The sequence below is a fragment of the Phyllostomus hastatus genome, unplaced genomic scaffold (genome assembly GCF_019186645.2).
Source record: "Phyllostomus hastatus isolate PE091 unplaced genomic scaffold, TTU_PhHast_1.1 phas_contig_209, whole genome shotgun sequence".
Taxonomy (NCBI): Eukaryota; Metazoa; Chordata; class Mammalia; order Chiroptera; family Phyllostomidae; genus Phyllostomus; species Phyllostomus hastatus.
The window spans coordinates 14,030,011-14,102,099 of record NW_025333735.1 but is presented as its reverse complement, the minus strand read 5'-3'; positions in this window follow the sequence as shown (position 1 = coordinate 14,102,099).

Sequence of the window (72,089 nt, the reverse complement as noted above, 5' to 3'; positions counted from 1 at the left end):
ATCCCTCCCTCATTCCCATTTTCTCCTTGTATCATGCCAATGGATAGACCGAGTATATCTTGGGGAATAACTCAATGCACTCAGATGGTGATGCCAACCACAGCTCTACCTCCAGAGGTGATACCTTGATAAGAGAAAATAAACATGGACCCTAGTGTTTCTGACCTGGAAACAATGCTTTTTCTTCTTATCTTTATGAGAATAGATAATCACAAATAATGGCTGGAAAACCAGTCTTGCCTTATACTAAGTAAAAGACTCTGCTCTCAGTCATAATGTAGGCTATAGAGATGTTGATCTACATGATATCTCACAGAACATCATGCTTGTTCATTACATTAATAACATTATGTTAATAAGACCTAAGGAACAGAAAGTAACAAGAACCTTAGGAGCCCATAGGTGGAATTTCTAGCATACTTATCTTGTCTAGTTATTTGGGAACAGGAAAATCTACTTTAAATTACAGTGCATTGCTGCACCTTGCACTCCTGACAAAAAGAGGCACAAGCCTGGCATGCCTCATATTTTGAATATAACATATATCATGTTTGGGTATGCTGTGCTGATACATTTACTGATGTACATACAAGGCACAGTACTGAATTGATCTATAAGCAGGAAAAGACTGCTTCAGCTCTAGATTGTAGTTAAAATAGCCAGTCTTTTGGGCTTTATGACCTAGCAGATCCAATGGTACTGGAAGTATTGTGGTAGATGGAAAATTGTATGGAATTTCTGGAAAGTTATGATAAAAGGATAAATGCATAGACCTGTTAAGCCATGCGTTTATCTACTAATAACTATTTTCCACTTGAAATATAGCTCTGCCTTGATATTGAGAGTTTGTAGGGTGAACACCTGTTCATGGGATACCACAACTATGCAATTTGTATTGCACATCATGAATTGTGTGATCTGATCCACCGAACCATAAAATAGAATGTGCACAGTACATTTTATTGTAAAATGAGATTAGACCTAGCCACATAGGCCTGGGAAGGCATAGATAAACTGTATAAACAGATGGCTTAGAGTCCCATGTTACTTGCTCCTACTGCTTCACTGACTCTCCCTCAACTATAAGTATGACCTCATGTGGAGTTTCCCATGAACATTTAATGGAGTAAGAAAAAATGAGTCTGTTTTTTTGTTAGACTTCAAAGTTATATTGGTATTGGCTGGAAGGAGACTGCCACTACTTACAGCTGCACTCAGTGACAACCCTAACAAGAGTAGTGAAGGGAAATTTTTTTAATGTTAGAGTTCCTATAGTAGAGATAGCCTGAAATATGCATTTACAGTGATTTAAGATGAGTGCCTAATGAACTAGCTGGAAAAAAAAGAAGAAGACAGGAATATTCTACAGGAACATCTATAAAATAAAGTAAAAGGATGGAAAAATATATTTGATGCAAATAGGAATAAAAAAACAAGCTGAAGTAGCACTACTTACATCAAACAAAATAGACTTCAAAAAAGGCAATAACAAGAGACAAAAAAACATTATATATTGCTAAAGGAATTAATCCAAGAAGAGGATATAACCATTGTAAACATTTATGCACCCAACATATCTAGGAGCACCTAGATGTATAAGGTACGCATAGATCTTGATAGACTGAAAGGGACAGATTGATAGTAATGCAGTCATAGTAGGGGAAAACTAGAACAAATATTCCAAAGTTGTGTAAGAAACCACAAAATACCCCAAATAGTCACAGCAATCCTGAGAAAGAAGAATAAAGTTGGAGAAATGCTACCTGATTTCAAACTATACCACAAGGCCATAGTAATCAAAACAGCAAGGTAAAGGAATAAAAACAGAAATATAAATCAATGGAACAGAATGGAAATCACAGAAATAAACCCACACCTTTTTTAATACTTGACAAAGGAGGCAGAAACATAAAATAATCTATTCAATAAATGATGTTGGAATAATTGGACAGATGCATGCAAAAACATGAAAACAGACCACCTTTTTATACTATACAAAATAATACACTAAAAATGTATTAAATAATTAAATGGTTGACTCAAAATCATAAAATTCTTAGTAAAATTCTTTACTGCCCATAAACTGGGCAGTAAAATCTCTGACATTTCTTGTTGCAATATTTTTTTCTGATCTGTCTCCTCAAATAATGGAAATGAAATTAAAAAATGAACAAATGGAACTATAGCAAATGGAAAAGATTTTTCACAGAAAAAAAAACCCATCAATAAAATGAAAAGATGACCCACAGAATGGGAGAACATATTAGCCAATGATACATCTGATAAGAGGTTAATATCCAAAGTCTACAAAGATCTTATACAACTTAAGACACACATACACAAACCCAAAAATCTAATTTAAAAGGGCAAATGACCTGAAAAGAGATTTTTCCAAATAGAATAGAGATGACCAATAGACATATAAAAAGATCCTTAATGTCACTAATCATCAGAGAAATGCAAATTAACACCACAATGAGATACTGCTTCACATCTGTTAGAATGGTTATCATCAATAAATCAATAAGCAACAAATGCTGGCAAGGATGTGAAGAAAAGGTTACCTTCATATGTAGTTGGTGGGAATGCAGATTGGTGCAACCATTATGGAAAACAGTATGGAGTTTCCTCAAACAAATTAAAAATAGAAATGTATTATGACCCAGCAATTCCGCTACTGGGAATATTCCAAAGAAGCCCAAAACACTGATTTGAAAGAATACATGCACCCTTATGATTACTGCAGTACTATATACAATAGACACAATTTGGAAGCAACCCAAGTATTCATCAATACATAAGTGGATAAAATGCTGTGGTACTTTTACACAGTAGAATACTTCTCGTCCATAAAAAGAAGGAAATCTTCATTTTTGCGACAGCATGGGTGGACCTGGAGAGTGTTATGCTAAGTGAAATAAGCCAGTCAGAGAAAGACAAGTCCCATCTGATTTCACTTATATATAAAATTTAATGAACAAAATAAACAAAGAAAATTGAAGCAGTCATTGATACAGAAAACACCGGCAGCTTTTAGAGTGGAAGGGTGTCGGGGGCTGCATGAAATGGTGAAGGGATAAAGCAAAAAACAAAAACCACAGATGACTGTATGGTGATTATCAGAGGGAAACAGTGGTAGGAGAGGTAGAAGAAGGTAAAGGGAGGATAAGTGATGACAGAAGGTAATGATTTTGGGTGATGTATATACAATATAATATATAGATGATGTAGTATAGAATTGTGCACCTGACACCTATATAATTTTATTAACCAATGTCACACCAATAAATTCAATGAATTTTTTTAAAAGGTGTAGAGAGAGAGAGATAGAGAAAGGAGGAAAGAAAAAAGGAAGGAAGGAAGGAAGGGAGGGAGGGTCGGAGGGAGGGACGGAGGGAGGAAGGAAGGAAAGAAGGAAGGAAGGAAGGAAGGAAGGAAGGAAGGAAGGAAGGAAGAGAAAGAAAGAAAGAAAGAAAGAAAGAAAGAAAGAAAGAAAGAAAGAAAGAAAGAAAGAAAGAAAGAAAGAAAGAAAAAGAAAGAGAAAGAAAAGAAGGCAATAGGAATAGAGGTGGGCTATTTAGAATGGACCTAGTGTGGGAATATATATTTCTTATCTAATTTTCCATTAGGAAAGGTTTACTTTGGTTGAAAATGTCAACATTTTGGTAGGCAAGATGGTCCATCCAGTGGAAAATAGAGTGTTTTTATCCCCATGCCTTACCTCTTATGAAATAAGTCCATGAACATAATGGTCATGATTGAAACTGTATGTACTTGACAATATAGACTTTCCCCCCAACAAAGCTGATCTGAGTGCCTAATCTACCCAAAACAGAGACTGATGAGTCCTCAACACTTAATTATTCTCCAGGAGTCCAGGCATCTGTTTGGAAAAGGTTGATTATTTTTAATATTTTCAACATGCTTGAGCAGCACTTTTTACTTATAAGAATAGCTTGAAGCATGCCTATCAACACCAAGCACCACTTATTTAGATAATCCCTTATGTGTTACTCTTTTATCTCACATGCATCATATATGACTAGAAAACAAACTTTACAGGGCTGGTAATAAGTAAAGATACTCATGCCAAGAGTATTCACTAGTCTTAGCACATGCCCAATGACCTAAACATGGAATAAACTTGTTGAATGTTTAGGTTGGTGCCTGGTTAGAAATAACTTCTGGTATTATACACCTTAAACATATGGGTGAACATATTATTCTTTTTTTTTTTTTGCTAATTTTTCACCCATTAGGTATGGGGATTCATCAATATAGAAAAAGCTATTTTTTTCACAGGTGTGCTGAATTTCTAGTAAGACTAGTTTACAACTGGAAGGAATTTAAACTAAAAGCTAATACCAGGCACTACTTTTTATAATAGATTTTTTTGTTACTTTTCAGGTTTTTAAAAATATGTTCCCAAATGGAAAAAATACTATACAATGGGTCATGAAGGACTAGTTATGGTGATTGTGTCAGTGCTTTTGAATTTTGATTTCTGTAGTTATACAAACACTAAAACTAAAAGTAAAAACAATTCTGCTGTAATTTAAAAAATTTTTTTTGTTGTTCAAGTACACCAGTTTCCATTTCCCTTCCAACCACTCCCTACCTCCCACCACCATTTGTTGAAGAGATTATTTTTATTTCATTTTATGCTTCTGCCCCCTTTGTCAAACATTAATTGACCATAGAGACTTGGTTTTATTTCTGGCCTCTCTATTCTGTTCCATTGACCTATACTTATGCCAGTACCAGACTATTTTGATTACTGTGGCCTTGTAATATAGTTTTGATGTCAGGTATTGTGATCCCTCCTATTTTGTTCTTCTTTCTCAAAATTGCTGAGGCTATTCTTCATTTTGATGGAAAAAATTAAGACTCTTAGAGGTGAAGTGATTATCCTGATATGTCCATGAAACACCATAACTGGAATATTAACCAGTATCTAAATGCTAACTTTATAACCTTTTATGTGGGGTTTAAATAACCCCCACTGTTTATCCAATCTACCTATTGAACTTTAACTCTCATGAATAGTTTAAAAAGACTCTCTGTTTTATTCCCACCAAAACAGTTATTCTGAAAAAAAATCATGGAACACCTTTCTGTTTCAGTCTCTGAGATGCAAGGGCTACATATATAAATGTTCAGTTCCTTCACTCAAGGAACAAGTAGTTTAGTTTGTAAACTGTCAGCTTGTATGAATATGAACATAATATATCTTGTTTCTTCAACAAATATTTATCAAATATTGACTATGCAGAAGGTAATGTGGTAGGTTCCAGAAGTGGACATAGATGAAAATAATTGAAATTATTTAATTATTTAATATCAAACTTATATAAACAGGAAACTTATAGTACAACATATTATACAGTAACTGGTCAAGAAAAACACAGTGCAAAAACATAGAATTTATATCAAGCTGTGTCACGATTCCAATTTGTGATTATTCTGGATGAAGTTTGTCTTTTGTACTATAAAATAACATATGCATTTAATGTCATCTTTATCAGTTATAAATGGCAAAACAGTGAAGAAAGCTGACATACCATCCTTAAATCTAAACCTGCTGGCATATGTCAAATAACTTATAATTTAAACTAGTTTAAATATAGGGTGATAGTTTCATTTTTTTTTTCTGTTCTTTTTTAAACAGAAATGATGTTTTTTTTTTTTCAAATGATAGGAACTGGAGAAACTTCAGTATAACTCTCAAATCTTAATACAACATACCATTTTAAGTCATTAGTACAGCTCAGCTAGATTTCTTTTTAAGTATTTTGAAAATAAAATTTGATAGAGAAGACGTGGGAGAGAATACAGGATTTCCATGATTACAGATAATTATATCTTAATGGTGGGAAAAAATAATGAGCATATTAGGCTATTGAGTCATTGTGGGTGGAATTGTGGAGGCGGAATTGCAAAGTAATGCTTTTTAAAAAATAATCTCTAAATTGGAAGAAGTGTGTGTGAACATTTATTACTCATGGTTTGACCATTAACACCTTTAGAGTTACAATGGAAAACACAAAATGTCAAAGCTAGACAGCTGGCCACAGGTGTTGGCTCTAAACAGCATACTAAATAACACTAAATAGCACGCTGCAGAAATATTTCAAGATGAAGTTTTTAATTTGCCAATCTTGATTTTGATTTCTTCATTTTCTAAATTTTCACTGAGATGGTAAAACTATACAGCTATCTGGTTTAATATTGAGTCACTATTTAATTTTGTATAATAAACTGGTCTATTCTATTCCATGTATTAAGTCAGTCTTATGAGACACCATCAAAGACTTTTATGCCTGTACAAGTATCCTATATAAATTTCTAAATCTTCAGCAATGTCACTAATAAGAACGTTTTTGAGTACTTAAGAATTTTAAAGCAGCAGGATGTTTATTTTCTATATTGGTGTCTCATAGTAATGTTTTTATTTATACCCTATGTCATTTTAGATGTTGTGAAATAATCGGTATCTTCAGTATCTGAACAAGGGACAGTTTTGAAGGGTTGATAAGACTAAAGACAAAAGGAAATACACTTAAGGAACTTTTGAAATGCTTTTAGTGATAGATGATTATGAGCCTAAATGAGGAACAACTGGGGGTTGGGATGAACAGGGCACGCAGAATCTGAGAGAGAGAGCTATGTAGGAAGTAAAGTAGAAAACCTTAAGTGACAGATTTATGTGCCATGGGTGAGAGAGAAAAAGAATTAAGGATATCTTCCTGGATTATTAATAATTATTGGTATATTCTTATATATAATATATCTTAAAATATTAAATATGCATAAGGGCATAGTACAAGAATTGAAAAAACATTTCAAAAGTAGAATACAAAGTAGTATACTATTGATTATAGTAATACTCATACAAAGGTAAGGATAGGAGGGATTATAGAGATTAATAAATCAGTGTGTTATGACAAGGACTTCCTTGCATTTCTGTTCTTCTTTCACTTTGCAGGCAGTCAATTATGTGCAAATAAACAAAGTATATTCACCAAGGGCAGTGTTGAAGTGGAGCTCTGGAATAAGTTAAAGTTATCTAAAAAATTAATCTAACTTTAACCATCTGTGGAATATTAACTTAATCTCCTTTTTAAAAAATTTGGAAATAATAAATACTCTTTCACGGTCTCCTGTTTCATGATTTAAACAACTTCACAATACTCTTCCTATTTATAAATTTATTAAATGTTGAAATAAAAATCCATTAACAGAAATGCTACATTCTTTAATCACTTATATTGTTGAGTTTCTATTTTATTTTTTAATTTTAATTTTAATAATTTTATAATAAAGTGGTTCCTATGTCTAGTTTAATGTTGAGAGTTTTGTTTCATTTGTTAGGGAGTCATGCCTCTAGCTAAAAAAATGCATGGTTTGTTTCATTTGGAAGATGCTTTATTCCCACATTCTATTAAGTTCAAATGGCTACTCTTCCAGCTGAGGCATTGGTCATCGTATCTTAATGAGCAGTATAAACTGCCAAGTTTCTATTCACTGCTAAGTATTTCCCAGTCCTTTGATGAAAATATAATATGATTTGCTCACTGTGCACATCTGGCTAAGAGGTTTTAAGATTTCTCGGAGCCTGAAACTCATTTATCACTCTTTGGTTGGATTGTATAATAACCAGATCTCATTTATCTCACAGAATATCTTACATCGTAAAGTAGTATACATTTGCCCAAACAAAGCCTTAATTTCCCTCTAAGCATTAAAGACTATCATGGATATTACTTTGTGAATGGTAATTTTCTAAGAGATGCCATATTCAAGATAAAGGAAAATAGGGAATTGTGTTAGACACTTATGGGTTGTCCAGGTGGATGAAAATGTGAGAGTGGCCTGAGTGACCATGAAAATGGAAACATGTTACTTTAATGAACTCTTTGGTTGTAGTTTCAATTCAGCCCTTTATTATCAAATATTTTCTCTGCTTTTGGGCCAACATTCCACATGACTAATACTTTTCAGTGTTCAGCTTTCACTTGAACTTTTTCTCCTGGGAAAAATGAAGTGGTTTTTTCTCACTTTCACTGAATGTGAAAAATGGACAATATGCCAAAATTTTGTCTTAAGTTATAGAACCCTCAAAAACTCATACCATTTTGAATTGCTGTAGTGCTTGATTTACAACAAATTCAAGATGAATTTTCACTTTCACTTCCAAAATAGGTTAATAATTCTTTATAATCACCACAGTGTTTACACAGTCACAAACAGCAAAATTCTTCAGGTGTCATTCAGATAGCCTTACTGCCAAAGAAAACAAAACAAATCAAAACAAAAATAACAGGCAATAAGAAAAATTATCAAAATATTTTCTTGTTTTCTTTTACATACAAGATTGGTTTTAAAATCTCTCCTGTTTCTGTAAAAGATATAAATAGATAGCAATTTTCTTTAAGCAGGGGCCCTATTTTGATTTGAAAACATTGAAATTTTTTAACATAATGTGAGTACTTATTATTCTAATCTAAAATAAGGCCAAAATCTAAGAATTAGTGTTACAAATTCCCATTTGTTAGTGCTACATGCAAGAAAAAAGTGGCGACTTAAGCCAAATTTCAATGACTATCACACCTGTTTCTTTGACAGCACATTGCTTAGTGTGTAGGAATATTCTCAAAACACTATGATAAAATTGGAAAATTGATTTTCTGCAGCACATAAAGCATTGAGACTTTAGTCATTATGTAGTATTTTAATATTTTGAAATATTCTGTGGTATTAATATGATCTACTGTTTAGCAAACTTTGAGAATTACATTTAAATGTGTTGACAGCATAATTTGAAAAGGTACCAAAATATTTCCCAAAGTATAAAAACCTTAACTTCACTCATTTTTTTTTTTGAAATTTATGAGTATCATTAATTGGTAGTCTATATGAATGCAACATTGTCAGCAAGGGCTCTGACTTCTTTCAAAGCTGTTTGCTCCATCCCAATTTGTATTCAACCAGCCATTGACATAAGAAAATTATCTTTAAAAAGTCTTGCTATTATGTTTTTATATTTTCTTTTTGATAACACATTTATTACAAATATTTTAACATGTGGTCATATTACCATTATTATGTACAATGTTGTGAGAATGCAAGGTTGTGGGTATAAAACTAGTGTTGGGCAGGTGTAGACCAGGATGGGTATAATTGATTCACTGATGATGCAATGTATAGAAAACAGGATTCTACAAATGCAAGTAGAAAAGCAAAATAAAACATCAAAGAATTTGACAAAGCCATAGAAGTTGAGCTGCTGAATTTGGTTGGGAAAATGTAATAATTTTTATTTTATAACTGGTGAATTTCAGATAAAATTTACCTATCCAAACAGAAGTATTCTATTCAATTAAAATATCCAGAGAATAAGAATTTAGATTAGAGCTGGAATGAAGATACAGAATTAGAGGTTCATTATAAAAAATTAGAAAAAATAGATTAAAATAAAAATATTTTATTGCAAAAGTTAGAAATTCATAAATAAAAGAGAATAGACATGAATATTTAAGGAATAATAATAATTGGGTTGTCTTAGGAAGAAAGTGTAAGTACAAAAACCAGAAACATCAAGAATCAAATTTTGAAAAAAACTGCACAGGTTATTAGAGAAGTCAGAAGCAAGTAATAAAGAAATCATTGGAAAAGTAGGAAAATGGCTCAAATAATTTATTGTTAGAACTAAAAGTCAGTTTAGGTATTTTCTCACTAGTGTCTCATTATATATTTTTAATTTTTAATTAGGTTGTGAATAAATTAGTAGAGAGTTTGGCTTTTAATCCCCCTCTTTCTTTTTGGTACTGTGGGTTCTCTCCTTCCCATTAGTGCAATATATCTACAACTTCCTAGGATAAGCCTGCAATGTTTAAACTGCATGCAGATTAGGCCTTTTGCCTTATCATCCCTCACAGCACTTTACATTGGAAGGGTTGCTACTTCTAAATATTTGGTGGTGACTAGCCCTTCTCATTATTGCCATGAAAAGCTGCTAATTGATGGATGCCCCATACACCCACCATTCCCAATGATTCCAAACCCACTGATCTTATATTTCTTCAAAAATTCCATACCCTTGGGTTTATTTCTAAATTTGGGAAGTGAATACAAACTTCCTTTTATGTTATCTAGACATTTGCTTTATAGTTGAGAATCGGTTTTTGAGGAACAACTTAGATTATATATTTTTCCATGCTTTCAAACAGCATTTTCATAATGTAGACTTCAGAGTTGGTCTTTAGTATACATAAGAAGTGATTTCCAAAGTGCCATTTCTATATTTACCAAATATAGAAATAAAGCCCAAAAGGTATGACTAAAATCAATAGAATGAACTTATTTTTCTTGTCAAAATTTATCCCATTAGTATACACAAGACATGCTTTTTTTTTCTTTTCTTTTAAAGTCTTATCTCCATTGGCTTTATTAATTCACTGGGTAAAAATGCAGTGGTAGGCATTCACGTCCTTCCCATCAATTTGCCTGCTTGCTTACAACAAAAAAGGATAAAGACTGAAAATGAAATTAAAGCAGAATTAGTGTTCTGATAAGCCTTCTTTATTTTATATAATATTTTGATGCACTTTAAAAAGGAATAAATCTCAAGCTTTCTAGAATGTGGTTAATTTAAAAGATGGATATCTAAAGCTAGCTCTAAAAGTGAATTATGGCAATGAAATAATAAGGCAATTATATATTGCCTACATACATATGTCTGCATGTTCTTCATAAAAGTCTTCCTTCTAAAAAACAGGCACGTAATGAAATTCTTGGCTCGGTTCACAGTAACTTCTTTGACAGAGTGAAACTGTTAGAAAGACATAAGCATTGCCATTATAAGAAGCTGAAGATTAATAATAACTTCTGATGAATACATAGTAGCTATTTATTGTGGCACTAGCTAATGATTATATACTAAGCCTATTGTGCAATGATTAAGTATAAATTAGATGAATGGTTTTCTTGTTAAGAATTTTAAAGGCAAATAACATTGTCTATATTTATACAGCTAAGAGGCCAATAAAACAAACATTTTTTATTCCTCAAACCAAAAACTAACAGGACATTTTAAGTATACTGGATTTTTAGGTGGCTATATGAATTCTGGGTAAAATCTCTTTTTATTAAGGCACCAGTCAGTCCTATCTTTTATGATACAATGAACTCCTGTCACAAACAACATGTGCCACAACATCTCTGGATACATATTAAAAAGTGCAGTCATATGCCACACACACCTACACATTACCTTTCATTATTTTTTCTTTTTTAAGTGATAATCAATCTCACCCTCGAAGGAGAAAATTCCCTTACTGTACGGTTAGAATACATATGCAGAGATGTATGCAGCCCCAAACACTGACTTTTTCTTACAAGCAAAATAACAGACTTTCTCATTTGTTTTGGCAAGCTAAAAGCAGATACTTCACAGCATTTTATATGGAGAAAAAGAAAAACTTTGGTTTGATTAAAATGTGTTTACTCAACCTAATAACAAGTTATTGTTAGTATGTATATGCTCTGCATACTCTGCATACTATCATTTTAAAGGATATCAATGTATTTTAAAGCTCCCCTAAACAAATCTCCCCAGGAAAACTCCACAGGGAAAGAAAAAAAAAGTTCACCCACAGAGTGAGCACTGGCAAAATTGACATAAACTAAAACAAAACAAAAAAAATCAACCTTTGATATCTTCATTCATACCAAATTACTTGTCACATTTATTGTTGTATATTTCACTGAGGGAAGACAATTTTTAATACTAATCCCCTGTTATTAGTAAGGCCTGACATCTTTCTAAGCCCATTTGAAACACTTCTACTTACATTCATTTATCTCAAAGCAACTCAAGCTCTACCAGGGGCATGAACATTTTAGTGTCTTTGGGCCACACTTGGGAGGAAAGTGATCTTGGGCTATACAATAGATACATTGTGACACATAATCACAAATAAAAACCTTATAATATTTTAAGTAAATTTACAATTTTGTGTTAGGCTGCATTCACAGCCATTCTGGGATGCATGCGGCCCATGGGCCGCAGGTTGAATGCCCCTGCTACCAATCCCTTCATTATGGGGACACCACCTATGGTTTCAGATTATGTAGGTTTTGCTCTGCAACGGGTCACCCAGTTAAGGGGTCAGTTATAACCAGAAACTTAGCTAGGTCAATGGTGGTCCTTTTTCCAACTGGTTTCTGTAACTTACATTTGTTTTCTACATAATAACCCTACAATTTTCTGAAATTTATTTTTGAAAAATATCCTTGTTTAGTGATAGCTTAACTTTATGAATGATGTCACCTAAAAGTAAAAGCATTTTAATAAGTGACTTCTGCAAACTTACTTTCATTGTCTAAGAGTCAACCTTATAAGTAGTATAATTTAATTACTAAGGTAAGTCAATGTGTCAATTTTTGTAGATTTAGGGATACTGTAGGGTTACTAGTTATCAGTTAGTGTTTTATCTATTAAAACCTATATAGATAAAGCTGAATATATATTAACTCTCCCTTTTATTTTTAGCGTAAGGAAATCAATGACTTCTTTATTTTAGCTTTAAAATGAAGTGAACAAAACCATGAAAAATTAAGATGTTAAAAGTCTTACCGGAAAAAAGAATGTGTCTGTGTTTATAAAGCATAACCATGCTGCTTTCTTGCTAATCATTTTTTCTCTCTTTTAAACCAATAGCCAATGTTTCCAAACATAGGGAAGAGAATACAATTTCTGGGAAAGAGGTCAAATCTAGTATTGCATAAAAATGATACAGGAATCTTATTGTGTGTACAAAACAAACAGAAAATTCATCTACTGCTTAATATTATTCTTGCCCAATTGTATGGAACTTAAATGCTATAACAGTAGGTAGGCTGTGTACTTCTTTTTATTCTCACTAATGAATAGTATTTAAATTGCTGAAGTACCTCCCCTCATTTTTCTATTTCTTCCTAACCTACTTTCCCTCTCTTACTCTAATCAGAACATGTATTGTTTGACTGAGTCTCTGTTTCACCAGTTTGTTTACCTTTGCCTTGTGAGTTCCCTGGAAGACTCTATTTTTTGAACAGATGCTTCATTATGGGAGGTGAGTAGCTGAGTTACATTGCCAATCCACCTTTTCCCCCTTGTCTGGCAGCTGTTGTGGGCTGTTGAACACCTTTAGTGGAAGATGAGACCAGTCTCTTGCTCTGAGGGCATGCAAACTTGTGTGTGTGTGTATGTGTTTGTCTCCCTATCATCATGGTTCATTGAATACAATGTAGAGTCATTTTACTGCACCTAGTGGACCCCCAAAAGAACCTGACAGTTAAATGAAAGTTGTCAGTCTTCTTTCTGTTCTAGCTAGATTGGATAATGAAAGGGCGGAACCTGGAAGTTAGGAGCAGAACTGAGATCAATGTACCAAACAAATAAAAGAAATGCAATGATTTCTTGAGGAATTCAACAGAAGGCATAGGTATTTAGTGTCTAGACAAATAAAGACCAGTGGTTATAAACCTAGAATGCATGGCTCTAAGAACTGCAACTAAGCTTTGCATAATAGGTAATGGAAAGCTTGTGACCTGAAATTTATGAAGAGAAATTCTGATAAGTTGTGATAGAAACTACTTGGGTATAGAAACTATTAATAAATTATTAAAATTATAATTCACTCTATATCATAATATAAAGAATTAGAGATTGTTGATATCTATTCATAGTCAAAGGAAAAGAAATAGAGTTCCATTTAATTGCTTTGCACTTTTAAAAATAAAGTTCTAATGATCACTCATTGTATTCACAAATTAACATCCCTTCAATTAGAAAACATTTTCCTGCTTAGCAACATGTAAATATTTCCAACTAAAACATTAGAATTTGTTAAAAACATAACAGTATAAAAATAATTTACAAAGAGTGTCTAAAGAGCCCATATAGTGCTTACACTCATATCTTCCAAAATTTAGGGAGAATTTATGCTACAGTTAAAAAAGAACTATGCAACTTCCCTTGCAAAATTATAACTTATTATACAACTTATGTTTTGATTTTTTCCTGTGTCAAATGTTGTAGTTTAGTTTATAAGTCTTGAAGCTTGAATGGGATACTTTCTAATATTTGTTTTCTTGTTTGTACACTTATTGCTTTCAGTTTTATATTCCACACATGAGTGAAATTGAATGTTTCTTGATTTTTTCTGACTTATTGCACTTAGCATAATATTCTCAAGATGGTCCTTAACTTTTTTTTGTCTGACTTGTTGCACTTAGTTTAATATTCTCAAGATTCAGCCATGTTGTTGCAAATGATAACATTTCATCTTTTCTTATGGCTGAGTAGGATTCCACTGTATATATGTACAGCAATTCTTTATCCAATCCTTTATGAAAGGACACTTTTGTTGTTCCCATGTCTTGGCCACTGTGAATAAGATGAACATAAGGGCATGTATCTTTGTGAATAAATGCTTTCAAATTTTCTTGGTAGATACTCAAAAGAGGGGTTTCTATGCCAAATGGTTGGTTACTCTATTCTTAACTTTTTGAGAAGCCTCTATACTATTTTCCATGGTGGCTGTACCACTTTACACTGCCACCAACAGTGACTGGGGTTTCCTTTCTCTGCACAACCTCTCCTACACTCATTATTATTTGTCTAGTTGATAATAGCCAAACACTCACCGACACAGACAACACTGGTGGTTACTAGTGGGAAGGGGGGTGCAGGGGCAGTAAGAGGTAAAGGGGGTGTCAAATATATGGTGACAAATGATGATTTGACTTTTGGTGGCAGGTACACAATGCAATATACAGACGAGGTATCATAGAATTGTACACATGAAATCTATATAATTTAATTAACGAATGTCACTCCAACTTATTTAATTTAAAAAAGGAGACAAGAGAGAATTGACATTGTTTTCCTTCATTGAAATACAATAACCATCATTGTTAAACAGCAAAGGTGATCTGTTGAAATAATTCTTAAAAACTATCAAGTATTTCTGATAATTAAATATATCACCAACAGTCCTGGCTAGTGTGGTTCATTTGGTTGGAGTGTCATCCTATAAACCAAAGATTGCAAGTTCAATCCCTGGCCAGGGCACATACCTAAGTTGTAGGCTTGATCCCTGGTTGGGGCATGTATGGGAGGCAATCAGTTGACATTTCTCTCTCACACTGATGTTTCTTTCTCTCTCTCTCTCTTCCTCTTTCTCTAGAAACAATGAACCATAAATAAACATATCACTTCCATAAGTTTAAGTAATATAATTATCATATTTATAACTTTGATATTTACTCTTTTTATAACTATTGATACAATTGTAAAAAATTATTCCGATATTTGGACAATTGGTAAGGAATAACTGAGACATAAAAAACAGCTTAACTTAAATTACATGATTTTCTCTTATTTTTCATATTTTAAGGTCAAAAACATTTGGAGATATTTTACTCTCTCTATATAAACATACCAAAACAATTTTGGGGGTAGTTATTATTATTCATATTTTAAGCCACACCACATTTCCATAGAAAGCTGTTGGTGCCCATGATCCCACAGATGATTTAGATCCCAATTTTTAGGCAGAATTTTACACAATGATGGACATGTTTTATATTGCCACTGTTCAGTATGACAGCTACTAGCCACATACAGCTATTGAGCACTTGAAATGTGGCTGGTGCCATTAAGGAGCTAAATTTTTAGTTGTATTAATTTGCATTAATTTAAATATCAATCTAAATGGTAACATAAATTTAGTAATTACCATATTAGATATTGCAGATTTAAACTCTCTGAGTAAATGTGATCAACATAGTTTCTTTGATTATGAAGTCTTTGTCCTGCCCGTCAGGAACTGCTCTATTGTATTGATACATTGCAAGTGACAGAAAGAACTAAAAAGCAATGGTTTTCATATTTTAATATCATTCACATGGTTATCAAATATTTAGCTGGCCAATTTTTTATTATCCTAATACAATGTACTCTGTGAAAACAACTTAACCATCCTTACCTGGTATGTTATTAATCTGGGTTTTTGGGAAAAAATGAAGAATAGAATATCTATCTATTATCTATCTATCTATCTATCTATCTATCTATCTATCTATCAGCTGTCTCTCTGTCTATATCCTTATCCATACCCATATCCATATCTGTATAATCGGCTCATGTAGTAGTTAGGAAGGCTGGGAAGTCTCACACTCTGCAGGTGGCAAACTGGAGACTCAGGAAAAGCAATGCTATAAATCCAGGCAACATCTGAGTCTGAAGGCAGGAGAAGACCTATGCCCCAGCTCGAAGTCGACTGGACAGAAAGAGCAAATTATCTCTTACTCAGACTTTTTGTCCTATTCAGGCCTCCAATAGAATAGATGAGTTCTATCCACGTAGGGGAGGGCAACCTGATTTACTCAATCTGACACAAAGTTAATCTCATCCAGAAACATGCTCAAGAGACACATCCAAAATAATGTTTAACCAAACAGCATGGCACCCTTAGCCCAGTCAATTTGACATACAAAATTAACCATTATACTTCGTATTAGGAAAATATTTCCTCCCTTTTCCCCATACCTTCACCACTTTCAATCATTAATATTTTTAAAGATTTCTGTTTATCCAATTATTTAAATATGATTCCTCTACAACAGTTCTAAACAGCTGGAGAGGTTTGCAACAGAAAAAAAAAAAAAGAGCCTACTGTATTGTGAGTTCCCAGACACTGTTTTGATTTTTCTCTCTGATTCCTAGTTTTAAACACAGTGCCTAGAGCTATTTCTAGCATGTGATTGGTTCTGAGAAATATATACTGACTAAATGAATTAATAAATAGTACCTGATATCATAAAATAATGCTGTTGTTGAATAAATAGTCTCAGCAAGGTGTGGGCTTTTCACTCAACTCTCTCATAAACTCCTTGTCTGATGGGTCTTCCCAAGTGGCTTTGATTTTCAAATACATTTTGGAGCAGTGTTTTTCAATATTGAATATACATATTAATATCTCTATTAAAATGAGAGTCATTTGATAAATATAAGAGGGAGGATGATGTATTACAATAATTCATAACACGTTCCCAGATAATGTCAACAAAGGTGAGAAGACGACAAAAAGTGTCAATAGCAGGGATTTTCAAGACACTCTAAAGAAGAGAAGGAACTGAACATTATTTATTAAAAATAATCATTACAATATTTAGCTTGTCTCAGATATGGAAAAATATGGATCCAACTGTGTATTTGTCTCTGATATGTGAAATGTAAATTAATAATCTGCACTGTCTTACAAATACAGGTCTAATTAGTAGACATAGTACCACAAAGGAGATGTAATTTTGACATGGATTTTTTAAAATTAAATTTGTTGAATGTCATTAATTACTCTTCTTTTATGATTTTTTTCTTAAAATAAGCTGTACCTGTATAAGTGAAAAAAAAAACCAGTTATTGACCTGTAAACTCCTCATTCTAAAAACTGTTACAACATGCACCTTAAGACATTTTGTTTGGCAAACATGTGATATTTCTGCTGCAGCTCTCCTTTTATTTATTTATTCATTTTGTTTGTTTTCTGGAACTTAAAATAGTAGCATACTTTTGCATTTATCATAGGGAAAGTCTCAGATTCTTCAACACGATACTCTGGGCACACTCCAGGGAATCAGAGCTAGAACCCAAGATGAAACATATTTGTCATTTTAAAGATGGTAAAAATGAAGGTCAAGAGGCTTGTCGAAGGTCATACAACAAAGTTAATAGCACTGTTAGGCCCTTTATTTTTTTGCCTTTGGTGAACATGTTTTCTGAACTTCATATCTGGTGACTAGTGCATTTTTATAAAGAGTAAAGTAAAATGTTTAGAAGCATACTGTTCTGAAATAAATCTGGGATTTAAGATTGCTACAACTAAAATTATCTAAAAGTTATTTTTACTTGCACTTTCTAATCCTTGAATAATTTTTTAAATTACATGCCAGCCCAGTTCAGTAAATACCTTGCTTTTTCAATGAAACTTTTCTTCACATGTATGTAGATTACAAATTCACTGAAGGGAAGAAACAAACCAAAGTGCATTCTGTTACAATGAAGTCTAAAAGAAGGACCATGAAATTATTTTACATGATTTTAGTAAAAGGAAGGCATTAAACAAAAATAAATTAACATCTTTGAGGACCATGAAACACATGCAATTTTAGCTATGTTCCCATTAGATCAGATGCCTTTCTAATTTCCAGTCTCCCTGTGTTTTTAGACTCCATTTTTACTTCTAGATATAAATTCCTTTCCCGCTAGGGAAACCTGTTTTATAGCCAGAATATATTTACAGCAGAAATATAAGTAATAAACCCCCTGTTGATTGAAAATAATATTTATGTACGAGGCAATTATCTTCATATCATTTAAAACTTTCTGCACTATTATTTTGCCTGTATTCCTTGTTTTGATTATTATACCACATATGGGTGTTGGCAAGCTTAGAAGAACCATGTATCTTTTTTACTTGAATAGTTTTGAATACTCTCTCTCTGTTTGTCTCTCTCTCTCTGCTTTTTAAAATGATCATTCATTTGATAAAGAAACAAAAGACTCCAATATATTTTATTTTTGATTGAGATAATGTGATTTTACCTAACAGATTCAACTTAATGATATGGTCAAACATTAAGGATGGCAAGGCTTATTGTTCTGGTGTGAAATGTATTAACTTTTATAACCTTAATATTTGCCACTTAAATAAACAAAAATGAATAATAAACAGCTCAACTTGCATGGAGTTTTATAGTTGACAGTTTTTTTTCAAATGCCATCTTTAAGTTGATTCTAAACATAATCATGGTCACACTGTTATTTGTTTACCAGTCCCTCCTGCTTACTAGAAAATTGAGGCCCTGAAGAGATAAGTTGTTGAAATTTTGTCAGCTAATATTTGGCAGAGCTAGATTCTGAACCTGGGTTTCTTAACTTAAAACCCTTTGCTATTGCTACTATGCTATAGTACCTTTCCCTACACAAATGTAATTATGCCTAAAGGCCCAGGCATTCTTTTCTATTTGTAGTTTCTACACAGCTGTCCTCTGTAATATATTAGCTATATATTATTCTAATAAATTTTGGTTTGAAAGAAAGTCTCTTTCAAGATCTGAACGGTAATTTGAACAGATGCTCTGATGTCTGAAAATTATTGCTAAACCTTTTGGTTACTGTAATTTTGAGAAAACTGGACAATTTCTATATGAATTATAGGAGGAGAATACACCTTCTAAAGAAGGTTCAAATGCTAAATGCTGGCTATTGACAATCGCATACCAGTAACTATTCAAAATTTACCTTTTTGGGGTTCACACTCTCTTTTTCTCTCTGAAGAGGTCACCACTACCTAGACAAAGGCAAAACCCGAAGCCGCATGTGTGAGAGCTTTTACATGCTCATACATAAAACACTTTCCATATGAATTACATATAAGCCCAAGGTAGAGCTAGAATATGAAAGAATGAATGATATATGCACTTTTGTTGATTTTAATGTAAAATAGATTAGCCTGCATTTTAAATTAGGTCAGATGATTTCACATAGACAAACTGGCATTTTCTAAAGCTAATTTCTCTGAACATTATCTCTGGGGAATTACAAATAGGTTTTCTGTGGGAAGAAAAGAAAATGCATTATTAGATTTTGGTTGCTATTGCACTATAAAAGCTGAAACAGGTTTACTTATCCCAGGATATAAGAATGCACTATGGTCCTTCAAGAGGGGAAAGACAGTAAACTTTTCTCAATGTTACTTGAACATAAAACATGTTTACATAGATCATTTCATAGGTTACTCATTTACCTTATATATTTACATAGGAGATTTTTTTTCTTCTGGAAGCAATTTACATAGTTCAATTTGACCATACCAAATCTAAATTGATGTTTCTGCACTAATTTCATCCTTTTACTTTTTCAAAGTGATAAATCTTAATTGAGGAGTATAAGAACAGCCAAAAGACAATGGTTGGGGTATTAAATAATAAACATAATTCACATTCCATTTTATATTAATTCACAAAATAAGTAGAAAAACCTCAACTCGTAAATCAATCTATCTGCTTCCAATAATAACATGACTTTCAACTAAGTGTTGTGATCTATAATCCACAAATCCCAGTCCTGCTCTAATCTTAAATTACCTGAATATTCTAATTATTTACTTATACATAGCCTAGGCAGGAATATTAACATATACATTTATCACAAGGACAATGGCCCTGATTATTTACCTGTAAACATAGGTAAGCTATTGCATGTTAATTCATATTGAGGAAGTAATAAAAATAAAACTATGCTCTAGGCCTGTTTCTCCAACTTGAAAATAGGGAAAATATTTACTAATAAGTTTTTACCATCAGTGGTTAGAGTTAGTGTAGGTGGGGAACTTAGAGTAATGCTAGGCATACTGTGTGTCAATAAAGCTATTTTTGTTATTATTTGTAGTAGTGAAATATAAGAGACATAAGGTGATCTTCAGTTTGAAGTAGGAGTGTTTAGTGTTTTTGGTGAAGTTGTCAGCGCAGACTTCAGTGCAGGTGACTTTTTAGCAGAGCCACGAAAGAGGTGAGGTGATGATATCCGTGTCAATGTGGGAGCGAATTATCCCAGCCCGACGAAGAGGCTCTGCCAAGGCCTCAGGGCAGGAGGATGCTGGCTGACTGAGAGATGCTAAGCAGGCCACTAAAACACAATGAGTGAGAGAGAGAGTAGTAGGAAACATGGTCATAAAAGTAAAGAGGAGCTGGACCATGCAGGGCTTGGGGAAACTTTGGCTTTCATTGGGAGTGAAATGCTTCGTAAAGGAGGTTTCAAATACAGGAATGATGTTATCTGGCTTCTATCTAGTATGAACTTTCTGGTTACTTTGTCAATAGTCTGTTGTGCGGAAGCAAGGGGCTTGCAAGGAGACCAGTTTGAAGGCTTGGCAGTATTCAGATGGCAGATGATGAAGACAATACGAATGATGATTTTTGAACATATTTATGTAAGAAAATACTATTTCATCTTTTCTGTTCTCATGTCTCAGTAAAGTCTCCTTGATTCATTGCATTGGCTTACAGGTTTTTTCACATTGTTTTGTCAGTTAGACAAAATTCTATATTCTAATACTCAATAAATCATTGACAAATAAACAGAAATAGAGCTGACACAATATTTTCACTTCTAGATATTATCCCAATGTTGTGGAAAAATGACTCACATACAAAGGTGTTCATTGTGTTATTATTGAAACATAAAAAAGGAATAAAAAAATGAAAGAGCCTAAATTTTTTTACATTTGGAGTTTTAAAATCACTAAGTACCTTTATATTTTAAAATATCTTATAGCATTTAAAAGGAATGTATTTGGGAATGTAAGCTAGAGAACACAGCACAACATACCACAAATGAACACGATATTACAAAGGTGAAGAATGAATATAACACAAAAGCATGTCCATGGTGTATTAGTTTCCTAGCACTGCTGTAACAAATTACCACAGGGTTGGCACTTCTACACAGAAGGGTCTGCTCTCACAATTCTGGAGCCCAGACGTCTGAGATGAAGGTGTGAGCAGAGCCCTGCTCCCTCCAAAGGCTTTAGGGAAGAACGTTTTCATGCCTCTTTCAGCTGCTGGTGGCCCCGATATTCCTTGACTTAGGACAACATAATTCCAATCTATGTCCTGTATTTACATGGACTTCTCTGTTTATCTCTCTAGGTCCACTCCTAGTAAGGACACCAGTCATTGGATTTAGGGTCCACTCTCTATCCAGGATGATTTTGCATCTAGATTTTTAACTAATTATACCTGAAAAGATCGTATTTCTGAATATGGTCACATTATGAGTCCAGGTGGACATTACGTTTAGTAGATGCTATTTAGTCAACTACATATGATGTTATTACAATACCCACATACATTATTTACCTGTATTTATCTTATATAAAAGATGTGGAAGAAATATGTCTAGATTGATTTTTCTAGGTAGTACATTGTATTTATTCATATTTTTTAGATTTTTTCAATTTTTCTAAACAAATGTGGACAATTTATTATAATTCTGGAAAATTAAAAACAAAGAACTAACGAAAATAAGTATTCAGTGATCAGAGGGTAGAGGAGAGGGAATTTCGGGGGACAATGGGAAGGGTTTGCAGGAGCAAGTATAAAGGACACCTGGACAAAAACAAGGGACAGGTGGAAACGGGAGGGAGGAGGGAAAGGGCTGGGGGATGGGCTGGGATGGGAGCAAAAGGCAGAAAACTGTACTTGAACAACAATTAAATAAAAGTAATTAATTAATTAATTAATTTTTCAAAAAGTACTTACTGAGAATCAGCATGGGTCAAAAGCATGCAGTACCATGCATAAATGATTTCTTCTAGATCAGATAATCAAGAAGGATAAAACATAAACATTTTAATAGGAATGAGAAGTAACATGATCTAACTATTATTATACCTGTGTCAGAATGATGCAGGACTGGGAATAGGTCATAAGGGATCAAGAATAGGGTAGAAGCAGGTCTGGAGGCTTCCCTTGCAGGAATCCAGCAAGTGTACATCATTATGTCATCAGCACAGAGGGTTTCTCAAATCTTATGTCCTGTGCCCTGACCCTTCAGCATTTTGTAAGTGCTGGGTGGGTGCTACCCTTTTTATGTATTATGCTTTAAGATGACACAAATCAAAAGCAGGTGGCCATTTCACTAGGTGATATTACATTTCGACATTTTTTGGTGGCCTAGTATGATAGACCCAATTGGGCAAAGTCTTCAGCTTAGGTTAAAACAATCACTTACATAAGCACACTTTACGAAAATATGACTGGACAGCCGATGAAGAGAAAAGACACACGTACACATGGGTTTACGGCCTCGCATTTTCAGTAACAGTCAACAGTGTAACACCTCTGCCAGAATAACACTTCACTTAAAGCTGCACTGGTAGAACATGAGGAACTTCCTGGTGAGGTGAGAAACTACGGAGAACCAAAACCCTAAAGAGTTTTCTTTTTCCATAGGCAAATAACTTGGGACATTTTACACTTTCTTCCATCTACTTCTCAACAAAACAAGTAATGACAGGGATAGAATTTACATTATTGGATGAAAATGTATAATCAATAGTTGTGTTATTTTGAATCACAGCTTTTTTATTGTGTTAAACACACAATAGAAGATATGTATCTAGATTTAATCAACTATAGTAACGCAGTGTTTCCTTTTTGAGGTTCAGTTAAATATAATAAATCTTAAAAGAGAAATTACCATTTTCTATAAGAAGACAAACATCTGACATTTCTGACAGATATTTTTTGGATTATATATATGCACAAATCCTGAACTCTACTAGTTCAGCAAATAAAATTTCTTTCTGATGTTTTTTAGCATCCTGACTTTTAGATAAGACATCAGGTAGTTTGTCAAAAATTATATCACAAGAGGCTAAAGCAGCTGTTATTTATGCCAAACTAATCTGTGAGACTGGTGTCAGTAGAAGAAGCTGAAGTCCGAAGGACACAGGAGGCCTCCCAGTTGCCTGTCTCTCATGGTTCAGGGAAAGAAGGTTGGTAAAGGAGCTGCCGAAGGCACAGGAGCCACTGCTTCCTAGGCATCACTGGGTTTATAACAGTGACTGTGAATCTGACCAACTCAATATGGGTCACTTAACAAATGTAACCTCAGAGGGAAAGGCATATCCTCTAGTTTTCAATTTGCCATGGCAATATACCTGGGAAAACAGAATGTAGATGGTGGAAAGCTAGTGAGAGTTACAGGCATTTTCTTCTGTAGAAAAAGCAATACAAATTAAATATGTATTTTATATATTAAATTATATATATAAATATTATATGTGTGTATATAAAATAAATAGAGCATTAGTATTTACCATTTATTCATATGTTAATGGTATATTTTTCAAAATAATGCAATTTTATAGTAACCATATTATATGATTCAATTGAAATGAAATTCATGTATTTTTTTCAAGAACAGAAAGTTTAACCAATTTCATAAACATTTATTGAGTAGATGCTACATGTAAGTTACTATGTCAGGCTTTTGAAAGATATAAAAATTAAAAGATATTTTTGCTACATAAAGTTGTGAATGTGTCAACAAATGTTCATTGAAATAGAAATTAAACATAATTTCATAAGGGAGAAAACATTGGCATGTGTACTACTAAGCAGAATATGATAGAGGTTAAAAAAGAGGATTCTTATAAAAATACAGTAATGAAATTTTAACTGGTGGAATCATGGAGAGATTCATAGCAGAAATGTCATCACATCACATCTGCTAGGGCCCCATGGATAAATATGATTTGAGAAGAAGAGTTTGAGAGTGGAGGAAAGAGGCTGAAAAGTATAAAGTGGGTTTATAAACTGGCCAACATACATGTTGGTAGAAGCAGGGGAATTACTTGATATCTTGTTTTTAGTAGAGCTTGCATTTTAATGGAGAGATAAATAATAAGCAATTATAACCAAATGCTTATTTATGGATGGTGATAACAGTTATGAAGAAGAATAAAATCAGCCAGGAAGAGAAAGACTAGGTGAAAATGGAGAGTAAGGTGGCTATTTTACTCCTGGGAAGTGTTATTTTTGAAGAGGTTGCATTTGAGCACAAACCTAAATAAAGTGAGAGTATAAGTTATGTTAGGTCTTGAGGAAGAACATTTCTGGAGGAGGAATGAGCAGGTGCAAAGAACCTGATTTGGGAATAACTCAGAATTGCAGTCTGAGGGCTCTGTTCCTGGAAAGAGCAGCAGAGAGCTCAGAGAAACAGGCTCTGTCATGCAGATGAGGAAGACCAGTGATGTCTGCTTGGGAGCAAAGCTAAGATCGGTTTTCTGTATGTCCACTTTTGAGATGTGTGTGAGGCTTTCAAACATAGATGGTGGGTAAGAAGTTGGGTAATATGACTGTGGAGCTCCACACAGATGTCAGGGCTGAAAATACTTGTTTGGTGTAGAGTAGTTGCTAATGTTAGGAACTCAGGAGCCAAACTGCCAGAATTCTAATCCCTGAACTCTTAGTATTATGTACTCTCTCTGTAAATTTGGCCAAGACACTATACTTCTCTAGTTATCAGATTTATCACTTGCAAAGTGAAATTTTGTCCTGAAGATGTTAATCAATTTATTTATCACTTATCACAGTGCCCATTGCATCTTCATCATCATCATTATCCTTATTATTAACGAGTGATGACTAAAGCCATGAGATTTGAGGAGACTATAGTAAGTCTAAATAGAAAAAAAAAGCCAAGAACCCTAGAAAACTCTTACATTTCAAAGTCAGGAAAAGATAGATAAGGCAATAAAAGTGAATAAAAGGAGCTCTTAGTGAGATAAGAGGAAGATCGAGAATTTGTGCTGTTTTGTCAGAGAAAAGAACTCTTGAGAAGAAAGGGTTGGTCATTGAAAATCATTGCAAGTTTGAGAAAAATGAGTAAAGAGGCTTGATCAAAGGGTTGGTTCCACAGCATGGATTCACTGGCATACTGGACAGAAGTGATATCAGAAAAGGAGGGTGTAGTGAAAGCTGTGGGTAGAGGAGTGACTGGGAGGGGATCTGGGGGCAAGGGAGCCGGATGGAGTGTACAGACTGCCCTGGAATGCTCTTCTAAAGGGCAGCTCTGCTTTAGAATGTGGCTATACAGCAACTCGGCATCAGGTGAGTTGATTCTTTCCTTTAACATGTGAGTGTTTCTGTGGACTGATGGCATTGGTACAATGAACAGCAGAGACAAGGTTTCTGAGTTGGTGATAGCAGCTGGGATCCATAGTACAAGGAGGAGGGTTGATCTTAAACAGAAACCCTGATTATTGGTGCACCAAACTTGTAAATATGGCAGAATACATAAATACATATGGTTTTTGATAAATTTGGTGGTGAGAAAGTGATAGTCTCTAAAAACTGTTTATATTTTCTCAGTTAAAGAGCAAGCAAGACCAACAATTTGAGGCTTGAAGGGGAAAGGCCATTGAAGTTATAGTTTTGAGACAAAATTGAGGCTTACCATGTCTCCATAGCTTCTTAGTGTATTTCTAATATTTTTTCTATAATGTTTTGAGGTATATAGACAGGGAAAACAGAAGGACTAGTAGAGTGTGCAGATAGGATTCTACAACAAATTCATTTAGTGAGAATGTGGAATAAGAAAAAGGCAAGGGGAGGCTAGAGTCATAATTAAGAAATTATTGCCAATCAAATCTTTGATGTGGATGCAATCATCTATAGAGAATATAAAAAATGGGGAGTGAACTTGATCAAAATTCTTGAACAATGCCTCTATTTAGAAATTGTTCAGAAAACAAAACAGAAGACTGAAACAGAGTGTTCAGCAGGTAGAAGTCCGAAAATTCAAATAAGTCCAAAATTCAAATAAGGTTTTTCCGCAAGTCTAGTTTCAAGTCGCCAAATGATCAAGAGTGTTAAAAGACATTTGATTATGAATGGCTTAAAGTAAATACATATCTCATAAGAAAAAGTCATGAAAACTAACAATATAGGTCATATAATCTATATATTTTTGTGGAATTTTTAAAACATTCCGTAAAAATACCAGAAATTCAGGAGCTTCTGTTGGCATGTAGAATTAATAATTAGTCAGTATATCTAAGGGGTTCTAAGATTTTTAGTGAATGTCACAAATGTACATAGCAAAAGCAGAAATAAGTGAATGAACACAAGCATAAAAAGTTTGGAGTTGTCAAGTAAAAACCACACTCAAATTTATTCTATAGTCAGATAGCTAGGAAGTCAAGTTTTACATTACTCTTAAATAAATTTTTTTAAAATGGTTTTCTGTGAGTTAAAATGTATTCTGTGCTCTGTGCTCCACGCTTATTACCCTGAAAGAAGTCCATATCACTCCAGGTTTCTCCTTACATAGCTGAAAGGCTCGAGGAAGGCTGTCAGGTGTCCTGGGTGTTTGTAGGGTTAAAGGATAAAAGAAAGCAGACTATATATCTCATAAAAAAGGAACTCATTGAAATCGGATGGTTGTTATTTGGATTTAAAAAGAAAAGGACACATTATATGTTAGGTTAAACCTGCTTAGGTAGTTCAGGAAAACATAAAGTCATGAAAATATTTTTTAAAATGCCAGTAAATTGATAAAAAGTGCTGATTTGAGCTAGTTCAAACTTAAATTGCTTCCTGAAAAACTTCTATGATAAAAGCTGCATCTTGAAATTAAATTACACATAGTCAGATGAAGCAACAGAGAAATGTGATTTTTTTAGATAGATGTTAAGTGCTTATAAGAAAGCATGATGGCTTAAAAAATCCCCAAGAAAATTGTTAATGGAGAGTCATAAGGTTGTTTGAGCCATTATCATCCATAAAGCCCTTAGAGACATGTCTCACTATTGAGCTGACTTTAAGTTTCATGTCCTCAACTAACCCTAGCACAGACTGTACATATGATATAAAGTATCTTTTATTAAAAACAACAACAACGATGATTAAGAGTGTGTATATGTATCTCTGGAGGTGTGCCAAAAATTTTTAAGGAGCAGATTTGCAACTTATAAATAGTCAGTTATATGTAATCCCAGCTGGGTTATTTTTGTGTTTGTGTGGGAAAGCAGTAAACAGATATACAAATAATTGTAAGTCATATAATTTCCAATGTGGATCAAATATTTTTAACAAAATGATTTCAAGGGAAGTAATAAGATTTTGTGATAAACATACAATATTTTAAATAAATTTAAATCAATTATGATATTTTAAAATTATAATTTTATGAATACTTACTCCAATATTAAGGAAAATTTAACCAGGTATTTTTCCATTTTGATCTTTTGCTTTCATCTGCAGAACTTTAATTATTGGATTTTGGAAGTGTCTGGAGTAAAAGTGAATGGGAAAGATTCTTCTCCCCCTAACTCCAAATATTATTACTCCCTAAGAGGGAAAAAATAATAATACTTTTTGTTATTCTTTACATACCCTAAAATCTCTAGGCCATTAAAACCTGGCTGAAAGTCCCAACCCCCCACTAAAGCTGTTTCTAAGATCACTATATGTTCTAACTGTTGCTGAAAGCAAATGGTACTTTATGTCATTTATCATACCCAAAATATCAAAAGGAGTGTAATTGTTAGTCTCTCTGATGTTTGTGTTTAAGTGTTGCTCACCTCTCCTGGAAAGTTCCATTCTCCTGTTGTCACAATACCACAGACTCCTGTTATCTCTCTTCTCTACTAACTTCACACTTTTGCAGGTTATTTGCCCTCAGCCCACCTCTTAAATATAGTAGATCTCAATTATTATTTATATGCTAAAATAGTTACATCTAAGAACTAGATCAGAGTTCCAGTTAAGAAACCCATTGACAGTTTCACTTGATACCCCGTGAGGCCTGCTTTAAAGCAAATCCTTCATCTTCTCCCTGCCTCTGCTCTTCCCGTCTGTCTCCTGGGCTCTGCAGTGCAGCATTTCCCATCCAAATATGGGCCCCAGAGAGAAACAGGGGTCTCCAGCTTCCCTGACTACTCCCTTGTCCCTGAAATCCAGTCAATCCAAAAACCTCTGCATTTCATACCAGAGGAAATATTTCTATCTGCCTATCCTCTCACCCACTTAAGATAACTTTATCATTTCTTACTTCTCTAAAACTAAGGTATTATAATTCTGATGCAACAGAGTCCAGTCATTGATGGACTTCTATATATTAATGGGCACAATCCCTGTGCGTGGCCAGGAATAATATCATTTGGTTCCTCTTCTTTTGCGTTAACATAATATTCCATGATTTGGGTTCCCATAACATATAGGCAGCCAAAAGGTGGCATGAGAACAAAATTTGGCTTTGGATTTAAGGGAATTTAAGAGATATGTAAACCAAAATTGAACTCTTATGTTTTTACCTTAGTTGTGTGCATATGCATATGCATTTTCCCTATATATGTTTTTCAGAAAATGATACTACCAATTATTTAGTTGCCCATAAGTATCTTGGCAACAATCTTAAATTTCCTGTTCCCTTCCTCTTTTTTATATTTATATCACCTATGAGCCTTACACTGTAGAATAGATTCCCTTAATATACAGGGTTAGGCAAAAGTAGGTTTACAGTGGTTTGTATGGAAAATAATACAATAATTAATAAGTGATAATGCAAGAATAACACTGTATTTCACATATTCACAATTGTAAATCAACTTTTGCCCCACCCTGTATATCAAATCAACTAATTTCTTTACTCTTCTGTATCCATTTATTCTAAGTGATCTTCTTCTCTAATCTTTATTATTATAATCCTTTTTCAGTGGTCTCTCTTCTTCCCATTCCAGCCCCCTCCAATCCCTGTCTATGTAGCAGTGAGACTGAGATTCATTAAGAAGTGAAACAACAACATGTTACTAGTAAAAGTAAAAAGAACTAAGAGACATAAGAAATAGATTTTAAAAATCAGCATTCCATATATGAACTTTTTTTCTGCTTATAGACTGTCCACTAATCTTTTTCCTTAAACTATTTTTCCCTCCAAATTTTGCTATACACAGCAAACAATATATACTAACATTTGATATTTTTTTCCCCTGAAGCACTACAATCTCACCTAATGTCTTCCTAGAAAATCACAGATACGCAGGTTTTCTGATTGCTGTATCTGTTATATCACCATCTTCCCCTGAGTGGCTGAATGGATGATACAAATACCATATTTATATTTAGTTATGGCAACAACTCAATTTGAGATTCAAATTTTTGTTAGTAAGAATAAAACTAATTGCTATAACAAATATATGCCAAAATATACAATAGCTCTAATAATATAGAGGTTTATTTCTCAATAACTTAAAACTATTTAGGACCAAAGAGGGCCCTAAAATAGATGGGGAAGATTTCCTCTATCAGGTTGTACAGGAGCTCAGAATTATTATCATTATTATTTTTTATTTTGAGGATTATCCATCCTCGGATAATCTATCAGCATCTGCATCTAGAGAGCACAAGAAGAAAGAAACATTTCATCGCACCTTTTACTTAATAGCCTTGGCCTTGCGTAATTTCCACTCTTCTACCATTGGAGGAAACTCAGCCACGTGGTTCCATCTCCTGTAACGGGGTCTGGGCATAGTACTGTTGTTGTGTACTCAGGAAAAAAACAAGTAAAAAATGAGATTTTGCTTGAAAAAAGTAGTAATCACTAAATTGGGAAAGCATAATGTGATTTTAGAGTAATCTCTAAAACCTATAAAACAGAGATTTGTAATGTCAAATTTAATAGAGTGAAAAAACCCACCCAATAGGATAATAAATTAAATCAAAGTTATGCAAAGAAAAGAGAGAAAAAGCCATAAAAAGATGGGACAAATGTAAAGAGTGAAATAAGACAGATTACATCTTAATACATCCATAATTGCATTAAATATAAATTTATGAGGTAGTCCAATTAAAATATTTATAAAATTGAATATAGATACACGCATAAATACACAGTGAAACTATGAGCAGTTTATGAGTCACAAATTAAAATAGAAAGGATGCACAATGAATGAAAACCCCAAAATAAAAAATTATATAAAATGTAAATAACAAAAGTAAGCTGTCAAAGCTATTGTAATATTTAAAAGTATAATGGAAAAAGCATAATTAGAGATAAAGAGAGGTTTTTAGGTCATAAATTGTGCATTTTTATATTTATTAAGTTTAAATTTATAATCAGAAAATATATTAGAAAATATAGATGTACAATATTTGAATACTATTATAAACAAGCTTGACCTACAGGACATATAGGAAATAATCTACTTAACATCTGAAGAATATCCATTTATTTGAGACCATATAGATGAAAAAATAAACTGAAACAAACAAATCTTGAGAAATTTTAAATGATTTAAATCATATATAGAGTACTTTCTGACATCATTAAATTTTTACATATAATTAGAATAAATTTATAAAATTCTCATTTTTCAGAAACATTTATTTTGAAATGATATTCTATATGGCCTTCGGGTCAAAGAAATAGTCATAATAGAAATGAGAAAATATTTTTAACTTAATTATACTGAGGACTTGCTAGATAGGGTTTTAACTGTTTTTATTGTAATTGTCAGCAATGACTGCATTTATTAGAAAATAAGTCTAAGCCCTGGCTGGCATAGCTCAGTGGATTGAACTTGGGCTGCGAACCAAAGCATCACAGGTTCAATTCCCAGCCAGGGCACCAGCCTGGGTTGCAGGCTACGGCCCCCAGCAACTGCACATTAATGTTTCTCTCTCTCTCTTTCTCCCTCCCTTCCCTCTCTAAAAATAAATAAATAAAAATCTTAAAAAAAAGAAAATAAGTCTAAAAATTTAGTGAGCTAGGCAATCAGTTCATGAAATAATAAGAAGAAAAAACTCCCAACACCCTGAACCTCCAAAAACAACAGCAGTAATATAAGCTGAATATTAAGAAGGAAATTAATGAGATAGAAAAAAATGCAGTAAAAAGGCTCAACAAACGAATTTAGGAAGAAAGGTTGGTAAATTTGTGGTAAGATCAATGATAATTAAGAGACATGGAATACATATTCAATACTTGAAATTACATAGGACATCTCTCCACTGATGATACAACAAAATAAAAACAAATAATTAGAACTATCTTCCCAGATTTTATTGAATTAAATCCACAAAAACTGATACAAGAATTGGAAAACATAAACAATGCAATTACTACTGAAAAAAATCAGATCAATAATTTTAAATATTTCCAAAAGAAAACTCAGAGATTAGATTATTTTATTGAGGATACTTCAACTAAATGATGAAGCAAAAACTAATTATCATTTTAAAACATTTGTTCTAGGGCTATTTACCAATTAACCTTTAGAATAACATACCTTGATTCAAAAACCTAAAATAGCAGCAAAATACATAAAAAATAAAATTGTAAGTCAGTCTTTATGTTAACACAGGTGCAAAAACTTCACATACTAGCTCACTAAACCTAATAGTTCAGTGTCATTAAAGTATATCATGATCAACTTACTTTATAAGTAAACTAAAATGTTAATTTATAATAGAAAGTTAATCAATGAAATTTTTCACATTAACATGTTAAAGAAGAAAGATTGTATAATATTCAATAGTAAAAATGTATTTGATAAATTTAATATTCAGTTATGATTAAAGAAACCTCTTTTTTAAATTTTATTTTAATCATTGTTCAAATACAGTTTTCTCCTTTTTACTCCAAGTCCAGCCCCCCTCCCACCCCTCCCCACTTCCCTCCCATTACCACCCTCCCGCTAGTTTTTGACCATGTGTCCTTTAAGTTTGTTCCCATGAACCCTTCCCAATGTCCCCTGAAATTCCCTCTACTCTCTTCTGTGGGCACTTTCAGCCTATCCTCTATTTCAGTGTCTTTGGTTATATTTTGCTTGTTTCTTTGTTTTGTTGTTTAGGTTCCTGTTAAAGGTGAGATCATATGGTATTTGTCTTTCACTGCCTGGCTTGTTTTGCTTAGCATAATGTTTTCCAGCTCCATCCACGCTGTTGCAAAGGGTAGGAGCTCCTTCTTTCTTTCTGCTGCATAGAATTCCATTGTGTAAATGTACCATAGTTTTTTGATCCATTCATTTACTGATGGACATCTTGGTTGCTTCCAGCATCTAGCTATTGTAAATTGTGCTGCTATGAATATTGGGATGCATAGGTTCTTTTGGATTGATGTTTTAGTATTCTTAGGATAGAGTCCCAGCAGTGGAATCGCAGGGTCAAAAGGCAGATCCATTTTTAGTTTTCTGAGGAAGTTCCTTACTGCTTTCCATAGTGGTTGTACCAGTCTGCAGTCCCACCAACAGTGCACTAGGGGCCCCTTTTCTCCACAACCTCTCCAACACTTGTTGTCTGTTGCTTCGTTTATGATGGCCATTCTGACTGGTGTAAAGTGGTATCTCATTGTGTTTTAATTTGCATCTCTCTGATAGCTAGCGATATTGAACATCGTTTCAGGTGTCTTTGGATTTTCTGTATGTCCTCCTTGGAGAAGTGTCTGTTCAAGTCCTTTGCCCACTTTTTAATTGGATTCCTTGTCTTCTTAGAGTGCAGTCGTGTAAGTTCTTTATATATTTCGGAGATTAAACCCTTGTTTGAGATATCATTGGCAAATATGTTTTCACATACAGTTGGTTCTCTTTTAATTTTGATACTGTTTTCTTTAGCTGTGCAGAAGCTTTTAATTTTGATGAGGTTCCATTTGTTTATTCTTTCCTTTATGTCCCTTGCTCTAGGGGACAAGTCAGTAAAAAGTTTCTTCGTGAAATATCTGAGATTTTCCTACCTACATTCTCCTCTAGGACTTTAATGGTGTCACGTTTTATATTTAAGTCTTTTATCCATCTTGAATTTATTTTTGTATATGGTGTAAGTTGGTGTTCAAGTTTTATTTTTTTGCACGTGGCTGTCCAGTTCTCCCAACACCATTTGTTGAAGAGGCTATTTTTACTCCATTTTATGTTGCTTCCTCTTTTGTCAAATATTAATTGACCATAGAGACTTGGGGTTATTTCTGGGCTCTCTGTTCTGTTCCATTAGTCTATGTGCCTGTTTTTATGCCGAAACCTCTCTTAACTAACTAGGAATAAAGAATAGACTATATAGGCCCTGGCTGGCGTAGCTCAGTGGATTGAGCGCGGAATGCAAACCAAAGCATCCCAGGTTCGATTCCCAGTCAGGGCACATGCCTGGGTTGCAGGCCACGGCCCCCAGCAACCGCACATTGATCTCTCTCTCTCTCTCTCTCTCTCTCTTCCTCCCTCCCTTCCCTCTCTAAAAATAAATAAATAAATAAATAAATAAATAAATAAAGCAATAAATCTTAAAAAAAAGAATAGACTATATAGGATGATGAAAATAGAAAATTTTTTAGTCTCATAAAAGATGACTATAGAAAACAAATAAACATCACAATATGTACATAAGGAATATATGTAGAGAAATAATTTCTGTTACCTATCCCATAGAATAAGGCAAAAGAATGTTAAGAAGATTTAAAATAGGAGACAAAATTGTTGTATTTGCAGATAGTGTGATTCTGAACATAGAAAATTCTAATTAACGTGCAAACTTTTGTGCTTAATAAGATAGCAAAATCCTGGAAACAAATTAAATGCATTTCGTTACACAACTAACAGTCAAAATTAATGCTTTAAAAAGTCATTTATAAAAGTTCTGAAGTATTAGGTACCTAAAGATAAATGTAATAAAATCTTTGCAAGAGCTGTCTGTGAAAATAGGCAAAAAAAAAACCAACAACTATAAATAATATTATGTAACACATGTGCTTAAAATTCTTCAATAGCTTCCTATTACACAAAATTCAATCATGATGCCAATACCAGGTTCCCCTTCATGTTTTATACTTTCTGGGCTATTGCCTATTCTGTTCTTCTCGATCACTTTACTCCAGCTTTACTGATCATTTTAATTCTCTGATTTTGCCACTCACGTTCCTGCCTTTGGAGATTCATACTTACCCATATTTTTTTTGGACTATAGGATGCACATTTGCCCTCAAATTGGGGAGGAAAATGGGGGTGTGTCTTATGGTACAAATGTAGCTTACCTAGCTCACTCTGGGGGGTGGGCATTGGCCTATGTTATTTATGCTATTAAATATTTTACCACATTTTTTGCTTCAATTTTTTTCCCTATTTTCCTTCTCTAAAACCTAGGTGTGTCTTATGGTTCAGTGCATCTTACAGCCCGAAAAATTCGGTACCTGTATGTCATTTACTTTCCCTAAATTGGCAACTTATCCTCTGGCTGTCCCCTTCTCCTCTTTAGGTATCACTTAAAATGCCACTTCTTCAAGAATTTTTCCCTGATTTTCCTTTCTGAAACAGGAACATTCATCGCATTTATTCTGTCCTGTGCAATTTTTTCTTTTATAGAACATACCTCAGCTCACAAATTTATATTCATTTATTTATTTAATTTTGGCTGCATCTTCCACTAGAACACAGTTTTCATAAAAAGAAAGGCTGGATGTTTTATGCACTGCTGTGTCTCCAGTCCTTAAGATAGTTTCTGAAGCCTGGTAAACATTTAATAAATACATGTTGAATAAATATATGAGACTAAAGAATATTGTATCTTGGCTGATGAGTGCTTTGCAAACACTCACAATAATAACACTGTGGTTTTTCCTCATTAGTTTTGGACATTGTTTCTCTATACAGCTTCTTTAGAAATTCAGGACTTCATAACATTCATGTCCTTCATACAATATCATAAAATTTCTAGAAAACCACCCCTAAGCTCACCACTAATTCTAAGCAGATGTTTAGTTTAAAATTTCTTTATTTTTCAGTGTATTCGAAACCATCCAACCTGTCTCCATGCCCACAATATTTGCCTCAAGCCACTTTCTCAAACTGCTACCAGATAATCTTTTTAAATGATTAATTTGGTATCTGACTTTGGTGCAGAAAACCTCCTTTATCTGCATCCATTCATATTACTTTTGGTATAATATATTTGGTTTTATGGGCCAGGGGTTATAAAGCCCTGCATAGTCTGGCTCCTGCTCAGCAGTTTAACCTGATCTTTTGCACTCTTCTTAATAAAGTTCCCAACATACTGAACTCTCTGAAGTTCTGAGAAGTGCTATGTTCTCTGTGATTATGCTTTTCCCTTATTACTGGAACATTCTTCCCCTCTTCCCCTCCTTACTGGCAAACCTCCACTTACTTTCCAGATTTACCTTATAGATCTGTTTGTCCAGAAAGCCTTCCCTGAACTCCTGAGACCTGGTTAAGAAACTTGTCTACATGTCATTATTTCATCATTGTACTTACTGCATTTTAATTGTCTTTTGTCTATATCCACCACCACATTGTAGAAATTGGGTCTCACTGATGTCTTCTTAAGCTCAGAGCTCACCTCTCATAGTAGACAATACATTTTTTCCAGAAGAGAGGAAGGGGGGAAGGAAAGTGATAAGAAGGAAGGGAAGGAGGAAAGGACTGCTTAATGCATTGGGCAAGGCAATAGGACAGGCATTGACAAACACTTCCTGTAAAGGATCAGATAGTATATATGTTAGGGCAAGATCGTTTCTGTCCCAACTATTTAACTCTGCCATTGTACCACCAAAATATACCATATTCTAATAAGTCAGTATTTACAGAAATAAAGCTTTTCAAACATTGCATTGGGGTTTTACTTTTATTATTTAATTAATTCTCACAACAAATTTGTGAACAATAAGCCAAAAATTATATAATTTGTCCAAAATCCCAAGAACTAATCATGATAAAGTTTGAGGTCTACTTGACTCTACAGAAAGTAAGAGTTAGAATACTATGGGCTATCTACATTGTATCCCTTTATTATAAATTTGAAATCTGTAGAGTAATAAAAATTTCCCTGGGATACTACAGATAGTATTTTAACTTAGTTCCTGTTAACCAAAGACCTAAAATTCTTAACGACTGGCATATGATTTTATTAAATTAATATCTCATCCCTGAATTTTATGCTGTTTTAGAAAACTGTTGACTTGAAAAAGTTTTCCTAACAACTAAAAATCTGCTGTTTTTCTTTTTGGCCCTCTTAATGCAAAATACCGCTAAATCAATGACTTAACTATCACAAGAAAGTAGGTAGCCAATAAATATTGCTTAAATATACACAAAGAAATATGTTATCTAGTATTCGGCAAAAGGAGTAAGTATAAAAAAGAGTATACTATTTTATAAGGTTCAGAGATGTTTATTTGTGAGATAAGAATCTTAGAAGAAGTTTTGACTTTTTAAAATTGTATTTCTGCATCTATACCAATGAATATAACATATGGAAGTAGGCACTGAATGAAGCTGAGTAGTATCAAAATAAAATTGGGGCTGAACATGTCATTATAAGTTATATGTACTGAGTATCTCTTGAGTTCTATCACCATAACCCTTCAGTTTCTGAAAGGGAAGATGTGTTAGAATTGACAGCTCAATAACCCAATGTAAAGAACAATTACTCCAGGAACTTTTAAGGGCAAGAAATATCAAATCTGCATCACTAAACTTTTAAAAACTATTGGGCCAAGATGGCAGCATAGTTAAACACGGCTCACCTCCTCACACAACCACATCAAAATTACAACTAAAATATAGAACAACCATCACTCACAACCATCAGAAATCAAGTTTAATGGAAGTCTGACAACTACAGAATAAAGAAACCACATCCATCCAGGCTGGTAGGAGGGGAGGAGATGAAAAATAGGTTGGTCCCAAATCCATATGTGGTGGATACAAATTCAGGAGGAATATCTGGGGAGGAAGGAGACCCTGTCCCTACCAGGTCCCCAGCCCAGGGTTCCAGTGCCAGGAAGATAAGTTCTCATAACTTCTGGCTGCAAAATCCAGTGGGAATTGTCGGTGGAGGAAACTACTGGAGTCCCAAGCAGTTCTTCCTAAAGAACCCACTCATGGACTTACACAGGGTCACTCCCTCTGAACTCTAGCACTGGTGTAGCAACTTGAAAGGCACCAGTAGGGTACAGGGAGGAACTAAAGTGTCTGACATCAAGATGAGAGCTGGGGGAGAGCTTTCTCCAAGACAGAAAGACAGGCAGATTCCATTGTCCTTTTGCTGAACCTTCCCCCCACAGAGCTACAGAGCCAGCAGACTGGTGCCATGTCTGAGACTACATCACCCTGGCTAACACTGTTTGCCCTGTCCTGGAGATCCTCAGAGACTCCTACCAATCCAACCCATGGGCCCACACAAGCTGTGCCTCCATATGAATGGCTTGTCTTGGCTCATGTTGTACAACTTCCTAAATCCTAAATCAAGCAACAGCCAGCCTCAGTGAGCCCTCATCCCATATACCTTTTGCTAAGTTGCTCCAGACCTGGCACTAGCACTAGCCAGCCTAGATTCACAGCTTGGTTTCACCTGGGAATCTCCAAGCACAGCATAAGTAGCAGCCATCTCAGATTGTTTTATAGTTCAGGCAGGGTGACCCCTGGCATAACACAAGTGATGGCTGACTTTGGCCTGCACCACCCAGGAAACCTCAGGGCCAGTACACCCAGTGGAGAGTTACAGATCACATAGGAACATGACCAAACAGCCCCTGCACAGCTGATCCTCCACAGAGGGTGAAGGTTGGTGGTGAGTGGTCATAGCCAATCCTTACAACTGACTGGTCTGGATAAATCCTCCCCATTGACCTTCCAACAGCAATCAAGGCTCAACTACAAGAGGAGGGTGTGCTCAGCTACAAGAAGAGGGTGTACCCACACAAAGGGCACACCTTGAGTACACAACTTGCATGATAGGGGAGGCTGTGCCACTGGACCCTATAGGACACCTACTACATTAGGCCACACTACCAAGACATAGAGTCAGAGCAGCTCTACCTAGTACATAGGAACAAACAGAGGGAGGCTGACAAAATGAGGAGACAAGGAAACATGACCCAAATGAGGGAACAGATCAAAACTCCAGAAAAAGAGCTAAATGAAATGGAGATGAGCAACTTATTAGATGCACAGTTCAAAACACTGGTTGTAAGAATGCTCAAGGAACTTGGTGAGGATCTCAACAGGATAAAAAAGATCCGGTCAGAAATAAAGGATTCACTAAGTGAAATAAAGAACAATTTATAGAAAAACAAAAGTAGAGTGGATGAGGCAGAGAATCGAATCAATCATTTACAGTGCAAGGAAGAAAAAGAACAACCAATAAGAAAAACAAGAAGAAAAAGGAATCCAAAAAAGCAAGAATAGTGTAAGCAGCCTCTGAGACAACTTCCAACATTCCAACATTTGTATCATAGCGGTACCAGAATGTGAAGAGAAAGAATTATAGGGAACTGGTCTGCCTGGCAAATGTAGCCCAGCCCTATTAGAAAACTGGTAGGTGTGAGTTGGCAAACAGGAGCCAAACCCACCAATCAGCTTTCCTGTGGTAACCAGGCCTGCATTGTACCTAGGTAGCTTTGAGGCTTGCTCTTCCTAAGACCCCCTCACCCTGAGTTGAAGCAACAAATGTTTACTGCATATCTTTAAAGTAACTACTTAAACTCTGTGCTAATTCTCCCAAGGAAAGAGTGTAACCACACCAATCACTCTTATCATTCCCTTGCATTTGAGACATTTTTTCCTTGTTAATCTGTAAGCTATAATAACTAATCAGCAACATTCTTTCCTTTGTTATCTGTACAAAGTAATCACCTAAAGCTACCTCAGCATAATGAATGAAAATTTTCTTTGATGTACGCTACTAGAAAGCAATAAAAGCCTGTCTAGGCAAGGTTTGAGGTGTTCTCTCTCTCAGAGAGTAGCCATACCATCCCTTTTTCTTTGGTGGTCCATGTGAATTTGTTTGTTGCATCCGCAACACTGCAGGCACCACTAGCCAGAGTCTGAATCAAAGATTAAGAAATTTGATATCTATTTGAGAAAATAATGAAAGAAAACTTCTTTAATTTGGTGAAGAAAATAGACATGCAGGTCTAGGAAGCATAGAGTCCCAAACAAAATGGATACAAAGAGGCCCATTCCAAGACATATCATAATTAAATTGCCAAAGGTAAAAGGTAGAGAATCATAAAAGCAGCAAGAAAAAAAGTGTTACCTACAGGGAAGTTCCCATAAGTCTGTCAGCTGATTTCTCAAAAGAAACTTTTCAGGCTAGAAGGGATTGGCAAGAAATATTCAGTCATGCATATTAGGGACCTACAACCAAGATTGCTCTACCCAGCAAAGCTATCATTTAGAATCAAATGACAGATAGAGAACTTCCCAGACAAGAAAAAAGTAAAGGAGTTCATCTCCAAACCATTATTATTTGAAATGTTAAAGGGACTTATTTAAGAAAAAGAAGAAGATCAAAACTATAAACAATAAAATGGCAATAAATACATATGTATCAACAATTGAATCTAAAAATCAAACTAAGCAAACAAGAAGAACAGAGAGAGAATCCTGAGTACAGAGAGTATTTTGATGGTTGCCAGTTGGGAGGGGTTTATGGAGGAATAGGTGAAGAGAAGAGGGGATTAAGAAGTACAAATATGTAGTTACAAAATAGCCACAGGAATGTAAAGTACAGTTACAGGAAATGGAGAAGCCAAATAATATATATGCATGACCCATGGACCTGAACAATGGTGTGGGGATTGCCTCAGGGAGTGGGGAGATGCTGGGTGGAGGAGGACAAAGGGAGGAAATTGGGATGACTGTAATAGCATAATCAATAGAACATAATTTTTAAAAAGAAAAAGAAGAAAAAACCACTGGGCCATAATATCTGCCCTATCACCATATCTGCAATCTAGAAGAAGTAAATTAACTACTCTAAATCTTGTTTGCTTAATCTGTTTAAGAGACTGTCCATTGTAAAGTTGAAATGTTGTTATAACTATGTCAGCTGAATCCACTAATTCCCTCATTATTTAGCTATATTAAAGAAGCTAAATTGTTTTTGTTTTCTTTCAGTTTGATTTAGACTAAAGGCCATGAGCATATTCATCACTAGGAACTTCAGCTGACTGACATCTTGTGCATTTGGAATAAAACTTCATAGACAGAATTGATAGTTTTTGCAGTAAAAAATGAGATGTTGGCATTTCAGCATGACAGTGCCGCCTAGTTTGGGGTGCGAGAGGCAGTGAAGGGAATGAGTGTGTCCGGGACTGGCGTTAGATACACTATATATTATTTTGTAACCAGTGAAAGGCTGAGTTAAGAGTAAAACTGTGGATGGGAAAAGAGCAATGTTAATAAGAACCTACAGCAAGATTATAGGAGAATTAATAGTGTAGATTGTCCTAACTATTCACAGATAATTTATGTATCTATCGTCTATCTATCAGTCTGTCTGTCTGCCATCTCTCTATCATCTATCTACCTAGATATAGATATGTGTGCATATATCCTAATGGCTACATATTTAGGTATAATACAATTCTATGATATACTCACATAAGTGAGAGAAGACCTCATTCTCATTTCCTGGGTAGTATAGTTTAAAATGTAACTTAGTTCTAAGAAACTTGCTTGTAGTCCTGACATTATTGTCAATGAAATGTTTTTATTTACATGGTTAATTGTGATTAAACTCAGGAAAGTTGGACTAGGTAATATTAACATAATGATATGTGTACTCTATGCTAAATGCCTTGTTAAGTACTTTACATGCATTATCTCCTTTAATTTTTCAAACAAATCATATCACACTGGTACTTTAACTATTGTCATTTCATTATTGAACAGACTGAGGGGTATGGAAGTGAATTACCTTGCCTAAGGGCATACTACTGGTATTTAATCTATACATTTCTGATTGCCGAGCTCATACTCTTATCCATTATACTTATTTTAAGTTGCTTATTATTTCAGACATACTGCCACTTTAACAATTTACATATTTCATAAGAATTTTTGTGACTACTATTATAGTAATGTAGATGAAAGCAGAAAAGTTTTTGATCAAAGCTGTTAAAGAACAAAATTCAACCAAGTAAATTTGAAGATATAATTGTCTCTATTAAGCAATTCATGAATCTGACAACATCCCATCTAGCTACTAGGAGGACTGTTCAACAGGCTGTACAAAATGGAAGGCTTCCACAGGAAGAAGGGTAGAGCAGGGGAGCTATTAGCAAAAGAAAAGAAAGGATTATTTTTAGGTTAGGACATCTTCTTTTTTGAGAAAAATGGAATTTGGCAAGGTTTTCATTATGCAGATTGCCTGTCCTTCCTAGGGTGGGAGAGAGAGGCCATGTGACAGATGACTTCCCTGATGTCGACCAGAAAATACTGGACTGGTTGATTCAGATTACAATTCCGGTGGAAGCTGGAACTGCAATTAGATTAATAATTAAGTCAGTCTGGTACTGTGGGCTTTAAAGCACAAGTGATGCCATATAGAGCCTGTGGGTTTTTTCTTTAATAAACAAGCACTCTTGGCCGATATTACTGAGTAATGACAGGTGAGACTTTATTCACCTGGTTGTTATAAGTGGCTTCAATTGAAATTTGATCCTGTATTTGGAATAATATTCTATTATTTAAATATGTCTGGGGAAAAATAACTATTTAAAGGTGAATTATTTCCTGAGAGAACACAAATCTTCCTTTTTAAAAAATGCCTATTTAAAGTTGAATTATTTACCAAGCGAACACAAATCCTGTTGTACTCCTCTTTTAGCAAATAAGAACTGTCACACCAAACTTAGCCATTCCTCCAAAACACGAAACTAAAACCTTTTGAGCAATTTCAAACATTTCCACAAATAAATAGACATAGCAATGTGTCATAAAACCTTGCCAATTTACAATGCCTACATTACTTCACAACTAAATATTTCTTTATTTAAAAGCTATTTTATTTCCTTTTACAATTTTCAACATGCACTTGTCTTCCCATTTAAAAACCAGTAATGTGTGGAGAAAAGCGTCAGCTTAAGCTTCTGTTGCAAGGGTCCCAATTTCCAGTGAACATAACAAACCACACTGACACAACTTTGTGTGGGGAAAAGCCTTCTGTACAATTACATTTTGCATATGTTTAAATAAATTCACAATGGAAAATCTTTTCTATAGAAACACTTCAAAATAAAATGGCTGACTGTTACCATGTGAATACTTTTTTTAACATGTGAATACTTTTTTTTCAAACATAGCCTTTTATAATCGCATATACTCTTTATCCTTTTCCATTTCAGTCGTCTTGGAAAAAATGAACAAAATACAAAATTCAGTATAATTCTACCATTCACGTTAGCAAGAGAACAATAGCAGGCAGCTTTAAACAGTTCTTCCATCTGGAATTCCAGTAACTGCTTAGATTAACAGGTACAGTAGGAATTGAAATTTTCTGGGCCAGAGTTTGACAGTGTTCAGCACAGATCCTTTCTGAAAGAACAATCCACCTGTGGAAGAAGCCTTCAGTCTGCTACCAAGGCCCTGAATAAAGTGACTGATGAGCATGTGAGTCTGTTTCAAGTTGCAGAAAAGAAGAAATTACATTCCAGTTAACTAGACTGCCTCTTCCCGATATGAATTATGTCAGCTGAGATAATCAATAACTTATCAGGCTGCCGAGAGCCCATTAGCATGTGGTTAACATGCTAGTGTTCACAGCAGTGTTCTTCAATGTGGGCAGTGGCCCTTTGGTGTAACACACTTCAATAGTTTAAGCTCAATAATAATAACTCTTGTTTAACACGTTTAGACTGACACTTATAAATTAGAAGATTGTTTTCATGATCTATGTAATCTCCTCTATTAATAAAAATAGAACTGAAGGCTCTTGGCACAATTCATTTCTCACTTCCACTTACAAGTGGGCCCTAAATATAAAGAATCAGGCTTTCCCAATTAATCACAGCACTGAACAATGTGTCTACATGAAAAGAATGTAAAACCACTGCTATTAAAAAGTTTAATTTAAGCCCTAGGGCCAAATTAAAGAGCCTCTCAAATACAGAGATTACTGTCCATTAACAGCAAAACACAATTATGTTTTTTTAATTCCATTCTAGGAAATTATTTCCAGAAAAAAAAGGAAATATAACAATTGGCTAAATCATTTGGAGGGATTAGAATCTTATTGCTGTCACTTGTTAGCAGGAACAAAAGAATGGCAATAAGAAGTAAAATCAATCTAATAGGAGGTGTTTAAGACCCAAAAATTTTCATGTGCATCCTCTGAGTGACAAAGATGAGGTTATGCATCTGGTGTCTGCGTACTAACTGCATTTTCCACTGTCTACTCCTTAAATGCAATTTGGATTGTGCATACTTAAGAAAGAACAGTTAAGTGAATGAGCAGGATGTGATGTTTCATGTACTGTTCCCACTTTGGGACTGTCATATTGCATCTGCGGGATTAAATCTTTTAAGGAGTTGTCAAATTTAATTGGCGAATTTGCACAGTTCTGGTTTACTGGATACATCACACTACAAAGATCTTTTTCTTTTATCACTTTCTGTTAACTCCGTGATTTAAATATTGCCATCTGTGAATAAAGCCTACAGAATTAAGCAAACAGCTTCAGTAAATTAAAATCTTAACTGCATAATTTGAAGATTTTAACATTGTTTATTTGATATTTGGTGTATTTATCTTTCTTTTCTCATGACAGGTACAATATTTTGCACATGTTCAGTATACTAGAATGTCTTATACACACTTCAGTAGGTTTAAAGACTACAAAAAAAACCTAAAATCTATAATTTCAACAATAGACACAGAGTGCTTTCAAGAATAAGGAAAAATACTTCAAATAAATACTTCAAATGAAATCCAACTTTTCCCCCTATGTACAAAATCTGTATTGTCTGAGAACTTACACTCCATCTCACAGTCCACCTGCTAAATTTTCTTTCACTGCCTCATGCACCCAGGTTCTTCTGTTCTTTATATTTGTGGCTTCTCTTTAGGTCTGGGCTTAAATTCAACTTCCACGAAATGCACAGACGGCCTTCCTAAACATCCTAAAGTAACACCCTTCAGTTATTATCAATTACTGCCCAAAGTGTTTATTCCAACATTATCAAAAATTATAATTCTCTATTTAAAATTGCATCCCTTCGTGTGTTACATTTATTCACAGAATGTGCATTCCATTAGGATAGGAACAATGCTTTTTTGTCTGTTTCTGTCAGCATAGGTGCTGCATCTAAAATAGTGCTGGCAAGTAGAAATGGAGGTGGAGTGATAGGAAGAGAAGGAGGGCCACGAGGAGGAATAATGAAGTTATCTAATACTAAAAATAATTATTATAATAACTTACATTTTCTGAGCCTTTTATGCCAGGCACTGGCAAAAATGTGAGGGGATTTGCATGATCTCAGTTAGTTCTTAAAACAATCCTTAGAGGTAGATGCCACTATTATCTAAAGTTGACAAAGGAAGACTTGATGTTCAGGGAGATTAAGTAACTTGTTCAGGGTCACAATTACATTAGTGCCAGAATTTAAACCCTGGGCATCCCACTCTGGAGGCCACATGAAAAAAAGCTTGTTATATGAGTGAGTGGATGTGTGAATAAAGAAGGGAAGAAAAAAGAAGGAAGGAAGAGAGGAAGGAAGGAAGGAAGGAAGGAATAGATGTTATCTATAGCAATGAATAACATGCTGAAAATTTTTTTCATGAATTCAAGCATTCAGATACCTAGAAACTTGAATAACCTAGTTTTTGAAACTATGGGTTCTGAGAAGGAGAGGTTGAAAGACATACCAAGTAATGCTTTCAGGTGAAAATATTACACTTAACATGTATAGCTAGTTATTTTTGTTAATGGTGACCCTCATAACACTTTTGAGAATCAACATTGTGAATAAAACACCTAAAAATACAGCAACTATAATTATTTTCCTAAGCTACAAGATCAGTGGAATATTTCAGGCCAGACACGAGTAATGTGATGGTAACAACAGCTAATACTGAGTTACTTTTGTTATGTGCCAATTTTGCACTAAGTGCCTTATTTCTTCATTGACCCTCGCATTGTCATAGGGGATGAACACAAAATCACAAGGCCAGCAGACCTTGAACTCAGAATTCATACCCAGACATTCTGATTCCAGAACTATAGCTCCTTAGGAAGTTAATTTCCAGAGGTCTTGGATCATCTCTGTATAAAGTTGAAAGCCACAGAAATGGGAGGAATTGTGAGAGGTTCTTAAGTTTTTCAGTAGACATTATACATTGGTTACATCAATGAATCCTCACAACAACTTTCAATTTTTTTGTTTGATGAGTAAAAAAAAATGAAAATCATGGAGAAACTCAAGTTTCTCCAGCCAGTATATGGCAGAGCTAGGATATGAGCCTAGCCCTTTGTGTTTACAAAGTATGTGCTAATTCCTTTTAAAAAGCCATAAGTTTATGGAGTTTAATGTATATTAATAGTAGTCCTTGCCAGAAAGGAAAAGCAACCATTGCTTGCTATATTCTAAGTATCCAGTTGAATGATTTGAATGCTATTTCTGGTATAACTCCAAATAGCTGAAACACCTGATTTATTCCTTTAAAAATGATTATTTTCTTTAGATACAGGATATACACAAATGCAGGAACTACTATGAAATGATCATGATATTATGCTAGCTAGCACCATCCTCAAGAGCAGACTCTTCTCTAGGATTGCTAAATTATATCTTACAGATAATAAAAACAATAGCTACATGCTCCCCCTACTGGTGTGTCTCAGTGGTTTGGGCATCATCCTGCAGAAGGAAAGGTCACCAGTTCGATTCCTGGTCAAGGCACATGCCTGGGTGGCAGACCAGGTCCCCTGTTGGGCCATGCAAAGGGCAACATATCAGTGTTTCTCTTGCACATTGATGTTTCTCTCCCTCTTTTTCTCCCTCCTTTCCCCTCTCTCTAGAAATGAATAAATACAATCCTTTAAAATTTTTAAATATAAAAACAATAGTTACATTCTGAATACATTGATTAAAAATATATAAACAATAATTTCTTTAACAACTAACTTTTTATATATTTGTAATAAATAAAGTACTATTTGAAAGAAGAATTTTGAAAGACAGGATTTATAAGCACTGATCTATAATATGGAAATTTAACTGAACTTTCTTCTATAACTAGAGTCTTATAATAGACTGATATGGATATATTGTGCCTATGCTAAATAACGAGTAATTGTTTATTGAGCAGCTCCTATGGCATTTGCCATGAAGTGATTAAATAATTAGATCTCGAGCTGTTATTGTTTAAAGATATTTAATGTTATAAAAAAATAAAAAGTATGTGTATTGTGTTGAACATGTGCAGATTTCTGTCTGAGGATTGTTTGGAAGACTTCTTTCATCTTGCAGGTCAGAGTAGCAGCAGTAACACAGCCTAGCAGAGGAAGCACTAAAGTACAATAGAAAGCCTGTGCACCAGTGAGGCAGAGAGAAGATGCACCACCCTCAGTCTCCTCCTTCAGAAGGGAGAGTGGAGGGCAGCTTACACCAATGTTCCAGGGCACTGCACCAGGAAATAGGGCTGAAGGGCTTTCACAACCAGAGTGGCTCTGTCGAATTTGGAGAAGGGGAATAATCCTGAGAATTCTTCCCCTGAAGGGATAGATAGTAGTGAAACATGCATGTCCATTAAAAAAAGGGGACTGAAAACCCCCAGAATCTCTAGCCAGGCTATGTGCTGACAGTCTCTGCCTGCCACAGTCAGTCTGTGAAAACTGGAAGAGGTGACTGCTTCATTAAATGTTCAGAAATCAATATAAAGCTACTAGGAACATGAAGAATCAGGGAAATATGGTACTACCAAAGGTAAAAAATAAATCAATAGTAAAACAACCCTAAGGTAAGGGAGATCTATGAGTTGCCTGACAAATAATTCAAAATAATCGTCTTAAAGAAACTCAGTGAGCTACAAGAAAGCACAGATAGACAATGAAACAAATTCAGGAAAATGATACATGAACAAAATGAGAATATCAGCTAAGAGATAGAAACTGTAAAAAAGAACCAAACAGAATTCTGGAAGTAAAGAATATAATAACAAACTAAAGAAAATTCTACTATAAGAGAGCTTCACTAGCAGACTTAATCATGCAGAAGAACTGGTGAACTTAATAGTATAGGTCATTTGAAATTATCCAGTCAGAAGAACAAAAAGAAAAAGAGCAAAGTAATAGCATGCCTAAGTTATATAAAACGAGGGTAGCAATATTACATAATCATAATTAGCACACTTAAGACTACATTATTGGATAACCAATCTTTCCAGAAAATGTTAGTAAGTAAAGACATTGCCAGGAGGGTAGCTAGTAGGAAATAGGAACCAGAGACCGAAAGAAGACATTTCTGGAAAGTCAGACTCATCAGTACAATATGGGAGATGATCCACAGTCAGAAGTGTTTCCAGGGCCATTATACATCCCAGTTATTAAGAGTTCTTAGTTAGGAGGTGGATAGATCCTTTATAGTTCATTTTATATAACTGTGTGTGTGTACATATGTATGTGTGTGTGTGTACATATTTTGCCCTGGCATAATATTTTATGTGAATAGAATTTTATGTGAATATGACAATATCCAAAATTAAAGAATCATTGAAAGTAATGTTTTAATTATATCCTACAGGGTAGGATTGCACTTAAGTATTATAGCCTACAATAAATATAAATAAGAATATTTTTGCTTTTGTGTATATTGAAAAACCTCAAATAATAGACAGTCCTTTAAAATATTAACTAACATATAGTTAAAAGGGCTGTACAATAGGATTGCCACTGTGGAATAAATAGTGTAAATCAAAACTAATATTATTTTAATAATGAATGAGTTTTTTAAAATGTCATAGATTTCTTTTACATGGCATTTTAGAATTAATAACTTAGCAATTGCCCACAACCTGATTCATAACATTATTTTTTTTTACTTTATTGACCTTGAGTTGGCTTTGATTTTTCTAAGAATGCAACTTTCTTTAATGTGGATGAAATAATCTAAAAATTATGAAAAATACTTATCTTAAATTTGGAAGACCTAACCTACAAAAAAATCCATTTTCAAATACCAGGTTATCCATAATGCTTTTTCAAGTCCTTTTGAACCAGAAGCAGTATAATTTGATTTTAATCCTTAGCTTTGAAATCAAACATTGCTTCAGATTAGCACTAAATAGATGGGGGGAACCGTGGAGGAGTAAAACCCTTTACAGTATATGATGTCTCTGTTGCATAACCTTCAATTCTCACATAAAGATGTTTAAGTTGTGCCCTGATCTGATGTTAGGTTCTACCTAAGTACATTTCAATATGAAACCAATAATAAGGATTCAGATTCTTTTCACTCATTATTTTCATAAAGTTAGGTGACATTTGGTCACTGAAGTTCAGTTTTCTTCTTTGTTGCTTTTTTTATTTTTATTTTTTGAGTCCCAACTCTGCTTCACACCAGTTACTTTTATTTATTTTTTTCTTTTTTCACTTTATTTTTGTTGACACTATTTTCACTTTAGTTTGCTCATCTATCATATGATACTATAATACTGTTTCCCAAATACAATTGGCACATAGTAAACACTCAATTAATGGAAGTGATTATTAAAATTATTGTTTTATATTTTCTTTCTTTGAAGCCCCTTAACACTTTCTGGCATTTATCTCTGTATTCGAAGCACCCTGAGGCTCTCAATGAGTATGTGATGCAGCAAGGTATAATGCTTTGGTCCTCAAATATCAGTATACATGGAACCACCAGAAGAGGTTGTTAAAAAACAGGTCCCCAGGTTAGGCCCCTAGACTTTCTGACTAGTCGGTCTGTGGTGAGGTCTGAGAATTTGTGTTTTTCCAGTTTCCTAAGTGGCGATGATGATGCTGGTCTGGGGACTATATATGAGGACTATTTTTATATGTAAGACATTAAATTGACACTGAAGTCAGATATACTAGGAATAAAATCCTTACTATATTATCCTCAATATATTATAATCCTCACTAATATTATTACAATAGTATTTTAAAACTTTGTAAATTACTTCAGTTCTTCAGATTGCCACTCCTCTCTTGCAGGAAGAGAAAGTGGATTTTCAGTATGAAAGCCACTTTGCTCAGAAATTCCGTGAATTAATCGTGCCTTCTCTGGTCCTATGATTGGAAGGCATGGGACCCCGCCCTGGACCACCCCCATCAGCAATACCTTTCCAAGGCCCTGTTGCTTTTGTCCTCCTACTGCCTATTGATAGCAAAGTAGAAATTCTACTTATGATCCCTAATCAGCCCAAATCCCTGCTCTGCCCTAACCATCCTCCAGTCCCAGGATGGGTCTTAATTTTGTTCATGCTTTTGTTTTTAACTTGGATTAAACTCTCAGCAGGTTACTGGCTCAGAATCTGCTGCTTGCTCAGAAACTATATTACCCTGGAACTATGCCAGGTCCTGTACTTGGTGAATAAAACACCTTTTTGAGTAGCATACAGTCTAGTGAATTTAAGAGAAAGGTTAAGTCCTAAGCAAATAAATGTGCATACTATCTATACAGTGATATTTGACATAAGAGTCTTCAAAATCTTAGGAAGAGAGTAAAGAGAAATAGTGCAATACAGTTAAGGGCAGACACAGTTAAGGAAACTGCTTTTTTTTAGAAGGCAGGAGGAAGAAGTTTGTGTATCTAACTACTGCATCACTAGCTGCTGCACTTGTTAGTCACTCAGACCGACTTAAAACCACTTGGAGAGGTTAGGAAAAATTAACCTTCATCTCTGGCCAAAATCACCTGTAACTATTGAGACAGTCTAAGGTTTACTTAAGTCTGGAGTACAGACATCACAATCTTGCTTCTCTTCCATCAAGTGCGAAATGGGTTCAGCTCAGTCAGAAACCCCCTGGGTCTTAAATTTACCATTTCACTGTGTGCTTACAACCATTCAACAAAAATGTGTTCCCAGGTTGTGGGCATTTTTACCTTTTTGTTTTGCAAAAATTCTTAACCAAGATATGAAAAGCTGAAAGTCTGACTTTATTTTGGTTTGTATTTGAAAGATCTCTACATTAGAGCATATTTACATATGAACAAGAACAAATGTCACTGTTTGTCATTACTACCATTTACTTTTTTAAAAAAAAAGCCCAACATAATTGGAGCTGTTCACTCAGAAACATTTGGAAAAGCTAACATCTAGTGAAATGAGGCGAAGGTATCAACAAAGGCAAAGGCCCATGTCTGCAAAGAGCTGAAAGGAAACATATTCATGAATTATCTGTTTTTAAGGCCCAAGTGCCTTGAAGCATGTTCAAACCCAGACCTAAAAGCAATGTAGTTTTGAAAAACTCAAAGTGACAGGCCGAAACCCGGACGGCTTTAAACTGCTGAAAAAAGGTGCATGTTCTCTCTCTCATTTCCCTGACACACATCCGGCCTTATTCATCAACCTGATTTTTTTCTTCTGGAGCCTAACCTTTTGGTGACAGTAAACATGACTTGACAGAGGGTCCAACACAGAAATTACATGATCTTTAACCTTTTTCTGATTTGTGACAGGTTTGGGACACATCTGGACTAATCCATCAGGGAGGGAAATATCTTTGGAATTATAATGTGACAGCTATCTTCAAGAGCAAAGAGCCATTTGTCTGTGTAAACTTCTTTCTGTCTAGTTTAAAATTAAATGAACAGGAAAATAATTTGCTACCTAAAGAAGCTCATTTAGTTAGAGTAAAAGGGATATTTCCCATCAAATGAAAGGCAATAATAGTTCAGCATACGTTTTTAAAATGCTTATGTAGCTGATGCGTGGGTCACTGGCCAGCAGTGATCACGGAATGCTGCAGATGGCTCGATGATACGCAAGACAAAAACATGCAGAGACAGACTAGTTTCTGTGGGGAAGTAGGGACCAAATGGCCACCCCCTCTAGTGGGGAGCACGCTGATTTACCGTCCAAACCTGCTTTTATTGGGCTCGTTTTGCATAATAATTCAAGTACATTACTCATTATGAGGAAGTAAGGAACCATAGAAAACAAAGAACTCTGCCAGTCTATTTTGAGTTGGGGTCAAAGAGCTGTAAGACTTTGAGGAACAAACTAACTTCCTCCTTGGACCCCTCTCATACAACTGAGAGCATTCTAAACAAAGCAGGTTTCACAGTAATTTACATGTTCTTTCTTAGGCCTGATCACCCGGGGAATCCGCCCTTTTCAGCACAGAGCTGCACCACCCTTTCATTGTTTCAGGCTTAGGTGGAGCAAGGGAACTAAGGCAACCAAGAGATAAGGAGATTTTCTCCCAGACGAAGAAAACTCAGGCTATGTCAAAGCCGAGGAGCGAGGGTCCATCACCCCCTTTTGCTGCAGCCCCCAAAGTCCTTCTTTTGCAGGGCCTCCCAAGTGATCGTGCCTGTCTTAGGTCATTCCCCCCTGGGGGAATCTTACCCGTCTTTGGCTAACTGACCAAGCTTTAAGGTTCAGTTATGAATGAGGCAGCAGAAGCAGCATTCCTGCCAGGGAGATAAGCTTTTGTCTTCTTGCTGGCTTACAGTTCCAAGGGTGTTCCCTTAGCCTTAGCCTAGGCAGGGGTTACAGCTTCTGATACCAGGCAGGGCGGTTCCCAACATGTAGCAACAACATATTTTGGAAAATAGATTGTAAATGAATTCTCTGGATTTAATATTAAACAGAGGTATCTGTGTAACTGAGAAAACAAAGAGACTGTAGGCATCTGTGGAATTGAGGCATTTACAAAGTTGGCACTCTTGATATAAATATATGTTAATACAAGTATATTTGTAGTTGAAAATGTCCTTGTAAATAGGGAATATTTTAACTCTTCCTGGAAAAAAATGTGTCCAGTAAAAACTACAAGACTAAATACTGATGCAGCTACTCCCTGCTTGTGAAATGGAAGGGGGGAACTATATTAAATTGCAAACATTTAAAGATCTCTTATGCTCTGGGGAAGAATATAGATGTTTTCTAATCTCTTTTTTTCCTTTCTATCAGGCAAATTTGTATAATCATATTCTGAACTAGAAAAACTCTTAGAAACCTGGTTTAGTAATCTCTTAGCAGAAGTAGGGAAAATAAGGCATTTAACCTCTATTAAACACCATCTTGCTTCAGTGCTTTTACTCATATTGCATATAACTTTATACAATGAGCTATTAAACCACAATTCTCACACAATTAAGCAAAATTTTCCCGTCCCTCATCCTCCTATTTTGCTTTCACAGATGACCGAAGAAAAAACAGACAGTCTCTGCCATTTTATGTCCTGGGATAGTTGAAATCCTTCCATACTATTTATTAGTCTAAAGTTCATATATACATTATATATATAAATATATATATAAATATATATAAATATATATATATATATATGATTTCAATCATAATTTTAGTAACACTTTGAATGCTGCATGTAGATTATACTTAAGCCCTTACAATCTGTCACTCAGTGTATGCCAAGAAAGTATCTTCCTAGTATGTGGAATCTTTGATGCAGATGCTTAGCTGAGCCTAAAACAGATTTTAGCAACAATTATTTCCTATAGCTGATATGTATAAGTATTCTTATTATTGGCTATATTTGAATAGGGATCTTTTTTTGATACTGACAAAATGGCCAAGTCATTTTTTCCAAAGATGGAAGTAAGGAGAGGAAATATGCAAGTCCCTACTATGCTCATGGAATACCATCCATACAACTATGGGTTTATTTCACTATGTTCTTCAGCTCTTTGCTGAGATGATTATAAATATGTATTTTATAAGCAAATATTTTGGATTTCAGACTGCACTTCTCAGTGTCAGATGAAGGCTTTGTTTTGACTCAGGCATTCACTTAACATGAGACACTTGTAGCATACTATGTAAGTGAATGCAGGTCTAAATTAAGGTTGGATTCATTAAGCCTCTTTTATTATATTTTTATTTAGAATTAATATAAAATGCATCTGTAAAATAATGTACTTACTACATTTTTGAGTGACAATGACTTTCTAATTAATTACTTTCCTCTAGTTGTTTACTGCTAAGATTCAGTAAGGAATATTTCTATTTAACTAAAAAATTCAGTGTATCAAGTTCACAGAATAGTGAAAAATATTCATTTGTAAAAATACCCTCATGAAATATACTTGAATATGTATAGATTCTGCTCTTAGTAGAGGCCCAATGGAAAGCAACTGGAGTAGTGTTGGGGTATATATCCAGGGGTGGGCAAAGGTTGGCATATTACCTAGATTTTATCCCGAGCTGTTTACACAAAATGTAACCAATACTCAGACTCTCATGACTGGTCATGGTGTGTGGTTTGAGGCCAAGAGATTGGCTGAGGATTGTGCACTGACCAGTACTTTGGCAATACTATCAGCTTCAGATTGGGGAGTTCCTTCATTCCCCAGGTGTGTCAATGTACCTGGAGACTTGAAAATGTCTCAGTGAACCCTCTGTGAGCCTGCGCCATTTCTGATAGGTTCATATTTCTAAACCTATTTCAGAATTGCACATACTGTTGGAACAGATGAGTGAAATGGGGATAAGATTTAGTAGCAACATCATCTCGTCAATGATCACCATTAGCCACTTCTAACCACCCCAAATAATAAACTTACCTCCTGAGAAAAATTAGCATCTTTGACAACCAAACATATCTTTAAGACAGTTGATTAAACCTACCTTTCCATAGCAATTCCACTACTTGTTATGTATCTAGAAGAAAAAAATCACTATCCTGAAGGGATATTACACCCCCATGTTCTTTCTTTGCAGCATTCTTTACAATAGCAATGATATGGGAATAACCTAATTTTCCACTGATGGGTGAATGAGCAAATAATGTTTATAAATATATTACATATATACATATGAGTATACAAAAATGAACAATTTTTATAGTTCAAATGAAATACTATGTATCATAAAAAGGAAGAAATTCTGCCATTTATGATAACATGGATGGACTTTGAAGGCATTATGCTAAGGGAAATAACTCAGAAAACAACAAATACTGTGTGATCTCACTTATATGTAGAAAATAAGAAAAACAAATTCATAGAAATGGAGATCAGGTTGGTGATTGCCACAGGTGTAGGTGGCAGAGGGGCACTGGGTAAGGGTGGTCTCAAGGGTCAAACTTCCAGCTATGAGATAAATAAGTTCTAGGGATATGATTATAGGATGATGACTGCACTTAACAATACTGTATTGTATATTTAAAATTTTCTAAGACAGTCCTAAAAGTTCTCTTCAAAGACAAAAATATCTAATTATATGAGGTGATGGATGTTAACTAACTGTAGTTATCATGTTGTAAAGTGTGCACATAATAAATCATTATGCTATATACTATAAACTTGTACAAAATTTCATTTCATTTTTATTTTAGATCTGGAAAAAAATAGACCTGATTTTCCCTTTCACAGAAATTCTGAAGATTTCAACAAAGGTACAGAATAGATGCTCAAGAAATATTGTTGGCTGAATAAAGGTGTTAATGAATGATGAAAGCAGTATGGAAATAATAACCCAAACTATAAGTTCTAACTTAAAATCTTAGAGTTTCTCTTGGGGTTAGTGTGAGGGTAGGTTGGTAATGTGCTTATAAATGTTTCAGTAGATGGCTGGAAAACCTAGGTGACAGTGATCAACTCAGCCATTTGAGCTGAATTAAATTCTGTGAGAGGCTCTTTATATAATGGGGACTTGATAGGAGCTAACACCGGATGCTTGACAATATTCCAAATCTTTTTCATATATGTAGCATCAAGAAACAAAATTAAATCAGTGTTTTTCTAAAGAATTTTCAAAAAGTTTGAGCAAGAATTAGATTGTTGCCTAATAGTAAATTAAAAATGAGAATCTCCTTCCTTAGGTGGGGAAGAGGAGTTTCTGAGGTTAAGATTATAACAAAAAAGATGGTAATATATAAAAATGTAAGGCAACAGTATTATGTAGGAGGTAAACTAATTGAGAATTCCTTTGTGTTTTCTGTTAATAGTAGTCTGCTTAACAAGAGGAACCAATGAATTTAATGGGGATCCTAGAACTAAATCTGCCCTAGGTTCCACAAGCTATGTGGCTACCACTGTAGCCCTTAGAACAGAAGAATATGCTTCATTTGATATACCGTCAAAGTACATATACAGGGTGGAACAAAACTAGTTTTACAGTTGTTCATATAGAAAATAATGAAACAATTAATAATACTAAAAAAAAAAAACCCTCTGTTTCATGTACTCACAACTGTAAACCTACTTTTTTCCCACCCTATAGTATCTGACCAGAATATGAATAGTCAAAAGGGAAAAGGACATGTGATATTTAGACAATCCTAAAGTTAAGGTTTTTTGACCATTGACATAATTTAATTTACTCTTACCAAAAGCTTTTTCATGTCCCTTCTCCAGAAAAAAGTTCAGGGCCTAGAAATATAAATTACATAAGTGTAATGCAAACTCAGAAAAAATAGCACTCAACACCTTCAAAACTAATGATATAATTTTCCAGGATTTTTTTGGAATCGATCTAGAAAAATTCTAGAATGTATAATCTCTTAGAAATGATGGATTTACCTTCTTGAGATATATTATATTCTCATAATGCACTTGTTGGTAGAATTGTAATTTCCCTTTGGGAGATTTATATCTCTTCTGGATTAATGCTTTTAATAAATAGATGGAAACAATTTTTGAACTTTATATGTTTGGCTTCACAAAAATTTTTCTATACATTGTGAAAGAAGGAAGTAATAGAAAATCTTATAAACTTCAGGTCTGGATTAAGAGAAGTAGAAGAGGGCTTCTGTAAATCACTGATGTATAGTAATAGACCTGGCATGTTGTGATTTTTCCATGACATGACAAATAAATATTGACTGTTGAGATCTAGAGGAATAGTAGAAGAAAATAGCATAAGTACACAATAGTAAACTAGATGGCTTTAGGTAGTCCTGAGAACAAAGTGATATGTGGGTTTGGAATGAGTGGAAAATAGAATATCACATTTTATTTATAACACTAAGATCTTGCACAAATATATGTCTATGCATATTAGTGTTTTTATGAGAAATGCAAGAATACTACTGGCACTAGTACTGGTAATAAAAAGGCCCCTTTTTGACAAATATTCAACAGTAGAACCAGTCTATACCTTGGCAGGGGTGCTCAACCTTTTGGTGTCTCTGGACCACCCTGGAAGAAGAGTTGTCTTGGGCCACATATTAAATACACAAATAATCATGAAAACTGATGAGCCAAAAAAAAAGGTTTTAAGTAAATTTACAGTTTTGTGCTGGGCCATTCTGGGACAGCTTTGGCCCATGGACCGAGGGCTGAACACTCCTGCAGGGCTTCAGAGGATATTGAGCGAGATTGGGTAAAGGCTTGGGTGAATTATTTATTACTTAAATAGATTAATCCATAATATTTTCAAGGTATCAGTGTTACTGAACAACAATTGGGGCCTTGCTGCCCACCACCCTCTAGGCAAAATTTCAGAGGCAAAGGTTTGATGATGAAGGAAATGAGTCTTTCTTCTAAAGCTTCACAAATTTGGAATAACAATGGTCCACATGCCTTAGTCACTTAAGCCTTTCAGTTAAAGCTAAACTCTTTAACACCTGAGTTCTCCCAGCATTTCCCCTTGTTAGTTTTAATTATCATTTCTATAGAGTTAGTTTATAAACTAAAACAACATAACATATAAAAACTACACAATTTGGGAAGAATGGCAGGCTTCTGCCTCAGGGCTTGCCCCGTCTGGGACACCCGAAGAGGAAGAATGCTGCCACCCTCTGCCAGGCCAGCCAGTCCTAGACTGTGTCCAGAATTCTTTCCCATCAAAAATACCATCCGCTGGGAAACACAGGCAGCTGCAGTGCAATCATTCAGGCATCCCTGTGGAAGAAGACCTGAGAGCCAGAGAGAGCCAGTACCCCTCCAAGCGCCTGAGAGCTCTTCTTTTGTTCCAGATCTCCTCCAAAACTCCATTGGCTCTGGAGGAATTCGGCTTCTCAACCAATCCCATCCTAGGCTGAGGCTCTTTACCATTGCTGTGGGCAAACTCCTTCCCCTCCTGTATTCCCTCCCTACTTCTCACCAGTAATGTAATCAGGTTTCTCTGTACCAGCAGCAGATTTCTTGGCCCAGGGGCCTCAAGTGATTCCTCAAGTTGGGATTGGTTTAAGTATACAAGATTGAGAAACAAACACTTATTTGAAAACTATTAGTGTATATTGCATATAAAAGATGTAAAGTATTTCAGGAAACAGTCCATCTGAAAAACATTTGATTTGTTAGTTACATTTGAAAGGAATCTCTCAATAATAAATTAGTTTGTGTTTTCTCAAAGAAGCAATTTGACTCACAAGAGGCCTGAGAATTTTTTTTGCACATTGAATTAGGAGAAGAGTCTGAGTGGTACTTGAAAAATCTACCACTTCAGTAGTCAGAAGATTCCTAAGGAGGTATGCAAATAGTGGTAGGATTTATAGTTGACAGAACAGCCACTCTGCCATTTAGATAGTTTTATTTCTGTCCTTCTATTAGTAGAGATGATTCCATTCAATGGTTTAAAAGAACTGATGGAAATTGAGTACTGTAGTCTCCCTTGGAACCCCTTCCTAAACCTTTGGGACCTCTAATTCTTTGCTTTTTTAATTCAGATGGAAAAATCCATTTTGCATTAACTCTTTTGCCTACAAAACCAACAAATGTCTTGTTAAAGAGGTTTTAATGTTTATTAGGGGTGTGGCAGTTCTCCATTCATCCACTTATTTTAAAATCCATATTTTTACTTTGAGAGTTCTTTTTTGTCCTATTTAAACATTCAATGCATTCTGCCAAAGGCTGGAGTTCATATGATGGAGCAATTGACTGGGCTGTCTAATCTTTCTTTACTTATCAGATCAGCAATTTCTGGTTTCAGACCATCTAAAAAAATGTTGGGGAGGGTAGTAGAAATGTTAGCATTCAGTCCAAATGCTGAATATTTTCTAAAGGCACTAATTACTTTATCTCTGAAGTCTCCTTTGGATTCCTTGTTTTGCTGTTTGTAAGATAAAGCCAGAATTTATATAATTTTAGCCAGGCCTTACATATAGTTCTTAAAATATGTTGTCCTAACTTACGTACCGTTAGATACTCATTTCGGTAAAGTTTACTTCATGAACCTTCAGGTCCTTCTCAGGGCCCTGCAATTAGCCTTTCCAAGGAAAGATTTTGCATCTTCCGGCTCCACCAAAAGATACACTAATAGGTAGAGATCAGGAAAGCCTCAAGTATATGTGCTCAAGGCAAGGCTAAACATTTTAACAAAACTTTTTTTTCTTTTCTGTTTGGGAATATGGGAAGTCTGTAACAATGTCACAGAGATATGCCCAGGAGTGGGGTTTGAAGTCCATGTAAAAGGAATCTTCTTCAGGGACAATTTATATTTTTAATGAATGTTTCAGGAGAGAGGATGAAAGATTAAGAAGTCATTGGATTGAATTAAATTTGTGGTTGGAGGTAAGAGAAAGGTCGGATTCAAATAGGGAAGGAAGAATGGAATTTGCTTCTTCCATTGTTCCTTTCCTGGGAGTCTTTTAGAGAAGAAATATTTGTTCAGTTCACATCTGAAAGACGCCTCATACCGGTTAAGGAATACAGGACATTAAACAGTCAGGATTTAATTACTTTTTGTTCTAAGGTATCTTCCAAATGAATATTCCTGTGAGTGTTTCAAAGTTCCAAAAAGTGTCCACAGGAATTTGAAATTGTCTTTCACCAAAGTGAAATAACCAAATTTAGTGGAGAGGTATGCGAGAATCAGCGAACGAGAACTCACAGTCATTCTAATGGACATGAAGACAAGACTGAGGAGAGTTCTTGCAACGTTTTGAAAGGTGACGTGAGGGCTAAGTCGGTGTAAAGTACACGACTCTAATGAAATGCACTGATCTAGGATCAGACTCTAGGATGGATTTCATTGGCCACAGTCTGTCCACTCACTATTGACTTCTTTTTGCAGCATTTTCCCCTTTACTGTGGAGGATACCATCTGTGACCACCCCTGCCCCCAAATGAATGCTTGGAACTGCCGATGGTACCAAGCCCTATACACATAGTATGTTTTTTCCTATATACGCATACCTAGGATAAAGTTTAATTTAAAATAGGCCTATTAAGAAAGTAACACTAACAACTAATGCTATCACAGAACAATTATAAGAATATACTACAATGAATGTTGTTTGAATGTAGCCTCTCTCCTCCTCTGTTTGCTAACTTCATTGGCCACTGAGTGATTAACAGGTTGGTAATAAATGCATGGTGGGGAGCAAGTGCAGTGTGGATACTCTGGAAAGGGATGATTCACAGTGGGAATCATCACATGACCCAGAACTCACAATGCTACAACTTAGGAATTGTTTATTTCTGGAGTTTCCCATTTAATATTTTCAGACCAGTAGACTGTGCAACTGCAACTGCAGAAAGTGAATCCGTGGGTAAAGGGGGGCTACTGAATAAACAAGCAAAACCTGAGATAGTGTACAAGCAGATGGACAGTAGGAGAAATGTTAAAAGTCAAAATTTTCAAGGTAAAAAGTAAAACCTGTTCATAATTTACTGGCTAAGAAATAAAAAAATGATTATAAAGTTATAGGACTGAGTGAAATTTTTGTAGATCAGATTCATTACAAATTATTTTGGGTCTCAGATAATTTAGCTTTTAAGAGGTGGACTCTAAGTAAATGCTCGATGTGCACACTGTCCTAGTCTGCAATGAAGTGTCTTTGTTGAGTTTTGGTGGAATTTCCACTTTTGTTGAAGCCCAACATCCAAAGATTACCAGAACCACACTGCACTCAAGCAAAATCAAATTCAGCGGGAGAAGGCGTGTCCCAGAGAAACGCTGTGAGCCTCTCAGAGAGGCTAAGGGAATGACTTCATGTGTCCAGGCTTGTGCCGTGTGCTGAGCATTGTCCGTGTTCTGTTGAAAATACCCTTATCTGATTGCCAGCAAGGGTAAGAGTCTTCACTGTCAGAGGGTGTATTTCCAAATTCTCACACTAATGCCATCCTTTGAAGTATGGTAAAGACAATGCTTTCTCTCTTGACTTTTTATTAACATAAGCCCTTCAGATACTATATTCAGTATGAGCCTGCGTAACATCAAATTTCATTTTACTTTCTAATTCTTTTATTTATTCTTATCACATGCCAACTGCTGTTCTAAAGTTTAGACATACAATAAATAGGGTTTAAAACAAACAAAAAGAACATTCTTTCTATTTTTTTCTTTTTTAAATGTTTTATTATTTATGCTGTTACAGTTGTCACAAATTTTCCCCCTTCCCCCACTCTGCCCAGCCCACCCCTGACTTCCACAGTCAATCCCCACACCGTTGTCCATGTCTATGGGTCCTTCATGTACAGGACACAAATAATATCCCTTTTTTATTACAAAATCTTTTCAAATAAAATCATAAACATGTAATTCTATAACATAACAATATCACAAACACACCATATAACATTTTAGGCAAAATGTTTAAATTAAAACTAAGTTATTCCAACCACACACAACCAGGCGTTACTTCTGCTGGACACTGTGTGTTCTCTGACAGATCCCTTTGCCTTCTTTCAGACAGTCTCCATGCCCTTCCTGAATCCTTTCTGTGTTGGCAGGGCTTCTATCCTACTGTCCTAGTGGAAGAGCTAGAAAACAACCTATTTATAACTGAATGCATTTGGGCAATATAAGTGCTATCAAGCAGATGAAGAAGGGTAAGGTGATAGAAGGCTACGAAGTGGAGTTTGGTAGTGGCGTGTTATTTTAAAGAATCAACAGATGGCTTCTCTGGAACAGTGACTTTGAGCAAAGATATGAGTGAAGGAAAGGAGTGAACTTTTTGAAGATCTAAGTGAATAAACTATGTTGCAAGCAGAGAAAACAGACTAAGGGTGAGTGTGGTTAAGGCAGACTACAAGGAAGAGTGTCCTGAGGAAAGGTCAGGGAGATAAGCAGTAACTAGATCACAAGGGGTCCTATACATAGAAGGTGATAAAGAGTTCAGATTTCCTCCTCAGTACTGGGAGTTTATGTCCAGGAGATGGACATAATCTGATTTATTTTTATAGATTATTCTAGTTGCTGTCTGTAACATTGGCAATAGGGTCTATAAATGAAAGCAAAGGATAAAAACCTACTGCAATAATCAGTGTGAGAGATGACAGTGGCTTGACTGGGATGAGGACAGAGTTGTCAGGTGTGCTTGACTTGAAGCTGGAGTCAAAAGGACTTGCTGATGGATTAGATGCAGTGATTATGGAGAAGAATACAGGATGATACCTGAGATTTTGTGTCAGAGAAACTGAGCATACCGTGAAGCCATTTCAGAATGGAAAAAACTGGGAGACAATGGAAAGTTTGGGGGTGGGGTGGGGAATCAAGGTTTCTCTTTTGGAAATGCTGTGTATGAAATACTTCTTGGACATCCACATGTCACTATCAAATAGGCTCACAGGAGAGGGAGGAACTGTGGATATGTGGGGAACCATCAGTGTATAGATAGAAATTCAAGCTTTGAACAGGGAAAGTCATTGGGTATAGATAGGTATAAATAGACATAAAAATAAAATTGAGGTTTTGGGCACCCCAAAATATAGAATTCAGAAAGAGGAAAAGATTCCAGCAAAAGACCCAAAATGAAGCAGACAGTGAGGTGGAAGATAATCCAGAGTACATGACTTCCCGAAAGCAAGTGAAGGCCGTGATTCTGATCAAGAAAGTGATCAGCTAGGACTCTAATGTGCTTCTCTGAGATGTTGTTGTGAGGCATCTTGTAGAATGTTTTAAAATATTTCTTTCTGTGTAAGCAAAAGAATTCACGTTATATTTTACAGCCTTGGAGCCGAAATACAACTGAGGCCTACATGTTATCTCCAGAGAGAAAAGGCCTGGGGAGGAAAGGTTACCCTAAGGACAGTGTACTTGTTTTCCCAGTTTTGCCCCCTGCCAGGTACTGGGGGCCATCTGCCCTGGTGACCCTCTGTGTCTGGCTTCACGTTCCTGGGCCACTGTGTTCCGCTGTCTCAGTTTTCCACTTACCAAGGAATTTCTACTTGCCAAGGAATTTTCCTACCTTCTCACTATCCCATCTCAGTGTTACTGACTTATTATGTATATATTTTTTTATTTTTCTAGTCACTTTAATTTTATTTGATGACAAAAATGAGCTATTTTGTGCTTCCATTTTATTAGAGATTTAGGTAGGTAAATCAGGTTGGTTAAATTAGGGGATGACGATCAAATTTAGAAAAAGGCCATGAAGTGAAAGATGCTTGCATCCCCTTTCTATCATCCTCCCTAACCCTAAAAACTATCTCAGCATGCCAGGTGACCTTATACTATCAGTTTAGATAACCGAAATCAAAGTATACACACTGCTAGTAAGTTTTAGAATTATTATTTATAGTTTCCAGAAACATGTTATTAAAGGAATATTCTTATTTAGCCTAATTTCAATGCTTTGTTTCTTTAGCTTTGACCTATTGGTCCTAGATTTCCCCCGTGAAGTAAAACAGTATAGGTTAAATTCTTGTTCATTTTTTCAATTCTTCAAAAATGATGCTCATAATAAGTCTTCTCTAAGCAATATTTGACTTGTGTTTAACTATTATGGTAACCAACTTTTGGCCATCATCCATTCTCTTTTATTTTATATTACTTTTATTCTTGTTCTATTACATTTTTCCCAATTTTCTCTGTTGCTCTCCCCTGCCCTGCCCAACCCCTGCCCCTACCCCTGCTCCCACAGTCAAACCCCACCCTGATGTCCCTGCACATGGGTCATTTATACCTGATCCTTGACTTGTCCCTTCCCCTTCTATTTCCCCTTATCTCCCTCCCCCACCCCCTTGCTTCAGTCTATTTCTTGTTTCATGCCTCTGGTTCTATTTTGCTGGTTTGTTTGTTTTGTTCATTAGGTTCCACTTATAGGTGAGATCATATGGCATTTGTCTTTTACCACCTGACTTATTTCACTTAGCATAATGCTCTCTAGTTCCATGCATGCTGTCACAAAAAGTAGGAGTTCCTTTTTTCTTTCTGCTGCATAGTATTCCAATACTATGTAAATGTACCACCGTTTTTTGATCCACTCATTTACTGATGGGCACTTAGGCTGTTTCCAGCACTTGACTATTGTAAATAATGCTACTATGAACATGGGGGTACATAGGTTCTTTTGAATTGGTATTTCAGGTGAGGCTAACAGAATAGACAATGGAAGTAATTAGGGCTAACATCCGCTCTCAGTTTTTTGACAATATACTATTAGTAATGTTGCATTATTATTGGTAGTATTAGTACTATTAGTAATCTGCTGCAGATGTAGTGATACTAGTAGAGGTAATTTTTGTTATTATTTTCTTTTTTAATATACATCATTCTTTGTATTTTTTGAGTTTCCAGATGACTACAGTTCTTAAGTGTATGTTCTACTCCAAGGAGAAATTATTGAACAGTCGAATTTGTTCTCATGCTTGACTTGTGCTAATAGGTTTATATGTGTTATTCCTTTAATTTCCATAACTGTGATTTCTTAGGTTTACCATTAATCACAGCAGACAGTATAACATAGAAGTTAGGAGTATATTCTTTGGACTAATGAAATCCTGGACCAAATATATACGGTATAATTATGGACAAGTCAATTACATTTCTGTACCATATTATTTTTTTCATCCATAAAATAAAAAGGAAAGGAAGATTTGCCTCCTCTTATATCCCTGGAATCCTATGTGTGTGAATCAGTTTTGCACTTGTTTGTCCTGAGAACATTACTGTGCCTCCAATAGCTGGCCTTCTGCTGCGTTCACCCAAACTCTAGTCCCTGCTTTGATAAGCCAGATGTTCTCTTTTGCTCTTGCCAGTCCTTAAAGCACCAGTGCAGGTTTCCTTTGATGTCCCAGTAAACTTTATCATCAATTTACCTCCATGGACAACTTCCAGGCTCTGCCCAGTGTCTTATCTGTCCTATTAAAAATGGTCATACATCAATACAAATAACGTGTTGAGTATTGCCATATACCATCCTTGTGAGAAAATTTTATCATCCTATCATTTAATTTTCAAAACTCAAGAATTGTGCTCTATTATTTTTATTTACAGATAAAGAAAATGTGACTTAGGAAGGTTAACTCAATTGCCTAAAGTCATTATTAGCAAGTAATAAAACAGGATTTAAACCAATGGGTATGTGACCCCCAAATCTAAAATTTTAACTAGTTTACATTGGCTCCATGAAGGGATATTGAACTTGCACAGATATGAACCATTAATTTCTATGTTAGTAGATTAGTATCTATCAAAAATCTATAGGAATCTCATGTTGACATATTTATTGCTTTTGCTACCTTGAAAACTGTTTTTAGATATCTTACTCCCATCTTCCACTGAAAATTCAACACTTTAAACATTGGGTTAATCCCAGGTCCTGACATGCTCCTCTCTTGAATGAGGTACCCTTTTCTTGTCCTCATTGAGTAGGTCTGAATAGCTGGGTAACTGGATTTGTAATTTAGCAGAGGAAATCCACTGATTTTATCTCAGAAGTTATTGTGATCTTGTGTACCACTCACAACCCAAACACAGAACCAGGAACTTGAAACCTAAGTAATATATGCGACATGTAGTTTGTCACTATTAAATGTAGGCTTATTTTCTCTGTTCATATTTTTCATCCTTGTCTATGCTTTACATAAGCTGAAAGATGCTTTTTCTTGCAAAAAGGTTTCATGTCAAATTCTCCCAGCAGCATTTGGGAAAGTCATTGAATAAACTAATAGTGAGCTTCTAAGCCAAGAGTAATTATGCCACACTGCTCTTTTTTTGGCAGGGAGCTATTTTATCCTGTAAATGAGGCACTTTAACATAAGCATAGTTTGCACTGTAAAGTGAAGGAAGATTTGATGCAGATGTCTTTCAGGTGAGAAAGAAGATCATATTTTTTCCCACTTCTAGATTAATGTAATGAAGTGATCAATCAATCAATCAATTAATCAATCAACTTATTTTTTGGATAATCACTGTAGCAGGTAATGATTAGAAATCAAAACATACACCTGTGAAAATTGTTTTTTTCTTGATAGCTGAATACTGCATGGCATTTTATATTCAAAAAGTACTTTAAAAGCATTTATATTAGTTTCTCCTTTAAGCCAAATTTTGAGGAGAGTTATTTCTCTGATAGCCATTTTTGGAGGCGCAAACTGCTTTGGGGAGGTTAAATACTTTGCTCAAATATGTTTAGAAATTTGACAGCAAAAGTTTGTAGCCCATTTGTTTTAGTATAGGTCACTATAGCAGGTGTGTTGTCTTCATTTCTAACCTTATTCAGAAGAGAAACCTCAAGACATCATGAAAGTCTATGAAATTGAGTTTACATATATTGTGAGGGTCAAGAAAACTCATTTTATAAATTTATATCATTACACACACACACACACACACACACACACAGTTACATCTATAAGGAAAAGGCCTGAGGGTTTTAAATGCATAGTTCAACCACAGAACTGCGTATTTGAACATAGAGTTTAGTTTAAAATCCATGTTATCTTCAGGAAATAGTACTAATTGTGGCTAACATGTATTAGCACTTTATAACACAGCATTCAATATGCCAAACACTTGAATTACCTCATGTGAATCTTATTAAACACTGTGAGGCAAGTACTGTTATTCTTATTATGAAGTGACGAAAATGAGGATGTATGCAATTTCTTCAAGGTCTCAGATAACAATAGCTGGGAACAGGGCAAAGAAAAAGTGTCTCTCTTGTTCTAAAGACCTAATGCTTAAGCCCTATATAACATTACTTCAGATCCCACTATGTTCCAGAAAGTATGCTACATGCTAATTCTAAATTTGTTTCCTTGCACGGTTAGAAAATACACTTGCATTTATGTCATAGTATTATGATGGATGCAGCATATAGTAGTACATCAGAACTAAGGCCACAATCACTCAAATGAATCCTTTGCTAGGCAGAAGTTTGACGCAGCTTCAAACAGAAGATAGCAAAATATTTTATTCAGCATATAAATTGTATTTTGAGACTGAGTGCTACACAGGATCAGTTTGTGAAGAACTGCTTGGGGCAACATTTGTTCTCCGTATTCCCCTGAGCAGTTCTGACCTAAAATTTGCATTCCCCAACAAAACATAGAAAAATACAATTAATCAGACCCATTGCTTTTATGGACCATTTCAGGTACTTTCATTACTTGTGCACACTGCCCATCACCTCCTGCTGGTCACCCCCAGCCCCCACAAAGCAACTTAAACAAAATTTTCCTTTCACTCATATAGGTCTTTTTCCTGAGAGGAGGCTTTCTTCCACAGGATATAATTCCGGTGATGCAGAGTGTCTTTGTGGATTAACACTCTGCTCAAGGCTCTGCTTGATCCACATAGGTTCATTTCCTTTCATAGGCGGGACTGAGACGATTTTCTAAGATGGCACATACATCAGTTAAGGTAGCACTAACTTTTATAACAATAAGAAAGTGTATAATGACTTTATACAGTGAACACATTTCTTCAAACATTAAATGTAAATGGTATCTTCAGATTGGTGGGTGGCTCACATTCAAATGAGAACCTTTTCTTCTTGTGGCACTGCCATGATCTAAGAGCTCAGATCCTCTAAGTGCATCTTACATGTGAGGAAGTGGGAGGGGTGCATATCTCCTCGCTCTTAAGCACTTGGTCAGAGAGAAATGACATCAGTCTGTTCTGTGAGTCACAGTGCCTCACATCCATTCAAATGGGGCAGGCAAATGTCAAAGCTGGGGGCCATTCCCTTCTTAGCAACAAGTCTACACTATTAAAAAAAGAACAGCCCTTAAATATTGTCCCTGCACACTGTTCTCTGTGCCTGGAATGCTCTTCTTCCACAGCTCTCTAGAGTTGGCTCCTCCTCAGTAATTTCTCAGAACAAACACCAGATCCTTAGAAGCCATCTTCCTGATCTGGGGAACACTGTGACGCCGGTCCTCCTCTCTCTGTTACCTACCGTGCGTTCCTCCGTGGCACTCATAACCACTGAAGTGACCATCTGTGTCTGTCTCTCATGTTCAGCACCATCCTCTCCTAGAATGGAAGCACCGTGACAGCGGAAGCTCTGTGTCCTATTCATCAGTAGACAGGGAGCGGGCACATAAATATTTCCGAAATACAGAGGTATTTGTGCCCAGGCAAAGAATACACACACACACACACACAGTTTCTGCTGAAAGATGCAGAGTGACATGGGATGATTAGGCATTTATCAAGTCGAGGGCAGAGGGCAGGACATTCCAGAGAGAGGGAACAGCGTGCTGGAAGATTGTGAAAGCATGCCTATGTAATATTGTTTTTCCGGTGGGAGCTCAGAAGAGGCGGCCACTAATGCCCACTGTGATTCAGTCAGGAAATACTGAGCACTACACATGTGCTCCGCATTTTGTAGCAGGAGGAGAGGACATGGATTTTAATAAAATGTAGTCCCCGTTATAAAGAAACTTTTGATTCTTGTGTGAGAGACAGACACTTAGTCAACCAGTATTATTCCCAAGGTTCCTTCTACTTTTTGATTCCTGATACATTGTGAGTTACTAGTCAATGTAAATTTTAACAGTTTGAATTCTGGGAAAATTCTGAACTAGCTATTACTTACTTATTTATCCAAAACTTACTTTTATAGAATGCTTTCAGCATGCTGAATTCTCTTATTGGGACAAGAGACAAGGTGGAAAACAAGATAGGCAGCCTCCCAGCTCTCATGAATTCTATGCTTGTGGAAATTTTATGGGTTGAGGATAATTTCTAAATTGATTGACAGCTGGTTTGAGTTTGAAGTAGGGCATATTGATAGTACAAACAAACACGGTGTCTTATTATATGAGGTCCTTCAAGTGTAGTTTTTCATTACTCTTTTACTGTTTTCCAGAAGATGATTTTTCAGTGAACAGTGTTATAAAAATACAATAATGCCCAAAATTAAGGCCCACATAGGAAATTATTTTAAAGATACATTGCCTTTTTCAGCCAACATCTGATTTATTTTAGTTGATTCCAGTAGCTGAAATCTGAATTAGAATTCATCTTTCCATTTAAATGCAGATTCAGACTTTGTACCTGAGGGGGGGAGAAAGTCATTTCTTTTGACTAAAATGCTAATACATAAGGAAGTTTCATTTACATCAATATTTCTTCTCAGCACAAGGAGGTCTTTTCTTGTGATATCTAGAATATTTATTGCAATTATTTTATAACTCTTTGTGTTTGCATCATCATGTTATGCCACAATTTTATGTGCTGAATGATGAAGATAAATACAAATTAAACTTTAAGAGGCATTGGAAAGGTGTGTGAGAATTTAAAAATGGAAGTGGTGAATTAAATGGCACTGAATGACCAAATCACAATAAAAATAGAAAATACTGAAAAGCTCAGTGCATTAATATATTGACAGAGATATAATATGTCGAGCTATTTTATACCTTTTCTCATTTCTTTTTTATTCTTTAAAAATTGAATCCTGGTAAGTAGTGTTTTTAAAAAGAGCCTTGGGTTATGTATGCCAACTCATTGAATGCATACCTGAAAAGCTGCTACACTTATCTCCCATGGGGAGATTTATAACAGAGGAAATTGAAGAGTTGAGATAAATCATTGTAAATGAGTTATATTAGCATCTTATTAAATAATTTCTTACTGTACTCAATAATAGCTAAAGAAACAGATCCATTTTAGTGAAAATGCATGACCATTTTTTGCCAGTTCAGTGGCTATGAGAATTTTGGTTCACATATGTATATATACAATAGTCATCTTTTCTAGGATATTTACATGTGAACAAAATTTAAAGTTAGAAAACAATATTTATCTCAGATATTTAATATAAAACTTTACAAAGTTATTTTTATAATATTTTTCTCCCTCAGAAGAGATTCCATCTGGCAGAGTATTATTTATGGCAGTAGTACAGTTTGTCATTATTAAAGCTTGAACATTTTCATGCATTCATTAAACAACAACAAAAAAATTGAATACATCTTATGTGTTAGGTGCTGCAGACTTAAACAACTAGCCTCTGAAACATGTAGCATGTATCCAAGTAAAAAGCAACCAACCTTTTAGTACACTGATTTAATTTGCAACATATAAATCTGACACAATCTAGCCTTGGTTTTCCTAACACCATCTCCATCCAGTTTTTGTAATTTCTCTTGTAGCTCCCTCTGAGTTTCCCCAGGGGCTCCATTTATTTTGATAGTATTCCATATCATCCTGAATAATGTGCTCTTTTTACATTATAAGTTGCTCAAGTGATCCTATCCAGGTGCATCCCTTCATCCATCATCTCTTTCAAGGATTAGCAGACTGCATAGTGTGTAAGAGTCATCTGGGTGCTTGTGATAAAGTTCAATGTGGTAGCTTTGGTTGAGGCACAGGAATTTTAACATGAACCCATGGTGATTTTGATACAGGTCATCTGTAACTATATTTTGAGGAAAATTTTATCTAATAGCACCCCTATTTATTGCTGAAGCCCAGATTTCTCATCTAGGTTTCACTGACATGTAATCAACTACCTGTTAGAAATTTACTCTTGGTTGTTGCAAATGCTCCTCATGCGCTTCAAACCTTCCCACATCACAATGCCTCACCTCAGCATATTTTTCCTACCATATTCCCTGGCTTAGATGAAAAATGAAAAATCTAGGTCTTATTCCTAACCTTCATTCTACTTTATTTCCCTCATATTATCAATTACAAAATCCTATTGATAACTGTTAAATGGATCCTCAATTTGCTCACCTCTCTTTCATTGCTTCTTCTACTCTTACATTACTGCTACCTCTCCTGTTTACATAATCATCATTTCTCATGTATCTGATATAAAGACTCCAAAATTTTCTCTTACCCTTCCAAATTCAACCTAAACTTTACACTGTAAGCCAAGTAATTTTTAAGTAAATGAATATAAAAGTTAAATGTGAATAAATGAAAATGCCCTTACCATAGTTACTAGTGTGTGCATGATAGAGCCCTATCTTCCTGTTCGTTCTCTTTTCTCTCCCCTTTCCTTGCACTCCTACTGGCTCACTGTAGCCCTCCAAATGCACACTCCTCCCTTACCTTCCAGTCTTTGGTTGTGCTGTTCCCTCTGCCTACAACTCTCATTCATCACTTGGCTATTTTCTTCTCCACTCAGATGGAATATCCTTGGAGAAGGCTTCCTTACACAGGAAGTTTAGCTTGAGTTTATTTTCCAGATGTACTAAAATTGCCTAATGTAGCCTATTTTGTATATCTCCTATATAATATTTGGGGCATACTTACACTAAAAAAAATATTCATTGCTTATCTGAAATAAAAACTTAACTGGGAAGCTTAGATTATGACTGACAACTCTAACATGTGCCCACATAATTTATTACATTACAATTGATATTTTATTTCTTTGTTATTCATTTTTATCCTTTCGTAAACTGTAAATTCCTCCTGGCAGGAACCATGTCTGCATTTTTCTACATTGTGTCACTACACTTTTAAGATAATGCCTGGTAGTTTAACAATATTTGATACCAAAAAACAAAATCATGTATCCAATATTCAAACCCCACTACTTCTGTTTTTCACTATGCCATATTGCTTCTAAATCAAAACAACAGAAAGTCTGCATTTACTAAGTGTGAATACTCTAAATATAAAAAAATACTGTTTAATTTTTAACACAGACTAGGATGTCATACCATGACAAGGACTATGAATGATTATACTTTGGGTTTAATTGATTTTTATACAACAAATATAATTCAGAGAATCATTCCATGAATTCAAAGCTCCACTAGTTAATTTTTCTGAGAGACACAGAATAGTGTTAAATAATGATGTAGACTGTCATTCTTAGAGTTTATTTCAATGAGAAAGATTTTTAATGATAAAGCATTAGAAAAGGACTGAGTAGGTTCTTTCCCATTTATACTCAACAAAAGAAAAATCCATAGTTCTCAATTTTCAGATTTTTCCAAATCATAAAAAAATGTTCTTTGAAAATAGAGTTATTTAAACAGTTTCCTGAGACTACATCCAGACTGGTCTATAAATTGTGACTGAAAACCATGAGCATGGGTATTCTGAGTAAGTTCTGAAAATAAAAAATACCAATATCAATTATAGGTCCATTAAAACCAAGCTTTTCATAATTGACTCCAGTAGTAATTGATCTCCAAATGTCACAAGATGCCATGGGGCTGCTAGAATTGATGATGGATAGCAATTTTAGCAGAATTAGGCAGATATATCACAAAGCAGAAACAGCATCTGTTACATGATAAGGAGTTATTGGTGTATGAAAATAGCTGAAAAACAATATTTTGGGACTAGTTAGGAAAAATGTGCATTTTTCCCCTCCAGTGGTATTTGAAAGTAAAGAAATAAATAACCAAGAAATAGCAGAAAATGTTAAGTGGTATTTATTCATTGAACACATACTTATAGATGCCTGGCTGTGTGCCTGCCATTAATATTCTCTGCTTTGAGTGGGACAT